At 40.7% G+C, this 72,089-nt stretch overlaps 1 long non-coding RNA gene across 2 annotated transcripts; it reads left to right on the top strand.

Moving 5' to 3' along the window:
• The first annotated feature begins 43,136 nt into the window (after nt 1–43,136).
• On the top strand, nt 43,137–48,777 carry LOC143435225 (uncharacterized). Of its 2 annotated transcripts, XR_013105350.1 has the most exons (4): nt 43,137–47,388; nt 47,724–47,855; nt 48,135–48,199; nt 48,590–48,777. It is a non-coding gene; the product is annotated as an uncharacterized LOC143435225 (long non-coding RNA). The 2 variants fall into 2 exon arrangements; XR_013105349.1 differs by having other exon boundaries at nt 43,137–47,855.
• The last annotated feature ends 23,312 nt before the right edge of the window (nt 48,778–72,089 follow it).

The raw sequence follows: 72,089 nt of genomic DNA, 5'->3' as shown, positions 1-72,089 counted from the left end.
TACTTACAGAATTACGTCTCTCTGTTTCCACTGGGGGGAAAATAATTCCTGAAAATATTTTGTGAATGTTGAATGAGAAACTTTTAGGTAAAAGACTGATGGATATATAAAAAGAAAATCTCTTTCTTCCCTCCCTTTCATTGGTTTTCTCCCCCCGCCCATGCTCTTCTGTCTTCCCTGCCCCCACTCTATCTGTTACCCACTTTCCTTCTTTTTTTTTTTTTTTTTTTTAAACTAGGCAATTAGCCGCTGACCCAAGACTTCATAGATGTTAGGTAGGTACCACTCTTTATTTTCAGACAGAGTCCCACTAAGTTGTCCAACTCATCTTGCATGGACTCTAACCAAGCTGGCTCTGAAGTTTCAATCTTCTTGCCGCAGCATCTTGAGTACTTGGGCTTATAGACCTGCAACTGCAAATCAGCTTTTCATTTCTAAGGGAAAGCGTTTGTTAAGACTGGAATGAAATGCCTAAGGCAACCAGGGGTGACCTAAAACATTTATCTCATTCTTTGTAGTATTTGGTATCATCCCAGGTCCTTGCATATGGTAAGGAAAAAACTCCACTACTGAGCCCCCAGCCCACAGAAGCCTTTTACTTAATTTGCATGCATGCAGTATACTAAGGATTGAACCTAGAGCCTTATTTCACAAGCTAGGTAAACACTCTACCTTGGAGCTCTGACCTCAGTTGTCTCTTTACTTCTCAGTCATTTTATTGTGAGGGTATCTCACCAAATTGGCCAGGGTAGACTTGAACTCAGCCTGTAGCCCAGGCAGGCTTTAGACGTCTGGAGTACCAAGACAGAGCCTGTTCTTTATCCATCAATGATCATGAAAGACAATCTTGAGTTGAGAGAATGGCCTACTTGATTAATCAAGGGTTTATTGTGGAATTAACACATGACGATGTGTAATGGTACCAGTTTCCTTATCTCTGATGTTGAGAACTGAGAAATCAGTCTCTTTTCACTGAAGGTATCCTCCCGCAGTATAAAGCTATAAACACAGGGTCTTGATACATAGCCCGACTGGCCTGAAACTTATTATGGAGTTCAAGCAGGTCTTACATACATGATTAGCCCATCTTAGCCTCCAGAGTATTAGCATCATAGGCATGTACAACCTTCACATGCAGTAAAACCTATTTTCGAAGTCTACAATCTTTTTTAAGAAATTATTTCTTACCAGGTGTCTTTATTCTAATATTAACCCTTGAGAAACTGAGGCAGGAGGATAACTACAAACTTAAAGCCAGCCTGGACTTCAGAGACAGGACTCAAAACAACATTCATGAATTATTTCTCTGTCAATGATTAATCATAAAAGCCTACCTACCATATAGGCTTCTGCTTATGTTTCTGATTTATATAGTTCAGATACATGAATCATGAAGCCAAACAGGTTTAATAGCAGATTAATTTGTCCCGGTTTTACCATCTTCTGAAAACTTTGCAGAAGTGTAGACTTGAGGGTGAACTAAGAAAGGGAGTCTTTTGTCGTTGTTTGAGATTGGCTCTCACAGTATCCCTGGCTGGCTTTGAACTTACTGTACAGCAGAGGTTGGCTTCTAACTCTTAATCCTTCTGCTTCTACCTCTCAAGGTCTAAGACTACAGATAAGCGCCATATACACATCTTGCTGGTGTTGAGTCATTTGGAATTAAACATTTTCCAGCAGGCGCTAAGAAAATAAAACTTTATAGCAATAAAATTTGTATCTAGTCCACACTATTCCTTACTCCCAGATAATGTGAATGCATTTACTTACCTTGGCTAAAGAACTACTGCTAGTATACATATGAACTTGAAAATAAGAGTTTATTACATAATTTTAAATCAAATTACATACCTTCCTTTCTACACAAGGTTGATGTCTGTTTGTCTTTGCTGTCTTTCAATCTATAACAATCTTTAATATATACAGAGCAGGGGATACTCAGAGATAAATATACTCTATTTCTGGGCACTTGAATGACGGCAACTTCCTCTTTTTAAACAAAGGAGCATTGGCTTTTATTTTTTCCAAAATACTTCATGGTGCAGTGCTTCTGACCTCGTATTGTCTGGACTCTTTGCTCTAAGCGTTGGGTGAGACAGTCTAATGAAGTGCGAGCCTAGGGCTGACCAACGTATGCCCTTCACTGCTTCCTTCCCCTTCTAAGTTGAAAGGGTGCTGGCTTGTACGCCTGTTGTTCGTGTGCTTATACATTCTCCTGTCTTCTGTACGTCACATGCTCACTACTCTTTAAGGAGTCTTCCTCATTCTGTCCCAGTTGTTGAGATAGAGTTCTCTGGTGTCTCAGTTATGGTGGTCTGTGTGGCTTATATGGACTATTCTGGTCAAGAACGACTCATGTGAATGGTCATGTGATCCCAGGTATCCTGCATGTCAGCTAATGGCTATTTGTTGGCACAACTGGAAAAGGCACCAAGAACAGTACAACAAAGCTTAAAACTGCTGAGAAAGCTGATTTATCCTAGCTGAGAAGAGATGCTTTTTCCTGATTAAAGGATAGAAAACAGTCATGACGTTTCCTGGGGTTTTCAGTGACATGACCAAAATCAGTCTCTTCTTCCTTGGGTCTTTTTGAGCTACATTTCCCTCAACTGATGCTGAATTAAGTCCTGTTTGGTGACTGGTAGTTAATCTTGATTTTGAACTTGATACAGTCTGGAAGTTTTGGAGAAGACTAACTGAAGAGACACACTCTCAAGTGAGTCACACCTACCAGTGGCTGGCCTAGATATAAAGAGATCCAAAAACATAGGCAGTGTGGCTTGCCTGTCTGCCCATGCTTCTTGCAGGTATGTGTATCTGTCTCTGCTGTTGTTTGGGGTTGTAGCTGGCACCTTTTGCTGACACCAGACTCCAGCTTCTTCGGCCTTCCAATGTTTACTGAAGACCAGCAACTCTCCAGGAATCTTCTAGGTTCTCAACTTCATGGACTAAGGTAGCTATGAGATTCTCAGCTTCTCCAGTATGCAAATGGAATTTATTGGACTCCTCCTTTATGGTATAAATTACTTTAGTAAATTCCTTCTTATAATATATATTTACATCTTATCAATTCTGTTCCTGTTCCTCTAATGAATCCTGCCTAATGCCACACCATGATCATAAAGACAGTTTAGATATATCACGAAGATTTTGAAATGAATTAGGGGTCGTGACTATTTTCTCATTCATTTAAGAAAGCAGACTCTGATCTAGTCCCAACAAGGTCATGTGATTGTACCCATAAAAGACATTACTAATCAATTACCACTTTGTGTTATGGGCTCTATGTGGAGCCTTATTGTGCTTGGAGAAATTGAAGCAGCTTATAAAATCGTATTATCTTGGCTCTTGCTTCCTCCTCTATTTTGTTTTTGAGACTGGTTCTTGCTCTCTGATCCCCTTGTACTCAACTAAGGTGACCTCAAACCACAGAATATAAACAACATACTTTTATTTCCTTGGCAAGAAGCATAGTATTTTTCCTTTGCAGAAAAAGTCTATAGCAAAACAGGATTTACCTTTTGTTTTGACATCTGACAGGTCAAAATCCATCATTAAAGGAATACAGTGTAGGAACTTGAGGCAGAAACCTCGAGACAGGAACTGACACAGAAGTGGTATTGGAGTGCTGCTTATTGGCTTGCTCCTCAAGTCTTGCTCAGCTTGTTTTTTTATACTATCCAGTAGCATCTGGTAGAGCTTCCTGCAGTGGAATGGACCTTTCCACAGAATTCATTAATCAAAAAAAAAAAAAATGTCTTACAGACGACAGACTGGCCTATAGGAATTTGTTTGAGACATTTTCACCATTGAGATTCCCTCTTCCCAGATGATTTTAGCTTGTGTCAAGTTGGCAATAAACCAACCAGGACACCTACTAAGCAAAATGTCTTCTAAATTGTGACAAATAACAGGGTAGCCTTGTTTTAAGGCTGATATATGATATACTGTCTGTAGAGGTGATTGGTTTTTTTTTGTCCTTTGTCCTATAAATGTGGTGTACCACATTTATTGGTTTGTGTGTGTTGAACTATCTTTTCATTCCAAGGGTAAATCTCCCTCATTGTTAGTTATAATTTTTTATACTGTGGTATTCTCTTTGGTTTGGTATAGTGTTTGGAGAACATTTACTTTATTTGCATCAGCTCCTTAATATCTACACATGTTTTATGTGCTTACTTACGCAACAACCATTAGAGCTCCCACTTTGTACTAAGCTCTGGTCAACATTGCAAAGAACAGCCATGAATCCGGGAAACAGCCTGTAGCTTCCTCAGGCTTGAATTCCAGTACGTAGAGTCTTCTAGGAGCATCCTCTGTAGATTTGTTTGTCTGTTTGTTTGTTTGTCTGTTTGTTTTGTTTGTGTTTTTAGTGTTTACCATAATGCTGGGATGATTTTTTTTCTTTTTTTGCATTTGATTTGGTTTTGGGGTTGAACTCAAGGACTTGCTTATGTAAGTACTCAGCTCCAGGAGAGTGCTTTTATTTCTGTAGATGAATTGTAAATGCAAAAGTGCTAAGTCCTTTGCCCCAGCCACACAGCAGTTGAATGGAGAATGGGAAATCTGGGTAGAAGTGGCTTGGCTCTGGGACCCACAAACCACAGCATCACAGATAAACAGCTTTCAGTGTCTCTGCAAGAAGTCTGATTAACTTCAGTGAGTGCATTAACGTCTGGAAGGGAAGCATATCTTAAATCATCAATCAGTCATTTGACTTTAGTCAAAGGATGTAAGAGCAGATTTTTCAAGATCACAGAATATAAAGCAAAAGAAGGCTGAGTAAAGAGATGGAAGTGGAGGAGGAAATGCAGAAGAGGCAAGAAGGGGTGGGGAAGCTGTCTCTAGATGGAGGAGGTGCAGGGTAACCAACACTGGCTTAGCACAGCTTCTCTGTCTGCTCCTTCGGCCCTTGACACTTAACACATTATATTATTTAATCCTCACCAAGCACTGTCTGGCTCCTAAGTCCCTGTTCTCACAAGTCACTTGAGCTCTGCTAATTCTGTGGCCTCCAGGCCTAGGGTGAGCCTTTAATAGGTCCCAGATGAAAACAGGGTGGAGTTTGCAAGGCCTGCTCTCTGAAAGGACTGTACCAAATAGGAGGTGCCTTAACTTTGAGACTTTGAACTTTATTTGGTGGTGATGTTTCTGGGTATAAGATGAGATGAGTTTGTGATGAGACTCAAGGCTGAGTTCAGACTTTTTCCACTTTTGCTAGGAATCTGAGCAAGCACCCTCTGTATTAAAAAGCAAACGAGGGACAGAGGAAGCCAAGCATGGATGCTCAATCCCTAAATTCCTAGAAGCCAACAGGAGTACAAATATTTGTCTGAGTTCTGAGTTTTATTTGATGTTAAATGTGACTGTATGTGTTTAGATATGAATGTGTGTGAGAAAAAAATGTGTGCTTGGTGTGTGTGTATGTGTGTGTGTGCATGTGTGTGTGTGTGTGTGTGTGCCTAATGATTCAATTTCCAGAGTAATCTTTCCACAGGACTTAGTTCTCTTTGGGGTTGAGAAGTTTGTTGCCAAGCATGGCATGGCAGGAGGAAGAACTAGGCAACTTGACTTCTCTTATTCCAGGTGGATATATGAATAATCTTCCTTCAAATAATTTTGATTAGAGCATTTTCTAAGACTTAGTAGGAAAACAATAGGTGGAGTCTGTTACTCCTTCACACACAAAAGGAGACCTGTCTAGTGAGTGGCTTAGGTGTGGTTGCTGTGCTCTGGTTACATGAGAGTTGAAGGAGTAGTTGAGTAAGGGACTGAGTCAGGCGAAAGAATAAGCCTTCTTTGGCCTGAGCCCCAAGGGCAGTTGATCACTGTGAGCCTTTGAGCAGGAAAGTTATTCACATGATGAAAAAGAGTTCTCTTAAGTCTGGGCATGGCTGTGTTTGCCTGTAGTACAAGCACTATCTATCTATCTATCTATCTATCTATCTATCTATCTATCTATCTATCTATCTATAATATACACACATACATGTAAATATAGACACACATACTATACATATATATCTATATCTCTATACACACATAAAAATATACACACACATATACACATATAACTCTATCTGTATATACACACATATATATCTGTATCTACACACACACATACACACACACACACACACACACACACACACACAATAAAAGGATATCCCTACTTGGTTTGGTGGCACATGCCTATAATCCCAGCATTTTGGATTCTTTGGCAGGAGGATCATGAGTTAATGAGACACTGTCTCACCCAACCACTGTCCCCTGAAAGAAAATCAATAGGTAGAACTTTGTATTAACCCAGGAATATTGAAGTGTGGAAGAATTCGTATGCGTAGTATCGGCTTCATAAATGATCGATAGTGACAAAGGACTTTGACCTGGGAAATACTGAATAAGTATTTGATGTCACACAAGTGCAGTAGTGCACATCTGCAGATCACAGACTACATGTACAATACTTCTGGAGCTGATAACCTCTTCTTCCACTTTTCTAAAGGACTCTTTGGAAAATATTGTTTTGGAGTTTAGAGCTAGTAAGCAAATGACATTTTATAACTTAACCTTCTACCTTCCATCACCATATTATATTATAAATTATTTACAACCCAAGGGCTTTAAGATCTGAACACAATGACTGTCTTGGTCCCTGTCCTATTGCTGTGAAGACACAGCATGACCAAGGTAACTCTTAGAAAAGAAAGCATTTAATTGGGGTTTGCTTACAGTTTCAGAGCTCTAATCTATTTGATTATGGCAGGGAACACAGCAGCGCACAGGCAGATATGGTGCTGGAGAAATAGCCGAGAACTACATCCTAATCTATAGGCCAAGAGGAAGAGGAGGAGACTGGGCCTGGCTTTAAAAACATCAAAGCCCATCTCCAGTGTCACCCTTCTTCCAACAGGACCACACCTTCTCCAGCAAGGAGGCACCTCCTAATTCTTATTACTTTCAAACGGTTCCCTGATGCCAAGCCTTCAAGTATATGAGCTTGGAGGTGGGAGGCATTCTTATACAAACCACCACAATGTTAAAGTACAGCTTCGTTCTAGGAGTTAGAATTAGTGTACACATGTTAGAGATGCTAGATTACGATGGATGTGCAATGATGGAGTCTGAGGGCAAGGCTTCACTACTTTTGGTTAAAAAAAAAATCAGTGCCTCATTCTCCATGGGAACCATCAGAACTTCCCAGCACTCCACTCTCCAGCCTGATTGTTTCCATTACTCCAGAGCCTGAAGGCAGAACTGTTCCTACAAGGAAGAGTAGCTCAACCTGGCTCCTCCAGGACCACTGGGTTTTTCATCTTACAGGCAGGAGTAGGAACTGTTATTCTCCACCCTTTCCTGGACTGAGAACCATCCACTCTCTGTCATTGTATCTGGTCTTAACAAATGCTCTAACCAAAATTATTTGAGGGAAGATTATTCATATATCCACCTGGAATAAGAGAAGTCAAGTTGCCTGGTTCTTCCTGCTGCCATGCTTGGCAACAAACTTCTCAACCCCAAAGAGAACTAAGTCCTGTGGAAAGATTTCTCTGGAAATTGAATCATTAGGCACACACACACACACACACACACACACACACACACACACACACACACCAAGGGTTTAAGAGTGTGTAGGACGATACACTAAAGTCAGCTTCCCTACATATCATATCAGCTGATATTTTTTTTAGATCAGCGGCTCTCAACAGCTTATGTTTCTAGTGCTGATACAGTGGTTGGAATGAGAGTTGCCCTTATATATCTATATGTCTGAATGCTTGAATCTCAGTTGGTGGAAAAGTTTAGGAAAGATTAGGAAGTGTGGTCTCAAAAGACTCATACGATATTCCCAGTGTGCTCTCTGCCTCCTGCTTGAAGACAAAGATGTGAGCTCTCAGCTTCTGCGACAGCTGCCTGTTCTCATACCTTTCCTCTGCCATCGTAGACTCTAACCCTTTGAAACTGTAAGCCCAATTAAAATTCATTTTGTAAGTTACCTTGGTTATGGTACCTCATCATAGAGATAGAAAAGAAACTAATACAGCTGGGGATGTAGCTAAGTGGTAGAGTGTTCCTCTAGCATGCTTTAAAGGCATATGTTTAATAGTGACATGCACACACACACACACACACACACACACACACACACACACACACACTGTAGTGGTTTAGTAAGAACAGCCCCTATAGTGTCATATATTTGAATGCTTAGTCAACATGGAGTGTCACTATTTGAAAAGATTAAAAGGACTAGGAGGTGTGGCCTTGTTGGAGAAAATGTGCCACTGGAGGTGTCACAAAAACACATGCTAGGCCCATTCTGTTTTTCTTCCTTGTGGCCTGTGGATTAAAATGTAGCTTGCAACTACTTTTCCAGTACTAATATCTGCCTGCACACAGCCATGTTTTATGGCATGATAATAATTACTAAGTCTCTAAAGCTGTTAGCACGCCCCATTAGAAAATTAAGTGCTTTCTTTTATAATAGTTGCTTTAGTCTTGGTATCACAGCAATAGAACAGTGACTAATACTCACACAGACACACACTTAAAATGCCAACTTCCAAACTGCATCAACTGAAGCAGAAAGTCCAGAGGAGTTTTAACAAGCAATGGCTTTAATTTCAGCTAGTTTAGAAATCACTGAGAGGATAAGCCTCATTTTTACGTCTGTCTTTGAACTTGGGTCTTCTGTCTTTAACCAGATTGCCAGATCTCTTCATTTGTTGTGTGTGTGGAGTACACTATCAAGGAGTCATTTCTTGCTAGTGTTCGTGGACAGTTAAACAGATGATAACTGAGCTCTCTGGGAATTTCTGCTTACGACTCTTTGGGGATATTTCCAATGCAGAATTTTGCACACCATACGGGAATTTTCAGCACTTAAAAAAAGATGCTTAGTTGATAAGCAACAATGTCTCTACTTTCCAACAAACACAATCTGTGGCTCCCAAAGCCGGAAGTGCTCAGACTTTGAGGGTCATTCTTGCCTGTGGGCTGAAGCCAGAAGCTGTGTGACTATACCAGGCTGAGGGGTCATGGCAGGAAACTCAGGGCCTCCAACCACATTCGCCTTCTTGAGTCCTACCGTTCTGTGGACAGTCTGTTTAAACTGAGGTACTGTCCAAACTGTATACAAAGAGGCAAAATATCTCAACTCCTTCTCAAAAAATAATCATTACTGGGGTAGAATATTTCCAAGTCTGTTTTGCTTCTTGGTGGCAAGTGTACCACTGGAGAAGTTGAAACTTCTAGGCACGAGAAACAACCAACCCAGCTGGGTGTTTCATAGAACAGATTTCCACTCAATTTGAATATCATATTCCTGTAAGACAAATTGTATTTGAAATTAAGCAGAGAAATTGCTGTTTGGAGGGAATTTCCCTGTAGATTTTTTTTGTTAGAAATATAACTGTTTTGTTGTTTGCCCCTAAAGTTTTCTGTTTGCAATACAACCTCAGTTAAATGGAATGCCTGAGGAGGCAGAGGACTTTTGTCATTTAACTCCTCTATCTTTTGACTGGCATAATATTTTGGTGGAGGGTTTACTATGTTTTGCTCTGAGAGTAAAGATTTGACAGCATGCTTCTATCAGCTAGATAGTGTCAGACATAAAGACCTGGATTGCAGATGGCTGAGCTAAGAGGATATACTGGAAATTATCATTTGGGATACTGAAAATCCACTTGAAGTTTTACTTCATTTTAGTGAGTGTTCTACCCTAAGACTCAACAGACAAGAACATTCTTTGGTTAAAATCTTGCTTTTGAGTCCTGGTAGAATTTTAACTCTAATGGGTTTACTTTAAGAGAATATATCTATATTTAGAAACACTAAGTGTTAGAAGATCACTGGATTTAAGACATCTTTAGTGTGTAATTATATTCTCACTGGGTTAAAAACTAAGTTTTTAAAGGGGGTGGATTTTGTTTTAGCATTTTGTTGGTAGTGTTAAGATTTAAAGTAACAGCTTAAAAGTTGACTCTGTTCTATTGGCCGAGAGCCACCATCTACCATGTGGATGCTTCTGACAGGAGAGGAGACAAGCTAAAACCTACGTCACTGACAAACTCTGGGATCAACTTAAATTCAAAGAAGCTTACAGGACACCGAATATGACTGTTGCTTCCTAATTGTTAGTGCCACTGGAGAGCCATAGACACAAAGCAATTCCAGTCTTTTGAGAACTCAGTCTGGTAAAGGAAAATTCTCCTGGTGGACTTGGGAGAGAGGGACTGTGTGGGGCCCAAGTAAGGGAGATGCAGTCCAGGAATCCTTAAATGTGCTGAGAGTGGAGGCTGTTGTTGTCATTGAACACCATGGAATGCTGATAGATTAAATTTCACCACAAGAGCTAGGCTGGCTCTCACACACAGAAAGCATGCCTACTTAAATTATATATACCCATACTGTGAAATCACAACTGTGAACACCCAGCGCCACAAAAATAACTCCAAGCTACCAAGCTCATGGGATCGGCTGTGTCTCCATTTCTCTGCTAATGTTAATATGCGACGTGTTAATTCATGCTGTCATCTGCTAGTGCTTGTCACACCAACATGTAGAAACAGGTGCCAAACGTTGAAGGAAAATGGAGCCTGGAGAAAATTCTATCCATTAACTTAATCTAAAAATGGGATGTGGGAAACGATAACCCTTCCACTGTTGTTGATGTTCAGAGAACTCTGTGGCCCTGCTAGCAGAACAGGTGTGGGAGCTTGTGGGATAAAGAAGTTTAAGGACCAATGTCAGAGGATTAAGGTTGTTCTAGCCCTGTCCAGAAGGGACTCCCTTTTTCCCTAGTGGTGGAAGGTGAACAGGGACAAAGGTGACTCTTTATCCTTGGACTCTATCTTGGTGCTAATATTGCTTAAGACAGTGGGTGCCTAGTAACCACCTGTTGAAGACAGTGGGTGCTCATTAACCAGCTGTTGAAAATAGTGGGTTCCCAGAGTCAGCCACTGAAGCTGGAACTGCTCTTTCTGAAAAAACAATGCCATTGTAATGACTATGTTTAAGGGAAATCATGATGGAATAATAAAAACAAGATACAAGTATGTCAAATAGGGTTTGAGTACAGACCTTGGACTTCCTACCCCTTACTATAACTATTATAATTTAATTAGGAATTTACTTTGGTCAATTGGACTAGTATTTTCATGTTGTGAGCACTTTCTTGACACAGCATAATTTTTTCTTCTTTTAAAAGTGGATAACAATGTTATTAGCCCAGTAAGATTGGTATAAAGGTTAAACAGATTACAGCATATAACCTATTTTTATGAGTGTCTGGAATATATAAACTGGTAAGTAAATATTATTGAGCCATTTATTTATTTATGTATTCATTTATTTATGTGTATGGGGGAGAGGCAGGTAAGTTGTCAAGGTTGGTGGAAAGCACCTTACCAGATATGCTATCTCTCTGGGTCTCAAGGCATCCTTTGTTTACAGCAATATGATGCAGACATGCTCCATCCTTATGGAGAAAGTCAAACAACACTGGGAAACAGAACACCTCAGCGTCAAAGTCCTGTCTGTCCTACTAAGGTTTCTTGACATCCCCATCTTTGAGTTGGTGCTCTTTAGCTGGGGCTGGAACACAGGGTGAATGGAATGGTTAGAATGTAACTATAAACAGAATCTGACCACCACCCCTTCCACCCATCTCCCTTGACCAGTTGTGAGTTTCTGTGTTAATGACTGCCTACCACACAAAGAATTTCTGATGAGTTCTGAGACTCCATGAGAAGAGAGACAGCCATTTAGAGGAGAGTTTGATACTATATCTATTTAGCAGAATAACAATAGTAGTAGCTTCACCACTGGAGCCTGTGAGCTCCCCAACCATGCATTGTGGTCCAGAGTTTTTATACCATGTATTGCCTTCAGTAGTGTAAGGCTTAAATCCAATCAGAAAGCAACTAGTTGTCCTTATAACATTCCTGCCATTATTTCACCCATGGATATACCTTGTCATCAGTGTGGCTCTCAGGGTTCACAGCTGGTTGATAACTTTTTTATTTCTCCCAGGACCTTGAGTAACACCTTGTACTTAATAACACCTACAAAATAATTTATCAGTCAGGAGGGAAGCTTTCACAATACACTTGAGTTCTCTGTCCTGGAACCAGTGTGTTTGGTCCCAACAATAACAATAGGGTCTTAACATCCAGTTCATGGAGGTGGCCTGTATTGTTTAGGAGTTTTCTAGGATACCTCTGACCAGAAACTTGAGGAGAGGTATCCCACATCCAACACTAGGGTTTTCATTTGCAAACTGCAGAACTATGTTTTTCCATAGAGCTGTATGGCCAACTATACCATATTATTTGATTTTTACAGATTTTTGGAATTACTTTTTATTTTTATAATGCATCCTCAGAATCTTGAAAGGAGTCATACCAGGTAGTGTATATATATATATATATATATATATATATATATATATATATATATATATGTGTGTGTGTGTGTGTGTGTGTGTGTGTGTGTGTGTGTGTGTGTGTGTTATATAAAAGAAGGAAACCAGGAAGCCAGTACAGGAGACTGAAAGGCACAGCTGGCAGGAGGTGGAGCCATGTAATCCTTATGTTTACAACATAAATTTGTTTGGATACTTGTGGTCCCTCAGCAACCCTTGACAGGAGACAGATGTTCTTCTTAAAATTTGTCTTTAATCTCAACAAGTGGCTCTTGCTAGTAAATCACACTTTCTTACTTTTAGACTAGGTATAATTTATATTTTTTTTTAAAAAAACGTGTTCCTTGATTCCATCTTCAGTAAATAATAGGCCTCAGATTTGAAATTTATAGAAGATTTGTGTAGATAATATCAATTTGAAGCCAAAATTTGAAGGAAAAGAAACTATCCAGGTATATGTAAACAGTAGATAACTGAAATAAATTTATTTTAATTATTTTCGATAGACATAGAGTTTAATGAAGATATGATCCAGGTAGTAGAAGTTTGAACTTCTGAGTTCTTCATCTTATGTCTGTCTGTTAGTTTTACACATTCTGATATGCTTGAGTTATTTTGGAGGATAATTTGTTTCCTCCATAGTTATGCTCTATGACTGGCTGAAGAACAAGTGCCTGTCTGCTAGACTTCTTATACTCTGACACATTCCTACAGAACTCCCATCTCCAGAGGATGTGGAGAATTCTCTCAGCTTCTGACCCTGAGCAGTGCCTGCCTCCCAGTCACCTCTCTTACCACCATGCTGGTCATGGGACTAACCATCTGAAACTGTAATCTCTCTCTCTCTCTCTCTCTCTCTCTCTCTCTCTCTCTCTCTCTCTCTCTCTCCATATATATATCATATATATATATATATGCTGTAGGGGCTGCAAAAAATGTGCTAGGTGATTTTTGTTAAGGTTTCCCAGGTTAATAGTCAGTATACTAGAACATAGCTCTTCAGACAACTCCCAGCTCTTGGTTTTGGAAACAACTCCATTTCTGTAGCCTTTAGTGTTTATTTTGAGGCTAGTTACTTTGCACTAGTCAACCTGCACATTCGTCAGATGGCTTTCTCTTTGTATTCTCAGGAGTTTACCCTACAGAGATTATAATTCAACTGAGAGAAGGCCTATGGTTACAGCTGTGAGGGTCTGCCACTTTCTCTCATCAGTTTTGATCCTTAGTATTTCCCATGGTTGGCACTGGAGCTGCTTAATCCTTCCATAAGACAGCTTCATAAAAAGTTGAGAACACATAAGCAAGGCTTTACTGAGAAAAAAAAGAGAAAGAATTATTTGAATGAATCAATATAATCCACATAGAGCCAAGAGGGGTGGCTCACATTGAAAATCCCAACCATTCTGAGGCTGAGGCAGAGGGATTGTCACAAGTTAGAGGATAGTCTCGGGAAAGTCTAAGTTCTGTCATATGGGACACACCTCTTTCCTCCTCATCAGCTTGCTGTGTTTCAGTAGAAAAATGAGAATAAGAAACTTTTATGTGAGTCACGATATGTATGTGCCACAATATTATTTTTATTGGGAAGATACAGAGATAGGATTCATTTCTCCGAAAGGTGGGGGCTCACAGAGTCACACCGATTCACTCTGTGGCGTTAATAAGTAGTACCTTAAGTACTTCTTGGAGCGAGTCATTGAGTTGTTCTTGAGCAGCTGATCCCACACAGGAAGCTGCTTCATCTCGGAACCTTTCAGAACCTCCAGTGGCATTTTGCCCTTTCTTCTCCAGGCCTCTTTATCCTGTTCATTCCCATTCCAAACTCTGTATTTACATCCATCTTCTTAAATTGAGGCAAGGTCTCACTATATAGCCTACTATAGACTTGAACTCACTATGTAGCCCAGGCTGTCCTAAAATATTCGGAGAGTTTTTTTGACTCTTGGCACAGTGGCTTTAGAAGTAGTCATTCTGGGAAGCAAAATGAGAAGAGTCAGTGGAGATTGAGATTCTCCCTACTGTAGTTAACATGTTAAAGGACTCTCTCTGTCTGGGGCTCTTCCTCTTCCTCCTCGGCTTCATTTACTTTGTCTTGATCTAACACCACATTAAGTTTGAGCTCACTGATTGGCTAGACTGGCTGACCTGTGAGCTCTGGAAACCCACCTGTTCTTTCCTTCTTTTTCGGAGCATTAAAACAAGACTATGCATAACCACATTGGGCTTTTCTATGTGATTTGAACTCAGGAACTCTGCTTGCCTAATGGATATTTTACAGACTGAGTCATCTCCTGAGGTTCGTTTCTTTTTCTTTGCTCAGAAAAACTGTGAAATTTGGCTTTAGCATGTGTTTAAATTTCTTTTTAGAATTTGTATGTATGTATGTTAAATTAAAAAAAAACAATACAGATTATGTTAGGACTTTGAAGATTATATAGGGTCATAGTATGGAGACTGATGGAGGCAGTGGCTGTATTTGGATAGTCTGACCTTACCTTCATTTACATATAGATATTGCATATGGTTGTTGTTTTTGATGATTATAACAATCTTCCTTGGCCAATGCACTCTGTCCATGTTGAATAGACAGTCCTAGCAAACCTAAGACAGGAAGGTAAATGCCATAATATTATTTTTTTCTTGGGAAGACACAGAGATATGATCCATTTCCTGGCAAGGTGGGGGCTAAGAGAGTCATACCACTTTGCCCCACAGCCTTAGTAAGCAGTATCTTAAGTACTTCTCACAAGGAGTCATTCAGCATTGTTCTCAGGCAGCTGTTGTTCTTATCTCTCCTTGGGTTTGGTTATAATCATATTGAGGATTGCATTTCTGGAATTTGAATTTTAAGATACATTTACATAGTGTGTATGCCCAATGCATAACTCGGCAATCTATACAAACCGTGTTTGTGCATTTTCTGCTTGCCCCAAACTCCTCAACCGTCCTTTATTATGAGCAGAATATCTTCTTGTTATTCTTTGGTCGTACCTGCAGACACTAATTTTCTAAGTGAGCTTTGGTTCCATTTAAATCTTCTTACACTCAATTTTCCCATTTGTAAACTTAGGGTTTGGATAAATTCAATTTATTTTGATATTCCTTAAGCCCTCATTTCCCAACAACTGGGGTTTCTGGTCAGTGTGTTCCTGAATCAACTCAAAAAGTATTAGAGAGAATTCTAATTAGGCTGCTATCAAAATGTCAGTTTCTGACCTCAGGAACACAGATTCTTATTGACTAGAATTGCCCTTGAGCCCGTTCTTATCAAGGGGTTGTGCTTTATCCAAATCTTTGATAACCTTTCTTTAACTTACTCAAAGACGTTCTTATCTCCCACTTGGACTCCTTTCTACTCTTTGTCCCTTCCATCTTCATTACCTTCTATATTTGTATTGGGCAGACTAACAACTAGGAAAGATGATGGGGCAGAGTCTCAGCTTTGTCTTATTTCTTGTAAGACCACACAGAATAAATAAGGTTGCTTCCCCTATCTTTCATCATGAACTAGGTAGCACATAGCACATATTGGTTTGGAGGAGAGATATTCTTCATTTCAGAGGAAGCACTGTCTACTTTGATTCTAGAGGCCATTGCTGGCTTTTATCTCAGAAGGTCATGATCACCTCTGTTTCTTAGTTTTCGTGGTAACAGTTGTTTTGTTCTGAAAATGACCACACATGAGATGGTATATGTGTGCAGACTTCATGCATTCATTGTCTCCTCATGAGAGTAAAGCACCACCTGACCCATGAGAATGAGATGCCAAGCACACTGAGATGTGGTGGTACTTTGACACAACGGTGGTTACTGACTCTCCAGTGTGTGTCAGAAAAGTCTCTGGCTTGCAGGTGGATAGATAAAACCAGGTGTTTGTTGAATTCAGTTTCTATCTGTACAATGAACTGTGAAACCGCCTTCCTCCTTCCACTCCCAATATCTCATCAAATACATAATGCAGGCAAATATGACAAGTTTGATTCTGAAGGCCATGCGGTTCTCACCCAGAACCATCAGTATAGCCTTAGGACTTTTCAGGGCTTGGCTTCGCTTCCATACAGGTACTAGCAGGCCAGGCTCAACAAAACCAAGCAAGCACTATGATGGTGTGACATCTGATAGCTCTAATCTCAGATAGGCAGGAGTGTCAGGAGTTCAAGGACAGACACAGCAATATCGAAAGTTTGAAGCTAGCTTAGTCTACATGAGGCACTGTCTGAACTCACCCAACCAAGCCAAAACAAACAAAAGCTATGCTAGCCTTAAAAAAGTTCCCATAAACTCAAGCTTAGGAAATTGAGGTGCACTCAAACAAGAAGACTATTAACAGAATCCTGTCTCACACTTCAAACTGAAAAGGATGGCAAAGGATTCTTGGTTTATTGTGGCAGAAAAAGGTAATTCACTGGAGCACATTGTGTATTCAAGATCAAAACATGTATTTGAATTCCAAAATGTGGTTACTATAGTAAAAATACCTAAGAATATATTACTTTTAAAATATATATCCTGGCCTGGGGAGATGGCTCAGAGGATAAAGCACTTCCTCTCTTACTTTCTTCTCCTTCTCCCTTTCCTAGAAAAGCCTACAAAAATGAATGCAATCTTTTGGCCTCCCCCACTCCATTATGTACTTTATTAATCAGATCAAGACTGTAAACTGTAAATATAAAATGCATCTTAGGGAGAGCCTAAGAAGTCACTCAAAAGTTCTTTGGTCTCTGACTCACATTTGGAAGTGACAGTTTAGAATCAGAGGAATCTGCTCCCAAGTCAGCCATGGTCTCTGATACTTATCTTATTTCCAGCAAAGGCCGATGTCCTCTGCAAACTCTTCCATTGAGCACCTGTACAAATGGTTGCTGGCTCCGCTTTCCAAAACTTTTTTTTCAAACATCAGGTGAGAGATTTGATCTGACTTATTAGAAAGATGATTTAGTTTGTCTTTTATTGAAAATAGGTTTTGACCTGGGTGGTGGTTGCATACACCTTTAACCCCAGTACTCCAGAGGCAGAGGCAGGTGGTTTTCTTTGAGTTAGGGAACAGTCTGTTCTACACAGTGAGTTCCAGGATAGCCAGGACTACACAGAGAAATTCTGTATCAAAAAACAATAAACAAACAAACAAACAAAACTCAAGCTTTTCTGACACTTGTTGTCTTGTCTCTTTACTGGCCTTAAATTAACATTTCTTCTCATTTTAATTTAGGGACAGAAGTCTTCCATTGATTCAGATATTTTGAGGAGTAGATGTGGTTAAATGGGGGCGGGCTGGATTTCACACATACACAATGGCTGTCCACAGAGAAACATGCCTGAGAGTAAGGGCACATTTCAAAGTTCTAATCTGAGACTCCTAAACTTTTGCTTTCTTTAGCAAATTGTTTTAGCAGAAACCATATGTTCCTAATCATTTGAAGTAGAAAGTCAGAGAAAAGATGAAAATATTTTATTTATAATTATTATGAAGATTTTACTCACATATATGTATTATAAATATTAAAAGGAAGATACATAAATGCACCTGTGTGTGTATGTGTTTATGGTTTGGTACATATACGTGTATCTGTGTGTGTAAGTGTAAGTATGTTGGCTTGAGGTTGATATTGTGCATCTTCCTCAATGGCTCTCTATCTCATTTATTGATGCATGATCTTTCACTGAACCCAGAACTGGCCAGGCCAGCTAGTTTAGCTAGCTATTATGCTCCAGGATTCTCTGCTTCTGCATCCTCAGTGCTTGGAGTATAGGAGGCCACCAAGCCTACCTGGCTTTTAGGTGTGGGATCCAAACTTTGGTCCTTATGCTTTTGTGGCAAGTGCTTTAAACTCTGAGCCATCTCCCTCTCCCAGGATATATATGTTAAAAGGAATATATTCTTAAGTATTTTTGTTATAATAAAAACATTGTGGAATTCAAATATATGGTCTGATTTTGAATACAGAACTTAATCCAGTTACTTTTACAGCTAAGGTAAACAAAAGACTACCTGTTGACTGAAGGTACCAATCTTGCATTCCCATGAACAGCCAAACACATAACCCACTTTGAGGACTGAAGCTGTAGGACACATAATCATGTCAACCCTTGGGCAAAGCAGGCAGATCTATGTTACACAAGATAATATCCATTTTCTTCTGCCCCCTCATTCTCTTCCCTCTTCCCTTCTTTTCTTTCTACAGTTAAAGAACCATCCCCGAAGTCCTCCTAAACATCCGAGGCCACAGATGGGTAAACAATGACTGCATAGCCCATGTCTGGTTTCCAATTTTGTACATGTTTATATGCAGAAGAAGAAAAAAAGAAGAAGGAAGAAAACAAGGAGAAGAAGAAGGAGGAAAAGGGAGGAAGAAGGAAAGAGGAAGAAAGAAAGAGAGAGAAAGGAAGGAAGGAAGAAAGGAAGAAAGGAAGGAAGGAAGGAAAAGTTTGTGAAAAGTTACAATTTTAGGTTGGGCATATTTCCTCATGCCTTCAGTCTTAACACTTGGGAAGTGAACATAGAAGAATCAGGAGTTCAAGGCCATCCTCCATTTTATAATGAGTTTGAGGCCAGCTGAGGTTAACCTTGTCTCAAGAAAACCAAAAACAAATTTTGAGTCATAGTGGCCCAGGCCTGAAAATTCAGATGCTGGATTGCTGAATTAGGAGGATTGTAAATTTGGGCAGGAGAATTGGACCATGCAGTGAGAATTTTTTTCTCAGAAACAAAGAATAAGACATAGAGTTTTATACTGTAATTCCAGTATAAGAAGGGTAAGGCAGGAGAGGAGCCACCCTGGCTATATATTAACTTATAAGCTTTTCTAAGTGTTGTGGGGAATATTAAAAAAAAATGGCAAGTTCCTGTGCTATGTCCACCTACTTTCAGCCTCGGTGGTCTCACCGGCCAGTTTGTTAAGTTCCCACGGGCGGGTCACTACCATGCCAGCCCCATGCTTCAACCCCCCCATGGCCTTTTTGGTGCATATCAGGCAAACCCATGCTTTGCCACCATACCTTTATTTCTGGAACACAGTAGAACCACTGCAGGAAGGAAAGCACCACATAAACTTAGTTCAGAAACCATGGTAACTCAATCTCTGGGTGCAACAATTAGAATGCTAATCTTGTAAACCATATTAAATCTAAATCCTCTGGTGGCAAATCCTGGCAGATTCATCATAAGCCAGGAGACATTAGTAGCTACATCTTGCCCTATCGCTATCCCATCCAAAAATAACCCTCTCTCTCCTCTTCCTCCCTTCCCCTATCCAACCTGGAAGTCCCTCCTACTTGCACAGTGATTGGCTCCTTTATTTATTAGAGGATTGGTTCACAAGAAGTTACTTGAGTACGTGATTCACTCCTTGTCTGCAGCCCTTCCCAGGAAAGTAGAATGACATCAGAAATACAAACAGCACCAGGCCCATCCACAACACCTAGGCTACAAGATGAGACCATGTTTACAGAAACAAAAACTACCACCACCAACAAAATAGAGTAAAATGCTTGCTGTGTAAGAATGAGGACCTGAGTTTTGATACTCAGTATTGCAGTGCCCACAGAAGGGCCAGATATACCTACTTATAGTTCCAGCTCTTTGAGGGAGGACAGAGTCAGATGGATCCTAGGGATTCAGTAACCAGCTAATCTAGCCAAAATGACAAGTTTTAGATTCAGTAACATGAGTGAGGAAGGCATTCTAGGTTCAACTTTTGGCCTTCACATATACCCACACAGATAATCACACCATGCTGTCACATGTACATATGTATACACACACACACAAACATATACTCCCAAATAACAAAACAAGACTATAGTTAAAAATAAAACTCAAATTTTAGTGTTTTTGATTAAATACTTATTTGTGGGGATAAAGGCTCCTGAGCCCAGGTTGAACTTAAATTTGATATGTAGTTGAGGCTGGCCTTGAATTCCTGATTATCTTGTATATACTTTCCATGCCCTGTGCACTTACACTTACAGCTGATATTTTGCTACAAAATTGTTCAGTATAATACTGAGTGGCCTGCAAATTAAACAGATTTATTTTCTGGCCTTTTTATTCAAAGTTTGATTACCCCTAGCTATAAACAGTGGGAATTTAGAAATGAGCCAAATATGAAGAATATTGTGCAAAATTACAGTCTGTGGTGGTTTGAGTATGGATGGCTCCCATAGGCTCATATGTCTGAAAGTGTGGTCATTAGGGGTGCTACTTGGGAGAGATTAGGAAGTGTGGTCTTGTTGGAGGACGTGTGTCATTGGGCGTGGACTTTGGGCTTCAGAAGCCTAAGCCAGGCCCAGTGTCACTCTCTCTTCCTGCTGTTTACAGATCTGGATGTAGAACTTTAAGCTACTTTTTAGTACCATGTCTGCCTCCATGCTGTCATAATAATGGACTAAACCTCTGAACTATAAACCATTTCTATCTAATTAAATGCTTTTCTTTATAAGAGTTGCTATAATCATGGCATCTCTTCACAGCAGTAGAAACCTTAACTAAGACACAGCCTGATGGGGAAACACACGCACACACACACACACACACACACACACACACACACACACATACACACATACACAGAGAAGCACACAGACATGCACCCATACACAGTGCAAATCAACAAAATAGTTTCAAACCTTTCACTAATATATGATAAAAATGAAATAGGTAATGTGACAGAGAGGTTGGACTGTCCTCTGTAGCACTTGAACATTGAATGACAAGCAGTCAGACATGCAGCAGGTAGAAACAAGGCTCCAATCAGAGAGTGCAGCAAGTGCCGAACAAGAAATCATGGTTAGATCTCAGAGGGACAAGTGCGGCAGAAGATGGGAAGGACAGGGAGGGAGCTAAGTAAAAGCGGGGTCCGGGTCACAGATTGCTAAACATGTGAAGGCAAGTGTACATTTTCTCTATGGGCAAAATTTCTTGGAAGATTTCATGCACAGGAATTGAAATGTCTGGATCACATTTTGAAAGGATCAACTCAGCTAGTTTTGAGAAGGGAGAGTCTAGAGAAATGGAAGCTAGGAGTTAGAGGACACTGCAGTTAAGCAATCAAAAGATGCTCAAGTGCCTGGGAGGACAAGAACAATTGGAAGGGCTCACTGCAGGAGAATGTCAATGGAACGAAGAGGCACACTGTAGCTTCCACTTGGGTTCTGGCAGATTACAGTATTCCCTCACGTATGTTGAACTGAAAACTACACAGTGAGTCAGACATTGGTTGCACATGTCTGAATCTCAACGCCTGGATGTCAGAGGTATGGGGACTGAGGGTTTCAGGTCAGTGAAGGATACTGATAAAACCCCCATCTTAACAAACAACCACTATACTAAAACATAAGAACTGATTTAGCCCCGTATCTCACACAGGACTTATAACTAATGGACACCATTCTCTTGTTCTCCACTACTACAGTAGGTGTAACTTGAGGGCCTTTGGTTTGGTTTGGTTTTGTGAGCTGGGTCTTACACAGTCCAGGTTGTCTTCAAACCCACTTTGTATCTGTGGAAGACTTTGACCTGATTATTCTTTATCTCCTGAGTAGTAAGATAATAGATAACTTCTTCCACACTCAACCTACCGATAACTTTTTACCATATTTTTTCTTCACAGTTTCTGATGAATTTAGAAAAAAATCAGCCTCTAGAAGTATTTCGTAAATAAAGATAGCAAGTTTTCAATTGCAAATTCATTGGCAGGACTATTGACAGAGACTGAGGAAGACTGTTGTGGAATTGTAAATAGCAGAGGGATGGCATTAGATTCTCTGTGGCACTCGGATTAGTACTTCATTCCGATGTAAGTTGCTAGTTTTAGTTGGATTGTTTTGGAGGGGCCTGTTGCTGACACACAGATGACGCACACAGCTACACCATAATAACCAGGGTTTTCTAAATCTCTTTGTAGACAGAAACCCCTTCCTTGTTTTGTCAGCACGATCAAACACATGGCAACATGTATAAATAGAAGATTTTTTTTCTGACAAGACCTGGAACATCTTCTTACTGACACTGCTTTTTAAGGTGAGAAGGAGAAAAAAAAGGAAAGCTTTTTGAAGAGAAAGCCAGAACTCTATCCCTTTTTACAGACACTGTAGACATATGCATGACTCACAAAGACGACACAGCTGTTTGAAAATCATACATTGAGCTGAGTGATAAAAGGCTTGCAGAAATCAGGAGCCGATCAACAGTACACACGATAGGACAGCATGAAACCACGGCACTAACTATTATCTTTTACAAACTTACGGCAAATGTTTGGAAGAATCAAACATGAGAAATATTGACCTTCATTTCCAAAATAACTACTAACCTTAAAACAGTGAATAGTGATCTATTCTTCCATTAGATTCAGTTGTTTAACGTTAATGATGGACTTTCATGCTGCCTAATGGATGAGTTGTTGTTGTTGTTGTTGTTGTTTTTATATAAAAGAGACAAATGTGGCACAGTGGTCACAGATGTCAATTACTTTTTATCATCCATGTTTCCACGTATTTATGTGTATTGATAATTCCATAGAATCTGATTTAGTATTTGGCTTCATTTTAGAAAGTGACTACTATGTGCTTTAAATAGTTTTACATTAAAGGTATATGCACTTCTTGAAAAAAAAAAAAACGTAATTCTGAATTAATGTGGGCTAAGAATTTCCCTTAAAGCTTTGAGCCAAATAAAAATAATAGTGTTTACAAGTTGGGTGTGAATGTTGACAGTACAGATTCCAGCAGGGGCTGAAGACGTGGTTGTTGTAAGAGTTCTGGAACTGGCCCGTTAAAGGAATTTTGTAGCATCTTATGGAGAAACAGCCCTGGTTTCTCTTCTGTGAGTCATCTAAACTTTCTTCTTTTCCTTGTCCAAAGGCTCCTCCTTCATTCTTAGGAGACTTGTAAGAGTTTTATGTCATAAGCTAAGTTTCACTCAAAGACTCTGCCAACATGACCTTCATTCTGTAGAGGAGTTGAATCTAGCACGGGCAGGCTGTGTACGCCTGGGGTTCTACAGAGACTTTTTGAAGGAGCTGGCCACAGAACTGGAGTTTTCCATTTGCAAATGAAATAATTGCTGTAGATCACAATGTGACATATCTCACAGGTCAAAACTGACAGATTTTTATACAGAAACAAATGGGTAGACGTTGTCCATTTACAGTGGTGTGTGTGTGTGTGCCACCATTTCCTTCAATGACACCATGCTGAAATTTACTACAAATGCTCACCCTAAGGAAACAACAATATATGTCAGAGTTTTAAGTATTGAGCAATGTTTGACTATTGAAAAACTATTTTGTGATTTTTTTTTCTGTCACAAACTGATAGGACAAATATATCTTTGCAATGAAGGAAGATAGGCCATCTTATAAATTCTTTTGTATCTGCTGTAAGAGTAGCATTTGATAGCAGCCATGAGATAGACATGTTTTATGTATGTATATATATATATATATATATATATATATATATATATGTGTGTGTGTATGGTTGTGAGATATATATATATATATATATATATATATATATATATATATATATTTTGTGTGTGTGTGTGTGTGGTTGGGAAAAGGTACTAGGCATAGAGTCCCAGAGTTATGAATGCTAGAAAATTACTCTATTATAGAGCTACACACTTAAGTTCCCTTTATCTACCTTTTAAGTGTAGTTTTCCTCATACAATATATATATATATATATATATATATATATATATATATATAATTGTGAAATGTAAAATTACAAAAAATAAGTTGATTAAAAAATAAAATGAAGCTATCCTATTGGATAGGTTGGTGAGTGTATATTTCTACACCCCTTTCTGTGTACATGTGTGTGTTACCCTCAAAAAATTTATGAGTTGGTTTATGTCAGATAATTATATTTTATATATCTTTCCATATCAGTAGCCCTTAAAGATGCTCACATTTTAAAATAATCACATAGTACACTGTTAAGTCTCTTACTGGACATTTAGTTGTTTCTGATATTTTTCTGTTGCAAATAGCTCCTTGACAAACATCCTTTTACACAGTCTTTCTGTGCTTTCTTCATTATACCCTGAGACTGAGATTCGAGAAGATGGGCCCCTAAGCCACAGGCCTGAGCATTTGGAAGTCTGACAATTGCTGTCAAGTTGTTCTCCAGGGAGCCTTGCTATCTGTTCTCTGACTAAGGACTTATGAGACTGCCTGCCTTCCCTCACTAACAGAACTGCAGCCTAAACCCTTCTGGTTTGGTTTACATTCTTGCCACAGTAGCTCTTTCAAGTAGACAGAAGCAATGGAGAGGGGTGTGAATGAATGATCTCCCATATAGAGCATGCTCAGGTGGGAGGCAACTCCCTGACTCTTTTTCTCATTCTTGCCTTCCTTCAGCTGGTGGTGGTTGTGACACCAAAAGACTCCAGGGAAGGAACCCTGAGTAGAGATTCCTGATCTAGCCACAGCCTAGCTCCTCTCCTGTACTGCTGGAAGGGCTCTGGCCTCCAGCCACCAGTCTGTGGGTGGCATGATTCTTGTATTCTGAGCAAAGGGCTGTGTTGGCACACTGCTCACCCAAGCCAATGCTTAAGCCAGCGGGGAGGAGGTGGGAAGGAAGTAGAGGTGACCAAACTGCAAACATAAGAGCACAGCCCAAAATCTGTCAACTCTTACTCTACAGTGTGAGCAAAACAGCACAGGATGCCCATCTGGTGTGAAATTTTAGTTAATGAGTCTGTTTTTCAATGATAAGATTTCTATGCATAGAATATTTTTGATTTATTTTACTTTATTTTTGTTTTGTTTTGTTTTGTATTTTTAGAGACAGGGTCTAATATGACCCAGGCTGGTCTCAAACTGGTTATGTAGCTAAGAATGACCTTGGACTCCTAATCCTCCAGCTTCCCCATCCCAAATTCTGCAACTGCAAGTGAGTATCACCATGCCTGGCTCTTAAGTTTAAGTTTGGTTCAGATTCTGGGGAGATCCAGGGTCTCTTAGATGCTTGGTAAAGGGCTTGACCACTGAGCCATGCTTCTGTCTATGTATTTTTATTTACACAGTACACTAAAGGAGTTAAGCTTTCATAAATAAGGCACAAGAGGTGGTGAAGGAAAAATTTTCTTCAAGATAAAAGCAATGAGTTTTCTCTTTCTTGCATCATGCAGTTTAATACAGTTAACAAAGGAGGAAGAAATTTGAACGAACAAAAGCATTGAGGATAATCCTGAACGTTTCTACAGAGTTCTAAGAACTGTTTGGCTGTGGCGTCGTGTGAGGAAACTGTTATGCAATAGTGCAAGGGTAGCTGTGAGTAAGCAAGGCATGCTGGTGAGGACCACTGGCTCACTCAGATAGAGCAGTTACAGGCAGCATCCTGTCTGGTAGTGTGTTGAGCTTTCCTCAACAGTGGCTTCGGTTCCTCTGCTCTGAAGTATCACTCTGCCTTCCCCATCATTAAAACCATGGAGGGGGGACTGGGAAGCAGAGCAACATTTGAAATGTAAATAAATAAATAGTTAATAAAGCCCCACTTCATTAGTCAATGCCATTTATTTACTGGTCTGTTTAGTTAGGCCCTTTAGAGAGAGAAACTGTCTTCTATCCCTTGTTACAGAGAGAAGGAAAGGATCCTATAGCAAAAAATAGCGTCACTTTTCCCATTTGTGGATAGATATTATATTTTGATTATGATATTCATTGTTTCTCAAAACCCTTAGCATATCTTTTCAAGTTTGTCAAGGTGAATCCATATAGTAATATCTGATGTACAAATTTCAGATTTTTTTTTTTTTAAAAATCAATTTATGGTTTTAGGCAGATCATGTAGTTTAAGACTTCAATATTTTTTAATCTATAAAATAAGAATGTTAGATCCAGGCCAGCAAGTCTCAATATTCAGGACCGAGTAACACAATACACTAGTATCTTCTTTCAACAACTGAAGTTTTGAAAAGCTTACTTGACATTATTAAATAATCTTGTAGTTGGGAAGCAGAGATGTATGTATGCCAGTTACTTCTCTTGTGACTAAGACAAAATACTTGACAAAAGCAACTTAAGTGAGAGACAGCTCATGGTTTCAGGGGATTTCTGTCTGTTACAGTTGGCATGGCTGCTGACGGGCCTCAGTGCATGTTGGCAGGAGAAGCAAGAAGCTGGTCACACTGTGGAGGCTGACTGGAGAACAACACATGGTCCTGAAAGCAGAACGAACCTGTGACTGCAGCAGTTCACTCCAATGGCTTGTCCGTCTTAGGTAGCCAGGCCCCCCATAATGTGTGGTGATCCTCCTTCCTCATGCTCTTAAGTTAGGAAATGACAGGTATTTGACACAACATATGTCTTTAGACCAAAATCTTAAAAACTACCTCCATCAGTTTGCATCAGTTTAGGTCCTTTGATTATTTGCTTGCTTGTTTAGAGACAGAGTCTCCTATTTGAGGCTGGCCTCGAACTCTTTATACAGCCAAGGATAACCTTGGACTTCATCTCCGTCTGCTTATACCTCCTGGGTGTTGAACTTGTAAGTGTGTACCACCATATTTGGTTTATGGGGTTCTTGGTGTCCTGAATGCTATGTAAGCATTCTGCCAGTTGACTTATACCTGGGGTTTGGTGTGCAGGAGAGTGACATGTGTGCAGAAGAAAGTAGAAAGAACATTACAGGGACAGGAGGGGCAGCCTGCTGCCTTTGGTCTAAGGCTATGGAATGAGCAGATGGAAGACTATGTTGGAAGGGGCTGCACGAGTCACACTGCAGTGCCGAGAGCGTGTCTATCAGGACTCTGGTGTCCCTGAGTCTGACAAACTGATCTGCTGCTAGAGGATTGTACGGCAGGCAGTAGGAGCAGCCTGGTCCTGTCTCTCACAGTACTCTGTGATTGTCTGTGTAACCCAGAGGAAGAAGAACCTACTTTGAAGACTCCAGTGGATTAAAATGTATGTCTCTCCTCCCTGTGGCAGGTTCTTTGTAAGGGAGAATTTCATGGGGTAAGGGGGAACTTGAATTCTAGGGCCTTTCCAAGGATTTTCCTAAGATCATTGTCATGATTCCCTGACTCTCCACCCTTAAACTCCAGTACACCTCAGCCAAAATTTGTCAAGAAGAATTAACAAGTTATAATTTTAATTGATTCCTGTACCCTGTCTCTATTGTACAAGTTTAGGTAGAAAGCCAAGGCTGACCTATGTTTTTGTTTACTAAGCCAATATAAACATATCTTTTGGAAATTCAAATTCTACAAATATTTCAGTGCTAGTGCACATAGCCATGTATTAAATACAGAAAATACAAGAGCCAGAGCTGTAACAATGGTCTATGAGATAGACTTGTTACAGACAGCCTAGGTAAAGGCTGACAGAGTCTCCAGGGAACAAAAGCAACTTAGACAAAAAGAGAGCCTCAGGAATTCCAGACTGAAGCAAGGAAGCATCAGTACAGACATAAGAGACAGATGTTCCTGGGGTTGGAAAGCACAGCTCAGCCAGTAAAGCTGTTGTCTTGAATCATCAGGGCCAGAGTTGGATCACCAGCCTCCACAATAAAATAAAAAGTTGGGCATGGTGGCATGCTTTTAATCACAGTTCTGAGGAAGTTGGCATAGCTGGGGCTCTTTGGTCAGCAAACCCAGCCTACTTGGCAATATCAGAGATATTAATTTTAGCCATATCAGAGACCCTATCTCAAAACAACAACAAAATATACCCAAGGTAACACCTGAGAATCAATACTCCCAGTTTTGCTCTGCTCTCTGTATGTACTCTCATGCATGTGCCTGTTACATGGGATAAAAAATAAGGCCTCCAAGGTAGGCAGGATCCAGACTGATGCTCAAGACTGTGGGTCATACCAATTGTCTTAGTTTGGGTTTTACTGCTATGAACAGACACCAAGGCAACTCTTATAAAAACAACATTTAATTGGGGCTGGCTTACAGGTTCAGAGGCTCAGTCCAATGCAGGAGCATGGCAGCATCCAGGCAGACATGGTGTAGCAGGAGTTGAGAGTTTTACATCTTCATCCAAAGGCAAACAGGAAAAGACTAGCTTTCAGGCAGCTAGGAAGAGGGTCTTAAAGCCCACACCCACAGTGACAGACCTACTCCAAAGCTACACCTCCAAATAGTGCCATTCCCTGGGCCAAACATATTCAAATCACTACACCAATGTATCCATGTGCTCATTTCATGAGTGTGAAATAATATGTTCATGAGACTGACTAGCGGAGTATTACCTAGTGAATAATTCTCTCTATATATTCACTGATGGGTTTGCTACAGGGACAGGAGTCAGGGTTAGCAGATGAGGGAATATCAAGTTAGAGTGTAGGCAGTTGCATGAGTCTAGAGGCAAGTCCCTTATTTATAACTAGTAAATACTAAGCTTCACAGAGTGCGTCACACTCCTGTCACTGTACAAGTTAAGAAACTGTTCCTTTCGTGTGTGCTGTTCAGGAAGTGACAGGCACCTGGGAAACCCACAAAGTATGGTTTTGTAAGAAGTTGCATAGTGTCCCAAGGAGACCTCTTGCCAGTCCTTGAAGTACCGATGTGGGAAATTACAAACACAAGGTCTAGCAACACAAGGCTTTCTGTTTTGCTCCTGAAGACTACCGTTGCTTAAATTCCATTCGCGACATTTACCACTCCTCACCAGTGGTGTTCTGCAGTGAGAGGAAGTCGGGTCTGGACGTATTCACTAGGCTTGGGGGATTATTAAAGCACACTTGATGTGAGAACAGAAGCATATCACTGTGGAAAGTATAACACCCTGGGCATTTGGCTATGGGGGATGATATATATGCATTGAAGAGCAAATTTATTTTCACAAAAGAACTGTTTTCCTGGGATCCTGTGGGTCCCCATCCTCTTCCACTGCCTGGAGAAAAATCAGTACATTGTAAGATAAAACCGAAACCAAACATTTTAGTGCTTTTACTCAGAAAGATTCTTCTTCTTTTTTTTAAAAAATAACATCTTTGTTTCACTGGCTCTGTTTTGCGAATAGATAATTTGATTTTCATTAAAAAACCAGCTGGGAATATAATCACTATGCACAATATTGACGGGAACCTGGGAACACACAGCAGCGTGTGCATGAGGTCAGAGAAGCTGGGGTTGTGGTGCCCACCCATAATTCCAGCACTCAGCGGACTGTTCCTGGAGCAGCAGTCATCTTTTTGAAGAACCTTAGGAAGAAGGTCTTTTTTTAAAGCAGGAAATGTTACTTATTGCATGAACTGAAACAGTTGATTCATCTAGGGGATTCCCTACAGAAATACTGATTCCTTTTTTATGAGTACGAAAATGGACTGGCTGACCTTTGCCATCTCAAAACTACCAATGAGAAAACAAATGAAACCAATTAGAAACTTTTCTAACTTGTCATATGCCTCTAAAATATGTTTTGGGAAGAAATCTTCTAAGGAAGGGATAACTAGTACTAGAATTCAGCTCAGTCCTAACTAACCAACTGCTTCTAAGTTCTTGGATGGACTTTATTTTCGAGAGGGATGTGTGCAGAATGGGATGAGACAGGGTCTTTTTTTTTTTTGGAATTCACTGGGTAGACCAGGTTGACCTTGGACTCACAGAAACCTGCCTGCTTCTGCTTCTCCAGCACTAAGATCAAAGGTGTGCACCACAATACCCAGCCCCAGACTAGATCTAAGAGCATGAAAAGCTAGAGATGATACTCCCTCAATGCTTTACAGCCTGAGTTCCAGGAGAACCCTGGGCTTTCTGCACATGTTGAGAACTTTCTGTGACTGCTTGTGCTATTTGTTACTATGACAAATGTGGAAGATGAATGACTCATGAAGAGATAAGGCTTACTTTGCTTCACAGGTTTGGTGATTTCAGGGCATTAGCAATTGAAGCAAGAATGGTGGTGTACACTTATAAACCCAGCATTCCGGACTTAGACTCAGAAGAATCAATTCAAAGGTATCATTGACTACACAGTCTGGGTAACATGAGACCCTGTTTCAACACACACACACACACACACACATACACACACACACACGGAAAATATTCTCACCTGATTAGACCAGGATCATCCAAGATAACCTCATTCTTATTTCCCTTACACTCATTTGACTAGAGACCTTATTTACATTGATAAAATGCTTTTATGAGGTATAATAGGATAAGCTCATGAGCTGTTGTCTGATCAAATTCACATGCTCAGCTCATACTCCAGGACAGGTAGTACATGGGACACACATTGCAGAGGAGGAAAGTTGGGAGCCTGTTCAGAATGTGGCCTCCCACAGCAGGCTACTCAGAGGCAGAAGTGAATTGAAGTGGGTTAGTGCCTATACACAGGGAAACCACCTTTCAGCATGCACAGTGTCTCTGGTACACATGGAGTTTCACTTCTCTCTCCTAGGCCTGTGAGAGCTAAGCTGTAAGCAGTGGAGTGGAGGTTCTGTTGTTCTGGGCTGAGCCTCTCTTCCTGCTTCTCCATGCTGAGTTTTTTGCTTTCCAAAAAGTACCAAGATAATAAATACCTTTCTGCTTCGTCTGGTGACATAAAGCCTTTATTGATGCTATGGGACCATCAGTGAAAACTTTTAACTTCATTAAATGTGTGAAACTCTGCATTGCATTCTTTTTGAGACAGCATCTCAGTATATAGTCCAGGCTGGCCTATAATTCATAGAGCTGGCTTTGAACTTGCAGTGATCCTTCTGCCTCAAGCTTCAAAGTACTGCGGTAGGGGTGCTGTTACAGCTTTGCACCACTCACACTTGGCTCTGCACCACTTTTTAAATTTTATTTTAAAAATTTATTTGTTGTTGTTATTATTATTATTATTATTATTATTATTATTATTATTATTATTATTTGTGTGTGTGTGTGTGTGTGTGTGTGTCTCCGTGTCTCCAAGGGAGTACCATGATGCATGTGTATGGAGGTCAAAGGACAACTTTGGGGAGATGGTTCTTTCCTTCCATCATGAGTTTTGGGGACTGTGCTTAGGTCATCAGACTTGTGTGACAAACTCTCATTGGTCCTGTGATGCTTTTTATAAAGTCATACAATTTTAAAGTAGAAGGGAAATTTGTTTCTAGAAGGATCTTTTCCAATTTTAATTCTGTAGAATATTTTACTAAAGTGTTTTGGAAAGACTGCTCCATACACGTGCTTGTCTGGGATATATGCCACTCGCTCAGTCTTTAGCATGTTAATGAATAAAAGAACCTGAAGCAAAGACACCCTCAAGAATCTCCATAATTCAACCAAGGTTTGCCAAAGCAAGTCTTAGGACATTGGGTCATTCCCAAAACCAACTATAGGGCAGCTGACAGGGTAAATACTTGAGAAAGCTTGGCTTTTAGCAGATTAAACTAGTTGACTCCATATATCCACTTGCAAGAGAAATTTCAACAGATTCAGACACAGTTCTGAGAGGAAACAGAGGATATTTGTATGAACTGGTATGTGTGTATTAATGTTAAAGCCATGAAGTCTGGTGTGTTTTTTTTTTGTTTGTTTTTTTGTTTTTTTTTTTTTTGAAACTGAGATGACTAAGTATATAGATCTTCACATACCAGTGAGCTGGACAGACTGCCCTGAGAGTAGACATCAAGGTATCTCTTTGCCTCACTTCTATTCACAAATAATACTTCCTGGGAATGAAAATCACGAGCTTCCAGACCACAGAGCAAAAGAGCTCTTGAAAGTAGGACCATGTGGGCCACTGTAGCATGGTAAGTTTCCATGCAGATATTCTCAGCTTAGGGCAGACAGAAAATGAATTGCTCTAAAACCAGCCCAAAATTAAATAAAAGAAAAAAGTATTAAGGTCACCACAAAGTCAGGATGGATCTTGTGCAACAACAACTTGGTTCTTGGGCCAGACCACTGTGCTCACTACACACACACACACACACACACACACACTCATGGAATGCAGGTCCAGGAGGTGCATTTTTTTTAGCATAGAAACAAAGAGTCACCAGTGTTACTAAGTCAGCTGGCTGGCCGGACATGCCTAGTTGTTGTTCCCCAAGGCCACAATTTTGTCACAGGCCTGTGGATATGCAAAACAGTTTTGATTTCCGGCTCCTCTTCTCTGCTAGTGGGAGGAAGTCCAGGTAATTAAAGAACCTAGGCACCACTGACCCTTTATCTTTGAGAAATCATCTCCCCTCGAGGGAAGAGGTGGATGAACAAGTTAGACTTCCTGCCTTCTTCTCCCAGGTTGCCTGTCTGCCTCCAGTTTCCTCCTTCTTTTCCTTGTCTGCCTTTGTCTTTCCCTTTCCTCTGCTTTCTTCTCCTTCCCTCAGCTTTCTTCCTAGTCTCTGGACCGAACAGGTGAGGTAATTCCCCTGCCATGGCTTAGTCTTTGGCCTTCAATGTCCTGGGACTGCAGTGTGAGCCAACACATCCAGATCCTGGCCTACGATCAGGGCACTGGTTAAAACCAAAACCCAAACAAGGAAATCTTACAACAATGTCTTATAGGCCACTTGAGCCTTAAAAAGAAGTGAAATGGTAAACAGAGCAGCCATTACCTGCAGTCATAAAGGAACTAAACCTACCACAGTTCCCTGCAATTCTGTGAGAGAAGTCTCCATGTAAGGTGTAAGCTCTATGCTTGTATCTGAGCTCCTTCCCATGAACAGAACTACAGTAACAACTTCCCATGAACAGCTGCAGAGGAGTTGACATTTCTTCTGCTTGAGAACTGGGAGCAGAAAACACCCAGGTTTGGTAAGGTTTTTTTCTTTTCTCTCCCCTCTCCCCTTCTCCCCTCTCCTCCCCTCTCCCCTCTCCTCCCCTCTCCCCTCTCCTCTCCTCCCCTCTCCCCTCTCCTCTCCTCCCCTCTCCCCTCTCCCCTCTCCCCTCTCCCCTCTCCCCTCTCCCCTCTCCCCTCTCCCCTCTCCCCTCTCCCCTCTCCCCTCTCCCCTCTCCCCTCTCCCCTCTCCCCTCTCCCCTCTCCCCTCTCCCCTCTCCCCCCTCCCCCCTCCCCCTCCCCCCTCCCCCCTCTCCCCCCTCCCCTCTCCCCTCTCCCCTCTCCCCTCTCCCCTCTCCCCCCTCTCCCCCCTCTCCCCCCTCTCCCCCCTCTCCCCTCTCCCCTCTCCCCTCTCCCCTCTCCCCTCTCCCCTCTCCCCTCTCCCCTCTCCCCTCTCCCCTCCTCCCCTCTCCCCTCTCTCCCCTCTCCCCTCCTCCCCTCTCCCTTCTCTTCCCTCTCCTCCCGTCTCCCCTCTACCCTCTCCCCTCGACCCTCTCCCCTCTACCCTCTCCCCTCTCTTTCCCACTCCCCTCTCTTTCCCTCTCCCCTCTCTGTCCCTCTCCCCCGCTCCCCCTCTCCCCTCTCCCCTCTCTCTTTCTTCCCTTCTCCTCCCCCCCCCCAAGGTCTTGCTCTGTGACCCAGGCTAACTTCTAATTTGTTATCCTTCCCCATCAGCCCAAATGCTGGGATTATAGTCATGTGCCACAAAATAAGGCAACTCATAGCATTGCAGCTTCACTAGATTTTTACCTGCTTCTGGCTAATGAATAGACACCTTCTGGCCTTTCATTAGTTGAGCTCCACCCAGAGACTTTCAGGTGAAAGCCACTAGGCCAATTGAAGTGGATTGCGGGCTGAGCTATAGCTTAACAGTACAGCACATGCTTGGTGTGCATGAAGCCTCAGGTTGACTCCTAGCCCTGCAAAAACCATAATAGCAATAACCATTAATTGGAAGAAAGACAAAATACTAAGTTGAGTGTACTGGTGGCTATAATTGTCACAGCTCTGAGGGGAACGGTGGAAGTGTTAAAGCTCTTAGCAGGAAGGCTTCTGTTAAACTCAAGATTCATGAGAGAAAAACAAGTTCCACAATTTTGAGCCAAATTTGAAGCAAGCTTTTATTAAATACTGGCCAGGATAATGGACTCAGGCCAGGTCCATTCCTGGGCTCCCAGGAAATGGCAAAGAGTCACATTTTGCAGAAGCTTAAAAGGACAAAACTGTAGGAACACTGTATTTCCCATCAGCTCCAATCAGGGGCAAGCATACATATTTCCTCTCTATGTACTTCCTGCCCACATCCAATCATGTACATCTGGTGCAAATAAACTTGTTTAGGGGAGTAAAGACATGTGGCTTGTTATTTCCCAAGAACCATAGGCCCAAAATTTCAGGACATTATTTGTCCTTGGGGAGCTCACTAGTTAAGTTTGACTTGAACGTTTTCCCAATGGAAGTGTGACAGCTCGAAGGGGGAAGGTATCCTGGAAATGGGGAGCCAAGGAATACCATAAAGCCATAGAGCACAACTAATCTCACACAACAGATTTATTGGGAAAGACACAAGAGGTGGCTGCCTCTGCTGGGGCTAGAAGCAGCAGGGAACTGAGCAAGAGAAAAGCTTGTTATATAAGGGATTTAGGGGGGCAGAGTTTTCCAGGGTAGAGATTTCCAGAGTGGGGACTCATGGGGTGACAAGTCCTGAGCTTGGGGCAAATGCAGTGGGGTTTGTTGAATTTTTAAACCCAGAAGTGAGCTCAGAGCTTTTACCCTAGAATAGAGTGTGCCCCATTGCTTCCAGCTCTCCAGGAGACAGAGACACTGGGATTTCTTACCCCGAGTGTTCCAGGCCAGCCTGGGAGACACAATGAAGCCCATCTCAGTTAAGAAACAAACAAACAAACAAACAAATAAAAAAAACCAATGGACAGAGTCAGTACTATAGGGATGGGGTATATTTTTGGCATTCTTTTGCGGGGCGCTAACTCATGGGCAAGAATGTTTACATCTGAAGTATTGGAGCATTATTTAGGGAAGCAGTAAGATCGGGCTGTATTATTCCTTCGTTAACAATCTTCTCAAGTAAACATAAGCGACGTCTAATCTAGCCTCCAATGGGAGAAAAGTCATGGCTATTTTAAACAGAAATAAAAGAAGGGTTGTCTATACATACAGCACTTATTTTTCTACGCAAGCATGGAACTGAGAGATCAGGGAAGTCAGTGCACTCTGAGTTGCCATTGCTGTCTGTCTGTCTTTGTCCTTATGTCTTGTTTTCCAAGGCTCCTGTATATGTGGGGCAGCTACTACCCATTCTGTTCACTGGGTTTGAGTTGCCTTTCCCCAGGAATGACCTATGATATATCGTGCATATTATAAAAGAGGATTCCAGTGGTGACTGTAGGCATATGGAAGCATGACGGGACAGAGGACATTCCTGTCTCTTCTCTTTCTTTAAAGTTCTGAATTGATTTCATTCTACTGAAACCTCTGAATTCCTGTAGCACTCTGCTTTGTAACAATCTGAGGGAAAGGAGGCAGATGTGCTGATTTTCCTGGTGAAAAGTCAGTCCTCCCCACCCTCATCTTCAGGTCACATTCTGGGAAGGAAAGGAATGCTCAGGGTCTGGATAAGGTCCTCCAGTTCCTTTCGTCCTTTTCTCTTTCTTGCTCCCCCCTATCTCTTTTTATGAGGAGATTCAGGTTGTCACTTAAAATGACTGTTTTCCGGGTCTGAACCAGGAACGGCTGCTAAGGATTTCAAATGAGCACTTTAACAATTTTATCTGACTCAGCCATGGACACATTTTTTTGATAAGTGATGGGGTAAAGTTGATATGCCCTTTTCAAAGACGTGGGCAATAGGCCAGGAAAGCCACTCCCAGGGACTTGGTGGAAGCCCTTGGAAAGCCTGGGTAGGTGCTGCACTTTGGACCCTATCCTACTGTTGTAACAGGTGAGGGCCCCTCATGCTAATATTTGCTTAAACTCCTGTAAACACCGTTGCCCTTGGTAGAAAGTGCTCTGTCAAAATGATAAGAGGTTTCGTTTTTTAATAGACATATCCAAATATTTGTGGATTTTATTTGTTATTTTTCAAGGATGACAAGTTTGGCTGGCACTAGGGGAATGGCTTTGGCAAAGGCCAAAAGGCCTGTGATTACAGGGGTTAGGAAATGAAAAACACCGCCAGAAATGCATGGGTCCCAGGTCTCCTCACAGAGCCCAGTGAGAGAGCCTAGCAAAGTATGGGGAATCCCAGCTGGAGAAGTTGAGAGCTGCCCTCTATCCTCTGGAGAGGCTCACTCTTCCCTCCTTGTTTGATTTTAGGTTTTGGGTTTTGTTTTCTTGTTTGTCTTTTGAGACAGAAGTTTTCCAGCTTCAGGCTGATAATCATCCCATCCAACCTTAGCGTTTTTACTACCTCCTTTGCTGCATTGGAGGGTATTTTCATCTCATGACAAATGTTTTTAAGTTTTGAGTAATCTTTCTCTCCCTCTTCTCACCTCCCGTCTCTCTGTTTACTCCTGCTTCGCTTCCTTGTCCCAAGTGATATGACTGTGGGCTGGGCCACCACACCCAGCTATCTCTCTGAAGATATTTCCCCTGGTACATGCTAACATGCACAGTAATGGAGCACCATGAAAAAGTCTACACAGGAACACACTATCTAATGTTTAAATCACGACACACATATCCTTAAATGTTTATTATTTCTTTGCCAATTTTTAAAAATGCTTTCTTTTACTTTAAAAATAGAGATCCAGTACTGTCTCTAGTGGCTATACTGTTTCTTTCTCATCTGCTTGTGGCTTTGAACACATTAATCACCGTCTCCTGCTACCTTTCCCCTTCCTTGTAGTCCACCTTGCCTCTAGTAACCTGGACTCTCAACTTGTATGAGATCATCTCTTAGGTTTCCTGTATGAGAGAGATCAAGTATTATCTTTCCATGCACAGTTTGTTTTGTTTAACATGGTGAAACCATGCTCTAAAAAACCCCACTGCTCTAAAAAACAAAGAGAATGGAGTACACACACACACAAGAGTTGTGTTAAAACGGAGTGGTTCTAGAATCAGAAACAATGACCTCAAAGAGACGTGATCAAGGCTCTTCTGGGTTTGATTTTTCAGGGACATCTGCAAAGGCAGATGTATGGTAGGTAGAAAGCCAACAGAGGACAGAACATTTAACAGACAACCCCCAAGATTCAGAATATGAATGCACAGGACTGAGTCACAAGAACAAAGGATTTGCTGAAAGACAAAGGCTGGCATGCGGCCTGGAGAAATGGTGCATTTGAATGGATGACCCCGGTCTTGACACGTTAGTGACATGGGTGGTTACATAGCCTATGCCTAGAACATGAGAACTACAATAATATTTTCTTCAGCTCTTATGTGACACTAAGTTCTTTTATTGGAAAGACATTTCCTACCTATTGAAACACTGTGAACATTTTTTCCAAGTCTTCAATGGGGCTGGACAGATTTAAGGGCATCTTTGCATTATGCATTTATGTTTAAGCATTGCAGCTGTTAAGACTGTGCAGTGTTTTTCAGAGAACTCAGGTTCAGGTCCTAGACCACAGATCAGTCAGCTCACCACTGCCATTTCTGGGGGTGTGGGAGCTTCACCTCTGGCTTCCAAGTACATTATACACATCTACTCTCTCATAATTGAAAAGTAAAAATAATAAAATTAATCTTAAGAACCTTCAATATTTTTTTTATTTCTCAAAATTTTGGAACAACATTGCAAGCACACACACACACACACACACACACACACACACACACACACACCATTCACCAAGAACTCCTGAGAGCAGAATGACAACGGGACCCACAAATTCTTTCTTTTCATTTCCTTTTTTCTTCTCTCCTCCAGCACCTAGTTATTCTTCAGCTAGTTAATTGTAAGTATTAGTAGAAGAATACAATATGGAAGCAGTTTTGAGGTCATACGTGTGTAGATCCATATAGAAGTCTGCAGTCTGTAACAACCACGAGCTCATTTTTATGGCTTGGTTGCCCTCAGAAATGGTTGCCAAGCTGCATTTCCCAGAAGGACACACAGGTATTGGGGCTTACTAGCCAAAATAAAAGTATTGGTTGCCAAGGAAAGAACCGAGGCAGATAACTTTAGGGCCTCTACTAGAGTCTGGTTGTTAGTGCAGACACACCCCTTGCCAAGGTCCTTCCTGACATTTACCAAGTTTGACCTGTCTTCTGAAATTATGTGCCTCCCAAGCAACTTATACATGTACCATTTGTGGTACTTACAATATTGTGCTAATTACCCGTGTAAAGATACTCTCCACAGCAAGACGGATGAATGGATAATCCAAGCAAAACATCTTGTTGAGTAGTCATCTCTGACTGCACCAGGGTGTAGGAGATCCCCAGGCATCCTTTTCTCTCTCTCTCTCTCTCTCTCTCTCTCTCTCTCTCTCTCTCTCTCTTTTCTTTCTTTCTCTTTCTCTCTCTTTCTTTCTCTCTCACCTTATTGTTCTTTTTATTTCCCCACTTGATTACTTCTTTAGCATTGCATGATTTTCTAGCTTAGTTCATGAATGATAACCAGACACTCCCTGCTTACCAAATAGAACAAATGCACAAGTTCTCCTAGTGGTATTTGCTCCTTTTTCATTACTTGATTATTATTTTATGTTTTTTAAATTTAAGACATAATCTTCTGTAAGCCAGATTGTCCTAGAACTTGCTACGTAGCTGAAACTGACCTTTAACTCCTGATCCCTGTCTCTACACCTTGAAAACTGGGATTACAGGCAGGTGATCCCAGTTTTCAATGCTTGCTTCATAAATTGTGTGTGTGTGTGTGTGTGTGTGTGTGTGTGTGTGTGTGTGTGGTGTGGTGTGACAGGGTCATTATTATGTACCTCTGGTTGCCTTAGAACTCTCTATGTAGACCAGACTAGCCTGGAGCTCACAGAGATCCAGCCACCTGCCTCTGCATCCCAAGGGTTGAGATTAAAGGTGTAAACCACCACACCCAGGCTATGAATTGTGATTTTTTAAAATAACCTTCATAAAATTTTAATTTCTCTAAAATAAAATACATATGTAAAAAACCCACATAGATTATTGTGTGCAAGGTCCTAAATTCTTAGGCTAAAGATATAAAATTGACATCCATTCAGTAACCTTGTACTAGGGTAAGGCTTTAGGACTCACATCTCTTGTCTGATAGTCTTTGAAGCTAGTTAGATGCCATTGAATGTCAAGAAAAGAAGATGATACGAGAGCTCACTCCTGGGTACACATTACCCCCAGGGCCAAACTATATATTGCTATATATTACATACATTACATGGCTATAGAGTAAAGCAGGCAATCCCTTTCACACTATTTAAATACAGTTCTATTAGATAATTTGACATTTATATCCAAAGGAGGTTTGTGTGTATGCAACATTTAAAAAACTTAACCCAGCTTTATGGGTAGTTTTTATAATGGCTATGAAATACATAGTAAATTTATGCAATATAGTTCCTAATTATGTGTTATGGTTCAGGCATCTTATTTTAGTTTTAAACCACATCTTAAGCTTTGCAAGGAAGTGACTAAAATTGTACCCATTTTGAATATTGTTCTTTGCCTAAGACTTACTAAGTGCTGAAGCAATGACTGATATTAAGTTCAACACTAGACAGAGTATGAGTATGTGTGACGGTATGGGTATCTGTGTGCACTCATGAGTGTCATATGGATGATGATATATAGTATTACATAATGCTATAGAATATCACCATATATAAATATGCGTGCATGTATTATACATATGTGACTATGTTATGTGTATGTTGTGCTTATATATGTAAAAACAAATAAATACACATATACATGTGTGTATTTGTATATAAATCTGATTAAGTTTTTGTAATAATGGCAGTAAGTTCTAGCTTTTTTTTTTTTTTTTTTTTTTTTTTTCCTTTGGGAGACAGGGTTTCTGCCCAGGGTGGCTTTGAACACTCAGACCTCCTGCTTTAGCCTACTGAGTACTTGGAATATGGTTGAGTGCCACCAAGCCTTGCTCCATGCTGGTTGTACAGACCAGAGATGCTGAACTTCCAGAAGGGAGGTAGCTCAGAGAGTGCTTCTGGAGTAGGACCTGAATCAGAGTCAGCTCAATTTTGAAAGATTCATATTTCAACATGTAGTTTCATTAGAACCCTCTAATGCCTTTTCTTCTTTTGTAAGAATTAACTTTGATTGGTAGAGAGCAGGGATGTGGAAGGAAGTTGAAAATGACATAGAACATTATGGGGTAGCATGAAGAAATGAGTCTGAAACATACCCATCAGGGAAGAACGCATCAGAATTGACATCGAAGTGATGGTTTGAGAGTGCAGAGTCTGGCCTCATTTTACTCTAATCTACATACTTGCCTGGCTGAAACTGAAACTGCACAAAGTTAGAAAAAAAAAGCTTTACTTATGTTTCCTGTAGAAGGGGGGAAATTATAGATTTACACCAATGGTTGCCATGGGTCTATGCAGCCCATTCTCCATAAGGGAACCGAGGAATTTAAAGAAGGTAGGTGCTGAAGTGGAAGTCCACAGCCTGTTCCAGTCTGGTCCTGCAAGGAGGGGCCAACGAGGTCACTTCTCTCTACCCAGTATGTGTGATAGATTGTAACTATGTTATGACTTTGAATAGCAAGTAAATATCTAAGAATATCCCCAGAGTCTTGTTTTTGACTGGTTGTAATTTCCAGAATCAGCACATTAAAAACCAGTACCTACTTGTCTAGGATATACAATGTGCCAGGTCAGAGAAGAAAAAAAAATAGTTTTAAGCTGTTTTCAAGTGATTTGGGAACTAAAATGAAAAGCCCCATGCCTAATGATCATGCTTGCTTTTCTTTCTATGCCCCAGAACTTTGATCCATAACCAAGTATGACTAACTAGGTTTGTCCAGAGGCAAGCAAAGGGTGTGAGGTAAGGAGGAAGTATGGAAAGCTGGCGAGAAACCACCAAAAGGAGACACGGAAAAAAAAAGTCCCAATCAAGCGTAATGATGGACACAGTCTAAAGCCATACCCACGCCTTCCAGTTTTTTTTGAACCGAAGCAACCAACAAAGTCAAAACTGTGGACAAAGCTCCTTTGGGAAGAGGTAAAGAAGATTTGGTTTTAGTTAATATGCAAATGAGCTAACCTGTTCTCTGTGCTCCCAAAAAGAACTTTCAGCTCTATTTTAGTGAGTCAGAGCTAGTTTTCTTTGAAGAACCATGGCTGAGCATTTGCTGCTCCCCACACATAACTGGAAGCTATTGCCCTAGTGTTAGCGGGTTGCCATGAGATGAAAAATTACAACAGAAATGCTTCTTTATTAGCAAAATATTCTTATTCAAATCCAAGGTAAATGGTGTGTATACCACATATAGAAGAAGATGAATGTAATTCTACATCTTGCTCATTACAGGATGAGCTACTGTGTACCCATAAAATATGGGTGTGAAGGCCATTTTTGGTTGTCAGCTTGACTTACATAGGAAATTAACTAAAGCCCAAGTGGCCCAGTAGACCTGTGAGAGATATATGTGGGAGAAGACCCACTCCTAATTTAGATCTTTTGATATAGGAAGATCCACCTTTAGTCTGGGCCACACCTTCTTCTGTTAGGCTGTAAAGGACAGATGGGAGAAGGAAGCTCTTTCTTTCCCTGTTTGCTCTAGCTTTCACTGGCAAATTTACTCTTTCACTGGCATTGGAGCCTACTTCTTTAGGATTCCAACATATACTAAAGACCAGCTGAAATATCCAGTCTCACAAATGGAACAACTACTGGATTCCTAGGCTTTCTGTTGATAGATGGCCATTGTGGACTAGCTGGACAATAGCCTGTAAGTGACTCTAGTAAATTATATATAAATGAATGTGTTCACGTATATGTACATTTTCATTCCGTCTACTCTGTTTCCCTAGAGCAGTGGTTCTCAACCTTCCTAATACCACAGCTCTTTGTACAGTTCTTCATGTGATGACCTCAACTATGAAATTATTTCATTGCTACTTCATAAATATAACTTCATTATGTTATAAACCATAATGTAAATATCTGATATGCAGGGTATCTGATATGTGACCCAAAGGGGTTGCAACCCACAGGTTGGGCTTACATGCACATTCAGTTATTTGGAAGCCAAGCAAGGATTACAACAAACAAGTGAATTACTATTATCGGACTCAGCTGTTGGTTACAGAACTGATACTATTTTGCAATGTTTATGTAAGACCATGGAAAATAATTATGTCTAAACCCAAGGTCATAGATAGTGATATATAAGATTTTATCCTGTGGCTTTATGAAATACATGTGTAGTCATTTGAAATAAACAGATGTCTGGTCTTTGCAGGAAAAAATGTTGCTTGTATTCGTCTCTTTTCATTCAGAGACTTTTGACATCATATGTAGTCTAATACGTTTAGTGTCAAGACATGATTAGAACTTTCCCACTGACAGTCTATGTGATCAAAGCTACTTATGTATATGTAGGATAAAGTATCACATATATAATTGGTATTTTGCATTTGTGTGTGTCATGCCAGATTTGATGCCAGAGCCTTTACAAGAGATTTTTTTTCGATAAGAAAAACCTTTCTGAGGAATTCTCATCCATATATAGTCATCTCCCATCCACACAGCTTCCCCTAATGATATGATCCCTTCAGGATCTGTAGGCAAAACATTTCTGGCAAAGTCATCTCTGCTTTTTCTTAAGAAAAATTACAGAATCTTATCCTATGCACAGCTCACATGTTACCTCCTGTTGTTGTCTAAATGTATGTACCTCAGAAATAATCCAATAGAAATAAAACCTTTAAAACCATAGGTAAATGGTTTTGAAGGTGTAATCTTTCAGGGAGTGATCGAAGCACTGCCTTCCTGAATGGATTAATTCATCTATGGAATAGTGCATTGTGGTCAAATTAATTTGCTACAGAAACAAGAGTCCCCAGGCACATTTCTTTTGTTGAAGTGCTGCCTGCTTTGTGATGTCACAGTAAAAGACATTGGGCAGGTAATAACAGGTAGGCAATACCATGCTCTTGGACATAGCAGGCTATAGAACCATGGCATCAGTAACTGTTATGATTAGCTTTAGTTGTCAGCTTGACACCTAGACTCATCTGAGAGGATCTCCTCTGCTGAGGAAGGATCTGGATCAGATTAGCCTATGAATTTATCTGTGAGGGATTGTCGTGATCATTACTTGATGTAGGAGGACCCAACCCACTGTGCAGAGGAGAATCACCAATTGGCAGGTAGTCCTGAACTGTAAGAAAGTTCGCTGATATAAACTTACCTGCAAGCTAGGTAGTAAGCATCATCTACTGTGTCCTGCTGTACATTTGGGCCGTGAACCGAGTTCTGTTTAGCATAGTAAACAGGCCTGCCTCAAGTTCTTGTCATGACTTCTTTCAGTGATGGACTGTGATCTAGAATTGTAAGCTAAAGTGAATCTCTTTCCTTCCCCTAAGTTACTCTTTGTCAAAGCCTTACAAATGAAACTGGCCCACCAACCCCTATTCATTGTAAATGATCTGGGCTCAGATATTCAGTTACAACAGAAAATGAACAAAGCCCTTGAACTTGCCTCTAACACTTCCAGGAAATGGTGGCATCTCCCTGTACCTGGCTGACTCAGTCCCGAGGTCCTTTCCAGTGTTATCTGCCTCGGTATCAGTTCTGTTACCACTGAGTTCTCTCTTCTTATCAAGCATCATTCTTGGCCCAGTCTTTGTTTTCAAGCATTTTTTACTTCATGTTCTCTCATGTTTTCTGGGAAATATGCCCACGGGTCGCAAATCTGTTAAGTTGATTTCATTTTCCCCAATTTTATAAGATTCATTTTGTCTGGGAAAGCTTTGTATGGTGTCCCTTGTCTTCTAGATGTGATTCATCAATGGAATGTCCCTGGTTTTCCTTGCTGGACTATGAAAGTCTAGTATATGCTCACTGGGAATTTTGGTAACTTCTGGTCAACTCTGAGGCCATAAAAGTGCTAGGCTTCTTTCTTTGTTTCAGTGATTGTGGAACTGACCCCCCCAAATAACCAAGATTTAGAGTGGATGCCAGGAGAATGGTTTCATTTTCTCTGCTTTCCTTTCCTTTTGGTTTTTTGTTTTGGAGACTGGGTTTCATGTAGCTCAGGCTGACCTAGAACTCACAGTGTTGCCTTAAACCCTTCTTCCTTCTGTCTCTATCTGAGATTAGAGATTCCAGGGGGTTTTATTCTCATTAATACCAGAACTCAGAAATGAACTCAAAAGGAAGCGCAAGGACAGTTTACTAGAGTGTAAGATAAAAGACAGTAAAGGTTACGAGAAAACCCTGGCAGTCACCAGGAGGAAATGGCTTGCGTAGAAATGACAGCTTATTGTGCAGGGAAAGAGCTTGCTAAAGAGTGGAAGTGAGCTACTGAGCTGAGGAAAGAGCCTCCCAAGCCCCCAAGGCCTGGGTGTATTATCCTTCAGAGTCACCCCCCTTCAACATACCCCCGCTTCCCGAACTTTCTTTCACACTTGCTCTGATCTGAGGGTAAGGAAGGGCTTCGTGTCTTCTCTGCAAACCATGCATTTCAGGTATCACTCTTGAGGTATCCTTTTTAGTTCAGTGACTAGCTGGAATGGCTTCTGAGCAAAGTGTCCTATCTATCTTCTGCAGGTTTGTTTTACTTTTTCCACCTGTAGTCCCCTCATTCAAATCAGTGGATCTTCCAAACAGGTTTCAATCTCTCATCCTTTCTTCTTCACCACCCTCCTCAACATTTGATAGTCCTTGCACTTTTATGAGCCTAGGAAACTCCTTCACAAAAGTCACACCACAATGGGAGTGGCTGTTTAGTAGGTTTCTCTGTGAGATGTCTTTATAAAACAAACACACACTTTTTTATTATTATCAAATCATAATTTTTACTTTTTAACACAGGGGTTATGAACATAAAAATGCAGGATGTGGGGAAGGAGATGACACAGGAGCATAGGCAAACACACACTTTTAAGTATAGAGCATGGAACTCTTTAGGCACAGGGACAGGACAGCTAGGTGAAGAGTAAGTGTGGGGCTGAGATTTTCTACTTCCTCTCAGCATCCTGGATGCAGACCTATATTTACTTTACTGGGCATGAGAAACACTTCATTGTTCTCTCCATGGCAAGAGAGAGATCACCTGCCTTCAGCCCAGTCACTGTAGACAGCCCTGCACAGTCATCACCCAGGGCGTGGCCACCAGTGTGAAACACATCCTCTACCTTTCACATGACCTTGGTGTTCTGTAGAAATAATTCTTGAAAGATTAGATATACTGGAAGGAGGATGATGTCACCAAGAAGATGTCTTCAGCTGTTCCCACAAAACCACAGCTGGAGACATTATAGGTCCTAGGAAGGTGGGGGATCTACTCTCATTATTTTGCTAAGTGGTCATGTTGTCAAACTGCCTTCTAAATATTTGAGCTTGATCCCATAGATCTGGGTTGTCTCAGTCTTGGTGAGAGAAGCAGTCAAGACAGAGGCTTCTAACTGGTCTAAGTGCTGTGGAGAAGTAACTGAATGTTCAGCCCTAAATGAGACATCTATGTCAACATTCCATCCCTGCACTCAGGATGTGTCTGTCCCAAGAGTATAACACCTAGAAGGTGGGGCAGAGTGCTATGAAATGCTGTCTTTTGCACATGCCATGACCACTGTACACATGAATTCAGAATAGCTGTGGATACCTGCAGATCTATGCAAGATTAAGCCAGTCAACACTCCAGCATGAATGTGGGAAGGGCTCACGAGGTGACACCCTTAACTGAAAATTGTATAGCAGTTGATGAAGTATACCAGGATGAGAGTGGGGCTTAGAATTTGTGGAGTGGTCATGACATGAGAACGTTTATGCCCGGGGGGGGGGGAGGGTACACAAGCCCCATAGCTCAGTGAGATACAACGGAAGAGTAATTAATACAAGCAAATATATCTTAAATGTCATCTGTCATCTTTTTTTGTTTGTTTGTTTGTTTTTTTGTTTTTCGAGACAGGATTTCTCTGTATAGCTTTGGCTGTCCTGGAACTCACTCTGTAGACCAGGCTGGCCTCGAACTCAGAAATCTGCCTGCCTCTGCCTCCCAAGTGCTGGGATTAAAGGCATGCACCACCACTGCCCGGCTTAAATGTCATCTTTTAAAAATAATTCTCTGAGTGCTTTGTATTTCCATAATTTGTCTATAGCACAATTACCACAATTATGTAGTTTACCAATAAAAAATGGACATATTAGAGTCTGTGATTATTTTTTACTTTAACTTGGTAAGTAGGCAGACTTAAATATAGCAAATGACCCTGGAACTGGTGATCTCAGCCATAGAGTCCTGGTCAGTCCAGGTGCTATAACAGAAACTGTTCTAATAGCCCATCCTGGCCTGTGAGAATTTTAAATATCTTCTGACCAAACTTTTCCTTTCACTGCCTTCAAGACACAAAGGGAGTAGAGAATACCAGGCCATTAAAAGATCAGTGTTCCCATCTCTTAGGTCAGGCTCCTAGGTGTTTGCATATGAAGTAGGTGCTTTGTCCTAAAATTTCTTGTGCATCTCTATGCCTCTGATTACAGAACAGCGTCTTGTTCAGACATTTTCTAAGGGCATCAAAGGGCACCTAGAAAAATATGATAGAAAAAGCATTTGCATCAGGTTAATTAGTCACAGAGGAGAAAGTATAAGTACAGTAATTTATTTGCTAAGACCGCAATAAGAAGTCTGATTGAGGTGTCCATGTGTCCTTCCATTATAGAAGGAAAGCATAGTGTTGAGTGACTGAAGTCTTCCTTTGATGCTGGCTGATCTTTTCTGTGAGGAGGCTGTCTCTTAAACAGGCAGGGCCTAGCAGGTCGCCTGTCAGGACAAGCCCAGAGGTGGCATTACTTGGTGTTTGCCGATCAATGACTCTTTGGAGCTCAGAGAACTCAGGCTCACGGAGTGTGACTCCCGAGGTTGAGCTGTGTGGTGCTGTCCAGGATTCCACAGCCCAGCACAGGACTGTGATGTAGTGCCTTGTGACTCAACATCCCCAAAGCTTACGTGCTTTTCCTCAGCCTGGAATGCCCAGAATGGAGCTGTTGGTAAATCACAGTCCACACCCCAACTTTTCAGTCCTTTCGCTAATTTCTGCTGCTTCACTTCAGAGTCCCAGAACAACAGTGCGATGATTCACCGGCCCCACTTCCTGTAAGTAATCATTTTCCCACGGTGAGTGATGGTTTACTCCGGGGGAAGGAGGAAGAAGAATGTTGACTTGATTTTTCGTTCTGTCTTTCTTTCTTTTCTTTTTTTTTTTTCCCTGTGGAGCATTTCTGCTGACAGAGAGCTAACGTTGAGTACTTTGTCTCCATTTTTCATGGTCATCCCCAAAACACAACTTTAAAAATATTTTAATTTGTTAAGCTAAATCCTCTGAAGTGTCCGTTATCTGTAGGGAACAAGAACGTAATAAGCCCAATGCAAAGTTTGTTTTTTAAAAATATTTAATGGTAACTTTGTAATTTTTTTTTGTTGTTGTTTAGTTTGGTGTGGGATGACTTCCTGTGCGTTGGAGAGGCCAAAGGCTGGAGAGACCCCCCTCGGTAGCCCCATTCTATGGCTGAGAGATCTGAGACCCAAAGAATCTACAAGAGTTGTCTGTTTCTGCACAACTGGTCAGTAACAGATAGACTTGGGCAGGAATCAGCTAATTTTCCGCTGTGATTTTCCATAATCTTGCGGATGATAAATAGACCTAAGCTTATCAGGAGACACAGAACCAAAAGCTTTTGTGATGAGAGTATTTCTTTCTTTGGACAGTGGAGAATGGGGGAAAGAAAGTGCTCAGAGTTTAAGCACACAGTGCCAATAGTACATCTAATTATTACAGATGACCTGGTAAAGTGCTGCCTGGTTCTGGGGGCTTCCTTTCACCCATTTCTGTTCTCCTCTAGGCTGTGGAGTTCTTTCTCCTGCTCAGCAAGGCTCAGCCTGGCTGAATTTCCGGTGACATTTGCATGTGAGTTGTCTCATTTCCCTGAAACCCTGTCACATGCCCTGAGGTTGCTACAGAGAAAGATCTGAAACCCCGGCCAGGGAAGTCCCAGGGAGAAGTATTACCTTCCCTTCTGGAGTTTACAGCTCTCTTCCAGATAGCTGGCCCTCCCAGCTATGGCTCCCAGGCCACTGTTAGGGCAAAGGGTGGTGGTGGCCAGAGACTATCCCCAGGCTCTGCTCCTGGCCCTGGGTCCTTTCAGCATCCCCTTCAGATGCCTTTGTCTGACTTTCCCCTAGTTTTCTCTTTCCCTTTCACCCTCCTCCCTCACCAATGGAAATTTAGAGGGTTCTGTGGTTCTTAGGGGACTCTGGGGCAGTACATTTATGTCCTCACTTCCTCTACACATCACAGGGGATTCCTAAAGCAGATTGATTGTCCAGCACCCCAGCAGGCTCCCTCCCCCAGGATGCAGTTGCCACATCGGTAGACTTTTCAAATTCTCTTTTTAAGTGTCAATTGCAATATGTGTGTGTGTGTGTACATACATACATTTTTGCAGTGTTTTCATGTAATTTAAATTTTCTGTAATTTAAATGTCATGTGTCACAATAAAATAGTCAATTTAATTAAATGAGTTTACTTATTTAACTATGGAATATTTGCCTGCATCTCTGTGTTTAAGTGTTTGTGTGGATGTGTCTCTGAGTATGTTGTGTGTTTGCACATATGTGGTATGTGTATGTCTGTGTGTATGTATACATAGATGTGTAAATGTGTTTATGTATTTATGTGTATATATAGGTATGTCTATGTTTATATGTAATGTGTGTATGTATTTCTGTATTCTTTGTTGTATACATGTATGTATATATGTATATATGTTTATGTACTATATGTGTGCAGGTCTATATGTATACAGTACATATTTATGTGTGTGTATGGCATGTATCTGTTTGTGTCTGTATATGCCTGTATATTTGTGTAGTGTGTAAATGGATGTGTATATATATATATTATATATATATATTATATATATATTTGTGTATGTCTGTACCTATGTGTGTACCATATATATATATATGTATATATATATATATGTGTGTGTGTGTGTGTATGTGTGTGTGTGTATGTATATCTGTACCTATGTGTGTATGGTATGTATATATAGGTATATATGGGTATGTATGGTATATAGATGTATTTTTATATTTTTGTGTCTGTGTGCCCATGTAGAGTATACATGGATGTATATGTGTGTACTTTTATATGTGTATGCTTATGTGTGTGATGTGTATCTGTCATATACGTATATATGCACACACACACATATGTATATATGAGTATATTTGTATAGCTCTCCATGTGTATACCTTTGTGTGTACATGTGTATGTGGTTGTTTCATCATTTCCATGTTGTATTACCCGGGGATTTCCCTCTTGATGGTCTGTCACAGCACAATTGACCCATCTGCAGCACATTAAAAATTATAGCTTTGTGCTAAGTGCTTTTAGAGGACATTGAGTAACATCAAATATTGCAAAAGTAAAAAGAAGGAAACAGGACCTGAGCTACAGCTCAGCTGCAGAGTGCTTGCAGAATATGTATGTGTATGTATATGTGTGTGTGTATGTGTGCATGCATGTGTGTATAGGTGTATGTGCATGTGTGTACACATGTGCTTATGTGTGCTGGTGTATGTGTGTGCATATGTGTGTATGGGTATATGTGTATATGTGTCGTGTGTGTGTGTGTGTGTGTGTGTGTGTGTGTGTGTGAACCAGTAAGTTTCATTAGGGCTGTTTTCAGGACCTTGTGCACCTCACCAGTGGCTACTGAAGAAAATGTCTCTCCTTCTCCATGTTAACTAAGATCTGTATAAATCCTGAGGAAAGAGGAGAGTCAATCCTATGATCCCCTACCCTGCATGTCAACTGTCCCCATCTCATGAAAATCATGTCTGGGTAATCATGTTGTGGTGACTTCTGGAGTGTTACAGTCATGTCATAGTCCCTATTTCCCTTCCTCTTGGTCTTGGGTTGCCTCTCTCATCTCCCACTATGTTCCCTGAGACTAGAAGGGGGTATTTCATAAATGCCCTATTTCTTGATGAATCTTCAACATTCATCTCATGTTCAGCACTTTGACTAATTAAGAGTCTCTGGAATTATTGTTGACCACAGCAAGAAGAAAGCTTCTCTGACCAGAATTAATAGCAGAACTATTTTATGGGCATAAACACAACTAATTAGAAGGCAGTTTAACAGGTACACCATATTTAGCAAAATAATAACAGTAGATTCTCTACTAGGGCCTATAACCCTTCCACAAGTTATAGACTTTTACTGGGTTTAAAGTACCAGATATCAATTCCCGTTTGTTGAGCAGGTCTCAAGTCCAATCAGAAGGTGGTTGGTTACTGCCACAACAGCATCTTTGTTTGTTATCTTTGTTTTTTGTTTTTGTTTTTGCTTAGTACATTATTGAACCAAAGAGTACATCTCACCCAGCCAGTTGGTACTACCAGAGGGTTCAAAGTAAATAAGACTGTTAAAAACAGTTCTCCCTCACTGGTGTGTACAGCACAATGAAAGCTAGCCCGCAGATAGGGAGCTTCCAGCTAAATTACAGCTTGATCGCTCTGTGTCTTGCAACCATGTTTATGGTGTCTTCAGCAACAGGGTCTTCTATATCATTCTCATGGGCAAGCAAGAGCAGAGCTAATTGCCTGCATGATGGGGGGTGGTGGCAAAGGAGAAAGATTAAGGGGTTCACGTAGCTCCACCTCTCCCTGAGGATGATGGCTAATGGTTGGGGGAGAGAGATAACTTCCAGTTACTCATGTGAAAACTGTAATTAAGCTCATTGGCTTGCATGGATGTACACACACACACACAGAGAGAGAGAGAGAGAGAGAGAGAGAGAGAGAGAGAGAGAGAAGTAGAAGGATGACTAATGAGAAAAAGAAAGAGGATCAATGCGGGCTAGAGAGGAAAAGAGTAATGAGATGCAAATGCCATCAAAATACATTATATATACATATAAAATAAAGGCTCCAGTATGACTCACTTATTTCACAGATACTTATTGAGGGTCTAAATGCTGAATGTTGCTGGGATGATGGAGGAAATAACTCTGTCATGTTAAAAACAGGGGAGATGTCGGAGGAAACGTAAGTGGTAGGTGTGTGAACTTCAAGTGGCTCAGCGACAATTAGAGAAAAAAAAATCCCTGTTAATGTTCGTGTATCTCTGTACTGTAACTGAGAAAAAAAATAGATGTGGGGAAATGAAGTAAGATGAGGGCTGTGACAAGCCTGGTAGTAGGGGTGGATTGGGTCAGGGGATAGGTAAAGAAACAGGCTACAAGAATAAGAGAGATTGTTGAATCAGTGGGCAAGGAGAGTGTCACATAATATCTAGAGGCATCAAACACGTGACTATGTAGGGTGTGTGTATGTGTGTGCATGTGTGTGTGCGCGCGCGTGTGTGTGTGTTATAGTGAATTAGCCAGATTATTCTCTGAAAGAAAAAATTATTTATCTTTGGTTTTTTTTGCTTAGTACATAAAGAAATGGGTTCATTGTGAAATTTCATATATATATATGAAATATGTATATATGTATATATGTGTGTGTGCATGTGTATCAAATTTTATTTTATCTAAACATCCCTGCTTTTCTTTCTTCCCCTAAGCAGTTCACTTCTGTTTTACTGACACACGTATTTCATTAGCCTCTCCTGTTTTCCCTCCCTTTAGACCCCCTCTTGTCTTCTCATAGTCCCTTTCTACTCTCACACTGGACGCACATACTCTTGCTCATATACATGTAAAATACATACTTACATATATGTACATTTAAATCTTATGTCTTTCATATGGGAGAAAATGTTCAGCATTGATTTTTCTCATCCGACTTATACTTAATGCAATGATCCCAAGATCCACCTTTTTTATCCCCTGTAAATGTCATCGTTTTACTTTTCTGTACAACTGAGTAAATCTCATTGTTCATATACACCACATTTCTTTGTCCATTCGTGTGTTGCAGGACGTCAGATTTGACTCTTCATTGTGACCACAGTGAGTGGTGTAGCAATAGACATGCATGTGTAAGGATGTTTATGGCATGCTGACTTAGAGTCTTTCGGGCGTTCAGGACTGGCACAGCTGGGCCATTTGGAACCTCTATTTTTAGTTTTATTTGAGGAACCTCCATTACTGAGTTCCATAGTAGCCGTGTATGTTCTCATTCCCCTAACGGGATGTATGGTTCCTCTTTCCCCACATCTTGGCCAGCATTTATTATTTGTTGAGAAACACAATTCTAATGACTTGAACAAAAAAAAAAAGTAATAATAATAATAACTTTGAAATTTATTGTTCATGCAACTGAAAATGCCAGGCTAACTTTGGCCGAAATGAAGATGTCTAATAATGTTTCTTATGATTTTGCTTTTCTCTCCATTTCTATTTTAACATTTCCCCCTGGCTCCTTCCTATTTTTAGACAGACTTGCTCACATAGTGGTAAAGCTGACCATCTGCAGCTGGTGGCTAAAATTCTGTTAACTTGTGAAGGACCAGATGGAAAGCATATGCTTAAAAAAAAAACCAATTGGCCCAGCTTGAGTCATGGGCTTCCCCTTGGAGCCAGCTGGTGAGGCAACCCTCCATCCAAGCCATATGGATGGAGAGGAGCAAAGGGACCTTTCCTAGAGAAAGAATGTGTTCTACGGAAGAGGAATGTAGGCTTGAAACTCCCAACAATGACCACTACACATATCCCCTATTGGTCTATTGAATGGGTTGACCTTGTACTTGTAAAGCACTGCTCTGAAGAATATAGAATACAGCCTTAACCAAGCCTGACTTTTACATGAGTACCAGGAATCCAAATTTGCTTCCTTATCTTCACTTGGCAAGCCTTGTTCTTTTCTTGGTCATTCATAGTCGTAACTATCATTCTTAAAGATAGCATCCTTTCCTGGGATGGCTCCATGTTGTATCTCCACATCAACATGTGTTTCCATGGCAGCTGAGACAGGTGAGAAGGATGCTGGGAGAGTATCACAGCAGCAATTAAATATGTAGGTTTGGAAAGACACCCATACTTCGCTCACTAAAAGACGTTACGCCTGCTGTAAATTTAATTTCAAGATCATGACACAATAAAACATCCTCTAGTCTCAAAGGAAAGCTAGGGCCCTGGTAAATACCACAAACATTTTCTCTATGACCCCAAACTGATAAGGTAGAGAAGCAATTAAAATAACTTCAGAACTAATATATGTCCTTGAAACGTGTAGTGCATTGTGACACTCCTATCCCCCCCTTCCCTAATAATGCTTATAAGTAGCACATTCTCTGAGTATTTTGGTGAAAAAGGTAAACCTGAGGAAAACATCATCATTAACCTATAAGTTCATTTTGAATACTCAGTTCTTTGATTTGAAACAGCTGAAAAACCACTCACGGAGGGCTATGCAAATGAATACATGCTAGCTAATTATAAATGAAAGTGAGAGTCCAAGTGCTCCCGAGTTAAGTGTGTAGGTAGCAACATTAGTGAAGAAATGGAAAATCCTACCCACTTATTGCACTGTTCTTACCTTTCTCAGTCAGAAAGCTTTTTGGCGTCTACTGCATTTCTGTCGGCGTTCCATGGTGATTTAAATCAATTAATATCTACTTGTAGCCAAGTGTTGACAGCAAATTTCTAAATTCACCGGCTCTCCCCTTTCCAGTGTAATTGGGCGTATGCGAAAGAACTTTTCGCTTGCTACTAAAAGCAAGTCAGAAAAATGTGAAGTGGGTGTTAACCCTTTGTAAGGAGGCTACCTGCTTTGGAATGCTGCCCTCCATGACCTTTTCGCGGACAGAAGAAAGACTATGTGGGACCTCTAATCCATGAACTGTACCCAGACGTCCCTGAAAAGTCTGGAAGGATTTTATTTTTCAGCTCTCTAGATGAAGGGAGGGCTTGGGTGAGAGGCCAAGGACATGGAGGACATCTTATCTGATGGTGGCTACTGCTTCAGCTTAAGAAAATATTAGCAAACATACACCAGAGGGAGCTGGCTGAAGATTATTTAGTCTCAGGAATGAGGAGACAGCATGGCCAGAGATGTGCAGGCTGTGTCAGTGTGAACTTGATTTCAGTCCCCAACATCTCTGTGCAAAAGCCAGGTGTGGTGGCCCACATTTGTAATTCCTGCACAGGGAAGGCAGAGTCAGGCGAATTCCTGGGAATTGCTCGCTCTCCAGTCATTGTAACTTAATCAGCAAGCAACAGGTCACTGAGAGACCATGCCTCACAAAACACAAGCTAGATGGGGCCTGAGGAATGACATATGACATTCAAATCTGACTTCTGGCCTCTACATGCAAACATGGTGGGGTAGTGTATTAAAACTCTTGCCTTGTTTTGTGACTGAATAGATGGCCATGACACAGACTTGGCTGCCAGGTGGACACCTTCAGTTGGTGCACAGGACAAGATGCTAGCTGGCAGAATAGCTTTTGGAGGGACAGAAAGTATGTACACATGTCAGAATTGGTCAGTCCTGAGTATAGGAGGGGCCATAACTGTCCTTGTAGGTTTTTAGGGGAAGGAATAAAAGACAAGAGGGACCAAGAGATAGCTGGTACAGAGTCCACTGGTACAGAAAACTTTGTTACAGAGTGCTTTGTTATAGGAGCTTTGGACACTTGGAGGCTTCATCTGGGCCTCTCACTATTTTGCACTATGTGTCTTCTGGACAGTAGCTGATCTTCCAGAGAACTGATGACAGTGTGGTGAATGGGTGTTTTGAGAAGGTAGTTTAAGTCTGGAGATAACTCATGGCTCTGGGGGTGTGATGCTGAGATCTGGGTCCCCTATGGCCCTACTCAGGAAGTCATCCAGCTGCCAGTTTTCATGAGAATGAGTCATCCTCCTGGGAAGTAAGTTTCAGGCTTAGAACTTAGATGCCCTTTGTCTTAGGGTTTTGTTGCTGTGAAGAGATACTGTGATCAAGGTAACTCTAATAAAGGAAAACATTTAATTGGGGCTGGCTTACAGTTTCAGAGATTCAGCCCATTATTATCATGGCAGGAATCCAAACTTTCAGGTACCAAGGCTGTCCACTTCCACTGATGCTTGGCAAGGCCACCCTCAACTACCTATACAGGTGGAGCCATGAGTCCCCCGCCTTTGTGTCCTCAGGCTGGAGATTTTAGAATGGCTACTCCAGCTTGTTTCTTAGAACCATTTGCTTGAAAAATTGTTTTCCAGCCTTTTACTCTAAGGTAGAGTCTGTCTTTGTCACTGACGTGGGTTTCCTGTATGCAGAAAAATGCTGGGTCCCGTTTATGAGTCCAGTCCATTAGCCTATGTGTTTTAATTGGGGAACTGAGTCCATTGATGTTAAGAGATATTAAGGAACAGTGATTTTTGTCTCCTGTTATTTTTGTTATTAGAGGTGAAGTTATCTTTGTGTGGCTATCTTCTTTTAGATTTGTTAGAAGAGGGTTACTTTCTTGCTCTTTCTAGGGTATAATTTCCCTCCTTGTATTGGAGCTTTCCTGCTATTATCCTTTGTAATGCTGGGTTTGTAGAAAGACATTGTGTAAATTTGGTTTTGTCATGGAATATCTTAATTTCTCCATCTATGGTAATTGAGAGTTTTGCTGGGTATAGTAGCCTGGACTGGCATTTGTGTTCTCTTATGGTCTGTATGACATCTGTCCAGCATCTTCTAGCTTTTATAGTATCTGGTGAGAAATCTGGTGTAATTCTGATAGGTCTGCCTTTATATGTTACTTGGCCTTTCTTTCTTACTGCATTTAATATTCTTTCTTTGTTTTGGGCACTCGATGTTTTGATTATTATGTGACAGAAGGTATTTCTTTTCTGGTCTAGTCTATTTGGCGTTCTATAGGCTTCTTGTATGTTTATGGGCATCTCTTTCTTTAAATTAGGGAAGTTTTCTTCTATAATTTTGTTGAAGATATTTATTGGCCCTTTAAGTTGGGAATCTTCACTCTCATCTATACCTATTATCCTTACTTAGGTTTGGTCTCCTCATTGTGTCCTGGATTTCCTGGATATTTTGTGTTAAGAACTTTGTATTTTGTATTTTCTTTGACAGTTGTGTTGATATTTTCTATGGTATCTTCTGCACCTGAGATTCTCTCTTCTATCTCTTGTATTCTGTTGGTCACGCTTGTGTCTATGGCTCCTGATTTTTTTTCCTAGGTTTTCTATCTCCAGTGTAGTCTCCCTTTTTGATTTCTTTATTGTTTATACTTCCATTTTTATGTCCTGGATGGTTTTGTTCAATTCCTTCACCTGTTTGGTTGTGTTCTCTTGTAATTCTTTAAGGGATTTTTGTGTTTCCTCTTTAAGGGCTTCTACCTGTTTAAGTGTGTTCTCCTCAAATTCTTTGAGAGTGTTATTTATGTCATTCTTAAAGTCCTATATCATCATCATTAGAAGTGATTTTAAATCTGAATCTTGCTTTCCTGGTGATATAGGGAATTCAGGACTTTCTAGTGTGGGAGAACTAGGTTCTAATGATGCCAAATACCCTGGGTTGCTGATGCTTATGTTCTTGCGCTTGCCTTTTGCCATCTGTATCTCCTTAGTGCTACCTGCCCTGTCCCTGACTGGAGCCTGTCTTTCCTATTATCTTGGTTGTATCAGAACTTTGTGGGGCAGGCGTAACTACTGGGGTAAGCGCTGGGGCCCAGAATCTGCTCAGTGCTCAAGCGCAGACAGGATGCTGCCCAGGTTAGAGCTCTGGAAGCCCTGTTTCCTCTGGGTTCTTAGAGATTGGGGGCAGAGCTGCCACCCAAGATCTGCTCAGTTCCTGGGCCCAGACTGAAAGGAACCAGTGCTCTGGGCTCAGAGTGACTTCCTGGGTCCTTGTGGGTCCCAGTTACTCCCTGTTTGGGGCCGGCCTTGCTGTCTGCTTACCTTAAGATACTGCCTGAATTAGAGCACCTGGGATCCCCACTTCCTTTGGGTTCTTAGAGATTGGGGGCAGAGCTGCCACCCAAAATCTGCTCAGTGCTCTGGCCCAGACCAGAAGCAATGTTGGCACTTTCAAGCCCTCTTAGAATCTGGGGCCTGAGAACAAAAAGCTTGGTTCTAAGTTGTTCAAGCCAGAACTTAAAGCTGTAGCAACTTAGGTCAGAGGCTTGCTGCTCTGGGCATGAACTATGAGTGGTTGCACACAGCTATCCCTGGTCCATGCCTCCACTGCTCATGTATAACTACAGCTAGCATTGGTCTGTACTGGTGATGGACAGTACGAAAGCTGAGTGTAGGGACCTTGAGCTACTAACAGCGGCTGAAATCATAGACCTTGGCTCTTGGCTACTAGAATTCTAGGCCTTAGGGAATTGGCAGCTCCTTAGAATCCTCCATCTTCCAGGGCCCAAAGTCTCTCATATTTTACTTAACAAGATTGTGACCTTCCACAGTCATGGGGTTACACCTTCTCTTAACTTCTCTTTCCCTACCCACTCCCTGTCTCTGGCTGTCCCTGCTCTACTCAGTTTATGCAGGAGGCCACACTGAATTTTTTCATCCATATCTACCATGCAGCAGTCTCTGCTTCCATTAGCAGCCATCAGCACTGCCTCTTTGCCATGCTACTATCAGCTTTCTACATCCAGGACAGAGATCACAAGTAGATCAGAAAAGAGCATCCACTCAGGGAAGACCTTGATATTTGGCCTAATAGTGCAACATCTGTTGTCTTTATTGGAGGGTATCTTCTGGCTGACTCAGAAAGTGTGAACAACAATAATCGGAAGGGAGTGTTTGCTTGTGTGTACCATACAAACATGGTGCTTGTAATTAACACCAATAACAGCACAACTTTCAGTTTGGGGGAAGTATAATCATAGGTGTACAGTCATACTTGACCACAAGTGTTTTGCTGAGCACTAAGAAAGTGTCCTATTTTTCTTTGGACCAGATTGAGGATGTCTCATCAAGTAGCCAGATATTTGGCATGGCTGCAAGTGAGGTCCTTTACAGTTCAGTGAGACTTGCCTCCTCTGATGGTTTCTTGAACAGTGTAGGCTATTCCCCAGAACACAGTCTCTCTTGACTCATGTCTTAAACAGCTATGGTTTGTCACAGTAGCTTAGTCAGGGTTTCTATTGCTTCAATGAAACACCATGACTAAAAGAAACATGGAGAGGAAAAGTTTTATTTGGCTTATGCTTCTGTATCACTGTTCACCATTGAAGGAAATTAGGACAGGAACTCAAACAGGGTAAGAACCAGAAGGCAGAAGCTGATGTAGAGGCTATGGAGGGGTACCACTTACTGGTTTGCCTGTCATGGCTTTCTCAGCCTGCTTTTTAAAAGAATCCAGGACCCCATGTCCAGGGCTGGGCTCACTCACAATGGGCTAGACCCTTTCATATCAATTACTAATTAAGAAAATGTTCTACAAGCTCTAGAGTCAGATCTTGTGAAGGCACTTTCTGAATTGAGGTTCCCTCCTTTCAGGTGACTCTAACCTGTGTAAAGTTGACATAAAATTAGCCAGCACACACAGTAAAAGGGCATGGTAGCAAAAGATACTCATTTCATGGTTAGAGAGCAGAGAGAGTCTGAGAGGGAAAGGATTATATGTCATTTCCTCCCCAAGAAAATATTCCATTTGAAGGGAAGTTTCTTTTTTTATTAGATATTTTATTTACATTTCAGATGCCATCCCCTTTCCCCATTTCCCCTCCCTAGAAAACCCCTATCCCATGCCCCCTTTTCCTTTTTGCTTTTATACAATTTTTTAAAAATGTTAATCAAAGGCTTTATAAGTTTGGTAATGCTCAATATGAAGTGTAACCCAATACCCAACTTAGATATATCAACTATCTTTGACTGGTGGAGACACGTGAACATCTGCCTCCATGTCCCCCCCCCCCTTCTCTCTCTTTCTCTCTCTCATCACCTAGCTTCTCCTCTCCTTCTTCTCCTCCTCTCCTTACTCCTTCTCTTACTCTCGGTACTCTTCCCACATTAGCTCCTCCTACATATCACCCTTCCTGTTAAAATAAAACTTTTTTCTCAAAATACAATTAGAGCATAATTATGCCTATTTGTACCAGTGAGGTAGGTACAAGATAGTCCTAATACCCAGTCCATCATTTTGTTGACTAACCAGAACCTTTGTCATCTCTCCTAACTAAAACACTTAGTTCTGAACCTGGTTTTTTTCTTGGCTTTAGAATGAATGTCAGCTGGAAACCATCCACTCAAATCTTTTCTCTCAAAGTAAATAGCTAGAATTGGCTATGAGACTATAAGTTTTCAACCCCATCAGAAATTCAGAATGACTGAGTTAACTGAAATTATGGGAAGCACAAAGCATAGCTTCTAAAACATAGCCAATTTATAGAGACCACTGATCACCTGGACAGTCCCTATACTACAGAATGTTGGAGCATCTGATCTTCAGCCTTCTGGCCCAGAATCATCTGACAGACCTTAGTGATGCAGAATTATTAAGGGCTGATTACTCTGTCTAGGCAGATATAATCAGGCAACTATTCTGCAAGTGTATCCTTTTCTGGACAGTAATTTGTCTGTAGATGGAAAGAGGCAATTCTTGCCTAGTGGCTGTCTACCCACAAGAGGAGTAACTCCAAAGATACTCAATTTCTTCTTAGAATCCAAGACAGGAAGCTGTCAGGGACATACAGGTCTCTAAGGAAAAACTCAGGGAGTAAATGGCTGAATAGTTTTAGGAAATCCCCGAAACAGACAAGATTTGCTAGATTTCCCCCTCCCCAAACTTATATAAGCACTAAGGACTATTCAGAGATATTCTCAGATCAGCTAAGCTGCTTAGAAAAGGCTTAGACTATTTGATCCTAGAAGAAAAACTATCCAATGTGTTGAGCTGCCTTCAAGGAGTAGCGGTTACTCAGGTTTGAGTAGGCATTTGGTGATGCAGCTGTCATGGAGTCATCTCTCTTCCTGTAAGTAATCCCTTAGCCCACACTCCTATAAGTACTTCAATAAACTCATCAGAACTCTGATGATATTCTTACTTTGATCTTCACATTATTTATCTGGAGTGAATAGACAATTGTTCAGGTCTCCAAATAATAGTATCATACAACATAAGGAGCCAGAAACAAGATAGATTCTTCCAGTTAAACCATCCAGCAATAAACATTCTCAATTAGACCACATTCCTAGTTTTCACCATCTCCAAATAATGCTACTGAAATGTAACTCCATCAATAGATAAGTCCATTGATGAGTTAGAAGGTTCCTGACTCAATTGTGCCCATAAGCTCATCCATCAACTATCAAAAAAGCCTCTTCGATGACATGCCTCATACCTTCACCACAGTGAACCACATGTTCAAGTTTATGTATCTAAGTTGATAAATAAGCTTGTATTTCAATTTTGCTTTTCTGATTTGAATTTCATACTTGTTTGATGATACTGTGTTACTAGAATCTGAACTTTTAAGCCCTAGGTAAGCATAAATAGGATTGAATATGAGTTAGCAGTTCATGTTTCAGGTTTTGGCTGAAGGTGTAAAAGCAGCCATCTGCAGAGATATCAGTCAGAATAAGGATGTCAATGATGTGATGAGGTGCTGGTGTTTGTACTAGCCTTATAAACACAGAGACAAAGAGATATGGAAGAGATCTCATTGATTGGTGAGTAGCAAAGTTAAGGGTAAGATTTGGAGACTGATTTTAGAAACCAGAAATAAGAGTTAGAGAGGAAATGATGGCTCTGGCTTGGGTCATGATTTGAGATGGCTTTGAAGTATCACATGAAGATGCTCAGTAGACAGTGTGGAATTTAACACTCAGAAGAGATAGCGTCTTAGTTACTGTTCAACTGCTGTGAGTACTAGATTCAAACCAATTCATAAAGCATTTAATCAAGGGGCTTGCTTATAGTTTTAAAGGGTTAGTCCATGGTCATCGTGGACAGAAGCAGACATAGTATGGACTTTTGAAACTTCAAAGGCCACTCCCAGTGATATACCCATTTCAACAAGGCCACACCTCCTAATGCTTCCCAAACAGTTCCACTGCACGCTGACTAAGCATTCAAAAGGATGAGCACATGGGAGATCTTCTCATTAAATACCACAGGTAGTAAATATGAATATTGAAAATTGGTAGCTACCAGGGCACTGATGGTAATGAATGATCTTGCCTCAGGTTAAAAAAATATCTGGGTACATGGAAGGGAGTGCCAGCAACCATGATGTAGACCATAGGCTAGAAGTGGTGGAGACTGTAAAAAAATGAGATATAGAGAAAACACCAGAGAGTAATGATTCTGTGAAATAGTAATATCAAAGACAACCAGTGTGAAACCAAGCATAGACCCATTTTAAAATATATCTACTGTGAGAAGTCAGGACAAGTCAAGAAAAATTAGAAATTAATGGAGTTACACAGGCTTTCTATGTAATGTCCATAGAAGAAGTGTGTGTGTGTGTGTATGTATGTGTGTGTGTGTGTGTGTGTGTGTGTATGTTGTTTGGGATTTAGCAAAGAAAACAGAAAATTGAGGCAGGTATTATTTTTCTGTCTCTTGTCTGGGACATACATGGACTATCTATTCAGCTAACATTTATTCTATTCAGCTAACATTTATTCGTAATCTATGCATTGAATACCATCCAAGGGGGATATATAAGAAGTGGATTCTGCCTGTCTGGACCCTGGTAATCCAGTTTAGAAACTGACCTTAGTAATCCTGGACCCTGGTAATAATCGAGTTCAGGAACTGACAAAACACACTGATAAGTACCAAGAGCTTACAGAGGAAGTCAGGTCTACAAACGGTTAGAGGAACTAGAGGCAGATTATCACTGACACTGTGCAACAGGAAGATGAGGAGACAGTGCATGGTATCTAGTTCCCTGTGCTAGAATTTTTCAGGATCAGGGGCATTAGAAAGCTACTCTTGAGATAGACTTTCGGTCTTGCTCGCTACCACATTCTTTCCTGAATTTAGCAGGATAATCATGTCTTTTCAAAAATGCCTCTGGCTCTTCAAATCCGTGCTCACTCTGAGCAGGAACAATCAGTATTTGTCTTGAATTAGTAACAGATTCAACAGCTCAGAGGAAAGGCTAGAAAAAGTTTTCAGTCACTGTTACACTCACTGGCTTCTCCCGAGAAAGCCTCTAACTTCTTGCAGGAAGAGCGTGCATTATATTTAGCAACAAGTCCCTCCTTGCCCTGAAGTAAGTCAGAGAGTAACGTTGAAAGCTCACCGAAAGCACAGAGAACTTGTGGGGTTTGTTACTTGGCAACTGAGATCTCAGCTGTTAAAATAAGAAATCTGCATTACTTTACAATTTTTTTTTAAATGCAGTGCATGGTACTTTCTTTTCGAGGAGTGAGAAAGTAAGATTAATATAGTGTCAATTTCTCACTGTTGAAGACATCCCAGTCTCATTGGGCCAGGGTTGAACTCTTTCTTTATATTGTCCTCTGAAGTAGATATTTGTGCATCCTTAGTCTCCAGGTGATGCAACAAGTCTCGTCAGAGGCCCAGAGATGCCAGGAGAAAGGCAAATGAATATTCAGACTGGAAAGAATGTTACCAGGAAGTGAGGAATTCTCTCTTGGACGTGGTGCAGGGTGACATGGTGAGGATACAGAGAAACTGTTGCAGCCCCTCCACTACTAGAAGACTTTCCTTTCAAGGCCCGGGCCTACTTCTTTCCTCTTCCCTTCATGCCTTTGAACTTGTCCCTGACTCTGTATGCAGCATCTGAGAAAGTATCAGTATGCCATGCTAAAGCTTCAGATGCACATTAGGACACCGGCAAGACTAAATGAGCTATGAGACAAGAAGATGGAAATATTTGTATAGCTTTTTGGAGAAAGTGGAGTGGGGTGGGGAGTGCTTTTTCTTTTTCCTTCTTTTTTTCCTTTCTTTCTTTCTTTCTTTTTTTAAATTTTAAATATGACTTGCTTGAATCTTTGTGTCTCTGGATCATATGGAAGTCAGAGGGGTACTAGGTATGCTGAGTGCTCTGGATTCCATGGAGTTTCTTGTTCTATCTTTCCTGTCATCCTACAGTTGTTATTGAGGCCTGGGACCCTGCAGTCACATTCCATGCTGGTGAGTTAATAGAAGGGAAATTCCTAGGGTCAACTGTTCTCACAATTTGGCTGATAGAAACTTTGTGTTCTGAGAGGGCTAACTTTTGATGGCTTAGAAGATGATGAAGGTAGTTGACCATGTTGCAACTTTCGTATTACATGCTAAACAAAGAAATGTGTATCCTGCTTTTATTGAGAAATGATTTAAAAAAAAAAAAAAACACCGTTTTCTTCTATGTTGCCATGATCTCATAATTAAATCAGGAGGGTGTCCTATTGAAAGCTGACACTTGATAAGACTGTAAGCTTTGTTGCTTTGTTCCTTCTTGTATCTGCAATTATCTAGAAGGGGTCAGGGTATATCATAGGTATGAAATAAGTATCTGTTGAATAAATAGTTTACAGAATGTACTACATACACACAGTGTAAAAGAGAATTGTGTTGTCTGATATTACAGGAGATTAAACTCTGACTCAAGTTACTTGATATTTTTCTAGACAAAGATCTTAGGACATGGCCGTTTGTATTTCATAAGTGCTGTAACATTAGATGTTTTTTTGATCTGTTCTCTGTTTGACAAAAATGTCATCTGAAGAGCCTTTTCATTTAAAAGCTACAGACCTGAGAATGCAGTTTTTCTTATGTTTCTTCCATATGGAACACTCAGTGGCCCTTACAAAAGGACATCTATTGGATGGTTCATATGGGGAAATTTTTAGGACATTTTGAATGAATGGTATCAACTTATTTTCAGTAATTACCCAGAGCATCACCAAGTATGGATAAATGTTATTGCTGGAGTTTGAAAAGTTGTAGCTGATAATCTGTTTAGATAATTCATAGAAATACGTACTTATTAACCCCTGTATTGGTATGGGCTAGCACTATCACAAGTAGCATGTAGAATGTAGTTGGAAAAACAGACAGAAATAAGTGATAACTAATTATAAATTATGGGAAATGATGTGAAAGACTGGGTCTAGATTACCAGAGGGGAAAACTATCTGGGCTGAGGTGAAAGGGAGGCCTTTTAGATTGGAGCACAGTTGAGTTCTTCCTGTCCAGGTCTCTTCTGGAAGATCAGAGAGGGCTATGTGCCTACAGAGCAGGGAGCAAACATTTCAGGTAGAGGATGGGAACGTGGCTCCGGTCAAGGATTCATAGCTCCAGAGCACTTATACTTACAGAAGAATCAATATGGAACTTGGATTGCTTAAAATAATTCATCTGGGGATTGCAGAGAGATAGAGGGGTACAGATAATCCAGATTGTCTGTATAATGACTGCTGAAGCTAAAATAGTCTGTAAATATGTGTTATGCTTTGTTCTCTAGTGTAGTTTGCAATTTTACATAACAAAATGTTTACAAAAGACTTTTGTTGGCATGATCATTGTCTGGTTCAGCTTGGGAGCCGTGAGTCTCTTTCCCCATTTGCTATCTTAGCAGTGTTGAAACTGGTGGTCTGAGGACCACATGAGTTGAAACATTTCCTAGACCAGAAGTGTTAATTTTCTCAATATAGAATAATCTCTTTTCTATAAATGAAGGATTTCATGTTGGGGGGGGGGCGTTATTCTATTTATTTATATTTTTGAAGGGGTTTTGGCTATGAAGCTCAGTTTGATCTTAAATGCATGGTTTTCCTGCCCCATTTCTGTGAGCTCTGGGATTCTACATTTTATGGGTTTTTATGAAAGAATAGAAATAGTATGTTTTATGTAGTATGATTATGCTCAATAAGAAAATGTTCCCAACATATAGTTTATATGCAATAACATCATATATTTTAAATATATGCATTCATAACACCATGGAGCTAAAATATAGAATATTTAAACACTTCAGAATTTTCAGGGAATCATTTGTAGTTTCTCTTACTTTGTTGAGGAAACTGCTAAACTGACTTTTATTATTATAATGAACATTTCTGTTCTGAAGTCATTATGTTGTGTCCATTATGTGGATACAGTTCATCCCTGTGACGGTATATATTGTTACACCATTGAGTAGCTATAGTGTTATATAAATAAATGCAACTTGTGTATCCATTTGTTGGTGGAAGTTGGGTTGGTTCTGCATTTGGTCTACTGTAAGCCAAATGACCATGCACATCTATATGCAAGTCTTCTTTGTGCATATGAGTGTTTCCTCTTAAGTCAATGGCTGGGTAATATATCAAGGGTGCTTGACCATTGTAGAAACTGCCAATGTGCTTTTCAAACTATTTGAACCATGTTGTATCCTCAAAGGCAGTGCATGAGGACTTTCTTCACATTTATACATTCAGTATGGTATATTTAATTCAGCCAGCTTCTAAATCTCAGCCAGTGTAGTAGGTACAAAATAGTATCATAACATAATTTTAATATACAGTTTCCAAACAACAAATGTTGGATGTTTGAATGACTATATATTCTGAAAAGTTTACTGAAGTAACTGCAGGTCATGTGCCAAGGGAGGTATCAAGTTCCAATCCTAAGCTATAAGACTAGAACTAGTCTCCAAAAACAGAAAAGCTAAAAGCAAAACAGAAGTCTATAAAAGTCCTTTCTCCTTTGATATGTTACATTGTTTACTGTATTGATTTGAAAAGTACTTTGCACATTCTGGATATACATCATCATGCTTTAATCTAGTGAAAACATTTAATTTTTTAATACTATCTTTAATTTTTTCCTGCCTTCATTTAATAAATCTTTGCCTACCACACGATACCGCATATTTCTGAACTCTATTCCACCATCCTGATGGCTTTAACAATATAGAAAGCCTTAAGTCAAGTTCTGTAAATTGTCTTTACAAATAGGAGTTACTCTCCTAATTCCCTGTGTTTCTATATACCTTTTAGAATCAGCTTGTTGCTTATTTTAAAATTGTCCTGCCAGGTGTGTGATTTATACTCCATTTCTCAAAAAATTACCTAGCAATGCCATAGTTTTATGTATAAAGGCTTGGGATGACTTTTATTAAATTTATACTTAGGGCTTTAGGTCTTTTGAGAACATTGTACACATATTTTTTGACATTTTATTTTTCCAGACATAATGTCATGCCTGTAATTCCAGCATTCAAAAGACAGAGACAGGAAAATTGCTGAGAATTCAGGGCTACAAACCAACTTTCAAGTTTGTCTTCAGAAGATAAATTATGATTATTATATTAAGATTATAGAATATACTCACAAATACAGAACATTATATTGCTACTATCTTTATGAATTATCACTTACCCCTAACGCCAACTAAATTGATTCTCTTAAAAAAACAATAAGGCATTCAGATATGAGATTATTTGAATTAAATTCTGCCATGTCCACAATGCTTCCTCCTCTTTTTACTCTGCCTGCCCTCCTAGAACTTCAGATGATTCCATAGTCCCATACTGTTCACAAGTGGGAACAAAATAATCCTAGAAGAATGCAGAGCCTAGATGATTGAGGAGAAAGAGTCAGATCTCTTGGAGAAGTGGTCCAGAGCATGAAATTGAATGTGACTTTTACTATAGTCACACAGGTAGGTAGATCTTGATTCTCTGGGTTTTAGGATAGGTTTTGTGCTAAGTTGAGTAGTTGAATAAGTTTTTTTGTGTAAACTGTCCTATGGGGACCTGAAGAAAGTTTTTTCTTTTCTAAAATTAATATATTATCAATTCCTTCTTTGATTACTTTATGGAAATTTTCTGATGATTATATGCCCCTTGGAAGCAGCAAACTTTTAGCCAAATGTTAAATGCAAATAAGGCTGAAGCCTGGTGTGTGTGTGTATGCGCATGCTCATGTGTGTACGTGTGTGTGTGTGTGTGTGTGTGTGTGTGCGCGCATGTGCGTGTGCGTGTGAGTGTGTGTGTGTGTGTGATACTGTATATATATATGTGCGTGAAGAGGTCAGGACTTGATAATAGAGGTTTTTTCTGCCATCTTTCACCTTATTTATTTATTTATTTATTTAGAGACAGGTTTCTCAGGAAACCTGAAACTTGCTTATTGGGCAAAACTAGTTGGCTAGAAGACCACTGGGAATATCTTGTCTCTGCCTGTCTAGAGCTAGGATTGCAAGCATGTTCTGTCATATGTGGCTTTTATGTGTGCTGGGTGTCATGTGTGTTTGTTGGGGATCTGAATTTAGGTCCTCATCCTTCACTGGCACCCACTTGCAGATACATTCCATGTCTACAGTTCCTGGAACCTTTTTTTAATAGCTATGCAAATATAGTTTTTTATTTTTAATTTGTTACAAAGAAAATGAGAAAGGGGGGCACTGACATAAAATAGGTAATTAGGGCTGTTGAGATGGCTTGGTGGGTAAGGACTTTTTGTTGTCAAAATTGCCAACCTGAATTCAATCTCCAGGACATAAAAGAGAGTCAACTCTTGACCATTCATTGTCCTCTGACATCCACACATGCAACATGGTATGTGCTTCATCCAATTAAACAAATAAGTACATGTAATAACCCGTATCTTCTAAAAATTAAAAAGAAACCAGATATCCACTGTGTGCCTGCCAGGGACTTACACACATGATTTCTTCTCATCTCTGCTACAGCCCCATGAGAGTACAGCAGGAATTCTGAGATAAGAATTATTATCTTCCCTTAGCAAGTGAAAACTACACTTCAAAGAGATTATATAATATGCCAAAGGTTCTTTAGTTTCTAAGTGTTTAGCTCTTAATCTTTTCATTTTCCACAGAGCAAACTGTCTAGATGAGGAACTGGTGAATGTTGAAACGGAATGTGACGAAGGAATATGGGACATTCAGGATTCACTCCCGGACTTCTGCATTTGCTTAAGATTTTTTGTTTTGTTTTTTCATATAATCACCCTTGACCACTGTACCCTCCTCACCTTCCAGTGGCAAGACAGATGAAAACACTGTCCCAGTTTATGCTATGGCATTTGCATAGATTTCGTATTTATTTTCAGTGACTATACTGAAGTCAAATCTTGTTTCTAAAGTGCTTAGCTTTTTTTTTTTCTAAAGCTAATCCATGGTAGATGCTGAAGAGGAAGCTATAACACAAGTCCAGCCCTCGGGAAGCTTTGTCTTTAGATATGGGACAGGATGCATGCTCAGAGAGATCACTCAAGGTAATTGCTGACAGCACACAAGTAGTGCCATTTGAAGGCACAAAAATTCATGCAACAGGAATTGGAGGGCACTGACAACATGAGTGGGTACTTGGATGTTGATTGGAAGGAAGGATTTGAGTAAGAAAGAGGGTGTCTTTCTTGACAGGAAATGATGTGATGGGGATATGGATGTACACCCTTTTCTGGAAGGAGCACATGAAGGGCACATGGCTGCAGAGTTGCCCAATCTGTGTAGCTGAACCTGAGGTCTAGAGAATCTGAGTACCTAATACATAATTGAACACCCAAACACCAGTGACAATCTTTGAGATTCTGGCTGCTGAACTAATCAAGCACAGACACACTGACACACACACACACACACACACACACACACACACACAGTGACAGAGAGAGAGAGAGACAGAGACAAACACACATACACAGAAACACACAGAGACACATACATACATTCACACACACATAGAAACACACAGAGACAAGCACACACACACACAGAAACACACAGAGACAAGCACACACACACACATACACACAACCTCTTATATACACATGTGCACAACACGCATTGACCATGTCTGAAACTGATGCAACAGAGACTTTGATCACCCCGTCCTGCAGGGAAGTCTTGGTGAAAGAGCAGTATTGGGAGCTGACTTTTAGCAGAAAGCAGCTATCAACTTTGCAGCCATCTCGAGCCATATACCCTGACTAGAGACTTGTTTTCAACAACCTACAACAGCTGAGCACACTCTGATAAACATCTTGTCTGTCCCACATATCTTGTTTTGCTGTTTAGTGACACCAGCTGCAAGGTGCTCGTGGTAAAGTGTCTTCAGCTGTGTTCCCCTGCTTGTGCTTATAAATACCCAGGGTTTCCTTGCACTAGGAGGAGACAATAAGAGGAGACAATAAGAAGGAGGCAATAAATGAGACAATAAAAGAGGAGACAATAAGAGAGAGACAATAAACGAGAAACGAGACTTGGTCACACAATCTGGTTTGTCTCCATTCTTCGTGTCTCTTCCCCTTTATCCCCACTCTCTCTCTCTCTTGCTAGACCTGTTGTCTGATCCGCTCGGACCAGAGCACTTAGCCCCAAAGTGTGGGGCAGAGTGGCTGTCTTCAACAGAGCAGGAGAGTGCTAACACACCATCCTCACAAAGTAAATGTGGGTTTGAATTTCCACTGTAGTCATCAGTAACGGGGTGCATGTCTGGAGAAAGCAATTCACTCCACTTCCTATCGCTTCAATTTGTGTGTGTGTGTGTGTGTGTGTGTGTGTGTGTGTCTGTAATCATCCTGTGTCTTCATAGCAAGGTTAACCCTTTCATTCGGCCCCCATTCCCTTCACCTTTCTTCCTATGCCACAATGTTAATCTTGTAGAGATGAAAGGCTTTGCTCTCCCCTCTTTACCTAATTAAGAAAAGACTCACCGTGCTAGGCCGGTAGTAGCTAGTGACTTGCTAGGATACGAGTATGTGTAGTCTTCAGCCCGAGAAGCTGCAAATCTTAACTCAAATGGCGCAATCTATTAGAAGAGAAGACTGTTCCTCAGTATTAAGTAACTTACTTCAAATGGAAAAACCAACCCAAAAGGGAAGAAAAGGATCATGAAAACAGCAATGTTTAAGAAGATTTTCTTATTTCAAAATACAGTTCATATACTTATTCATTCATTTGTTTGTTTATTTATTGATTGATAGAATTTGTCTTCAGGTTACTATTGCTGTGAAGAGACATGACTAAGGCAACTTATAAAAGAAAGCATTTAATTGGGAGTTTGCCTACAGTCTTAGAGGGTTAGACTATAACTGTCATGGTGGGAGGCAGGCAGGCTCGGGAGCAGTACCAGAGCGTTTACATCTTATCCACAAGATGGAGAGAGAGAGAGAGAGGGAGGGGAGAACTGAAGTGAGTCCACCTCCAGTGATACACTTTTTTCCAACAAGGCCACACGTCTTAATCCTCTACCAACTGGGAAGCAAACATTTACATACATGAGCATATGGGGTCTATTCTCAGTCTAAGCACCATAGGGTCTTACCAGATAGTGTAGGCTAACTTGAATGTACAGTCTTCCTGCTTTAGCTTCTAGAGTGATGGGATATAGGCAGGTACCATTACTCCTGACATCGCTTTAAAAACAACAGAAAAAAAAAAAAAAAAAGGTTATTTCCACTGCTTTATTTGAAAATCCGTGGTAGCCAAGCATGGTGGTTCGTGCCTTTAGTCTCAGCACTTGAGAGGCATAGACAAGAAGATTTCTGTGAGTTTGAGGCCAGCCTGGTCTACATAGCAGAACAATCAGGACTACATAGGGAGACCCTTTCTCAGAAAGCCAAAGCAGACACATCGTCGTTTACAGTGCTGCAGGAGAGCACAGTCAGCAGCAGCGGAGTGGGGAAAGATACTGAGGCCTCTCTGCTCCGGTCTTTCACCATGAGCCTGCACCACCGCATTCCTCCCATTCGAGACACACCACAGACACAGTGAAACTATGTACCTAGGGAGAAAAGTGCACATGGTGTGGATGGGAAAAAGCCTGAGCACTCTTCATTTTTATGAGCTGCCAGGCTTTGCTGCTGGCTAATGTTTACATTAACAGAGGAATGTGATTTTAATATTTAGCTCATTCCGCTTGAATATGCATTTAAATAAGAGAGATGCAGGCTCCAGTATATTTCTGTCAAGTTTTGTGTACATAAATGCACATACAGACAAACACACACACAGACACACATGGGAGTTGGGCAAACACATGTAATATTTTCCAGCTTACATGGCTGAGAGTCTTTAATTAAATGTAAAGAGTAATACTTACCATGCAGAAGGAGAGGGTCTAAGATGGCAGTGTTTGCAGCTACAAAGGAAACCCAGTGTGCATGGGACATTTGTGGACACTGAAGGAGATGGAGGTACCAGGGGGACAGCTGCAGCATCAACGAATCCCAGTGACCTCAATTCAGCTATAGATCACGAACTGCTGGCCAGTGTGGCTAACTCTGTACCAACAGCCTGCCTGCAGTTCCATGGGCTGCCTGGCAGACAGCGCTGACCCATTTCACCATGACAACCGGGGCTGCTCTCCTAAAGGCTGTGTGCAGGGAAGTACTCACTATCAGCATTTTAAAGATTTCAAAATTAAGTTTACCCAGAGTTTTTAAAATACCCATCTCTAAAATCCGACTAAAACAGACATTCTTTGACAGTGTTGGAAGATCTGGAGAAGACACATGAGAACAAGTGAGCGTTAGCCTTTTCCGAGTCTTACGCTATCAGCAAAATGTTCCACTTTATGTCTTACTCAGCCAATGACATCACGATAAACACGCATCTAATCAGAAAGAACTAGTCATTCTCTAAAAGAGAGAACGGACAGGTTAAAAGCCTAAGGGGTTATCTCCCACTGCTACACGTATTCTGATCTTTTAAAACAGAAAATATAGAATCAAATAATTTCACAATAAGTAAATGGAAGGGTTTAAAGTGGATTTATTACAGCCTTGGCTCGGAGTTAACGTGTACAGAATTGAGTTTCATTGGAGTACTACAATAGCGTGCCCCTTGGGGGGGAAATGGGTCTGTGCTTTGGTAAAGGAATTCCATTTAGGGAGAGCAATTTAGGAAAATCAGGCCCTGGTATGTGCATGTGATCACATTAAAATGTAACCTCTGCTTGTCTGATGAAAACCGCAGCCCAGAAGTGATTGCAT

Source organism: Arvicanthis niloticus, chromosome 20, assembly GCF_011762505.2.
Source record: "Arvicanthis niloticus isolate mArvNil1 chromosome 20, mArvNil1.pat.X, whole genome shotgun sequence".
NCBI classification, from domain to species: Eukaryota; Metazoa; Chordata; class Mammalia; order Rodentia; family Muridae; genus Arvicanthis; species Arvicanthis niloticus.
Note: the sequence above shows the minus strand (reverse complement) of the source record. Positions and strands in the feature narration are given on the sequence as shown.